Source organism: Myotis lucifugus, unplaced genomic scaffold (genome assembly GCF_000147115.1).
Source record: "Myotis lucifugus unplaced genomic scaffold, Myoluc2.0 scaffold_263, whole genome shotgun sequence".
NCBI classification, from domain to species: domain Eukaryota; kingdom Metazoa; phylum Chordata; class Mammalia; order Chiroptera; family Vespertilionidae; genus Myotis; species Myotis lucifugus.
Window position 1 is genome coordinate 466,213 of NW_005871311.1, and position 72,089 is coordinate 538,301.

The 72,089-nt window shown below is 41.1% G+C and overlaps 1 non-coding gene across 1 annotated transcript; it reads right to left on the reverse strand.

The window, feature by feature from the left end:
- Positions 1-49,855: 49,855 nt before the first annotated feature.
- On the reverse strand, positions 49,856-49,962 carry LOC111828010. The gene has a single exon (XR_002831765.1). It is a non-coding gene; the product is annotated as a U6 spliceosomal RNA (small nuclear RNA).
- Positions 49,963-72,089: the final 22,127 nt, after the last annotated feature.

Below are 72,089 nucleotides of genomic sequence, written 5' to 3' on the forward strand. Positions count from 1 at the left end.
ACTCACGACAATCACAGACATGGTCATGTTGGAATTTTAATAACTGTGTGTGTGGTTGGGGAGTATAGTTGTGAAATAATAAGAAAAATAAAATAAAAAAGATCCCTTGGCATCAGAAAAACTCAGGGTGGAATTGCCTCACTGCCATTTACTCGCTGGGCAATTTAGTCTGTTTGCCTACCGGATATCCAGCTTCATTTCTTCATTCTTTTATTACTTAAGTCCTCCATTTCTTCATTATTAAATACATATCACTTACTGTGTGTCAGATCTTATTGTAAGCACTTTTCAAGTGTTAACCCATTTCTAGTCCTGATTGTATTCAGTGCTATACTTGAGTTTAGGGCACTCAATTTAAAACACCCACTGGCTTCCTTACAGATACAGATGGTTATTTGATGTAGTTCTCAATAAGAAGATTACACTTTGGTAGGGCTTCCAGAAAAATCTTTTTTTTTTTAATTTAAAGGGCTAGATTTGGCTGCCATGGGCCTTTCCTATTCACCCTTTGATCTTCCATATTTCTTTATCTTCCTACCTGGGATGTATTTACAATGCCCGGAGGTCCAGCAGCCATGCTGACGGCATAAGGATAAAAGCCACATGCTGGGTATGGTGTACCACGGAGGCAGGAGGAGCCTAAGTGCCCCATGGCAAGGCTGACTAGCCTCTGCTGCCACCGCAGACTTCTATTACCTGAGAAACGATGCCTTACTTATCCAAGCCACTGTTAGTCAGCTTTTCTATAGTGTGTACCTGAGCAATTCTAATGGTTAAACTCTTTTGGGCCTCAGTTTATGCATCTGTAGAATGAGAACTGTATTTTCTGAATAAGACGATTGTTAAGATGAAAGCAGATAGAGCATCTAAAACACAAACCACATACTATTTTCAATAAACTCTAGTTGTTCTTGCTTTATGGACATAAACTTTTCTCTTTTTCACTGCACATGGGGATAGGCATGAGGGCAGGACATCATATAATCTTGATTGCCACTAATCTTTTATACTCATTGGGTTAGCTTTAAAAAAATTTTTAAAAAATTGATTTCAGAGAGGAAGGGAGAGAGAGAGAGAAACATCAATGATGAGAGAGAATCATGGATCAGCTGCCTCCTGCACACCCCACACTGGGGATCCAGCCTGCAACTGGGGCCTGTGCCTTGACCGGGAATTGAATGAACTGTGACCTCCTGGTTCATAGGTGGATGCTCAACCACTGAGTCATGCTGGCCGGGCTGGGTTCACTATAATTTTCTATTCATTAAAATGTTTTTTGTCCTTATTGCCCTTACAGATAGTGCTATGAGGCACAACAACTGCCCATTTAATGTGAACCCACACCAAATTTGCCCTTTAAAATGTTTTCTTATATTCGATGGCAAGGAGTCCGATGTTGAGGTGGGACTAGAGAATGGTCACGGTTATGTTTTTGGGAAATACGTGCTTTCATGATGGAGTGATCTGCTTGTGAGTCCCATTTCTTCAAGATATATGACCTGTTGACAAGTTGCATAACCTTTATGGGCTTCAGTTTGCCACCTGGAAATAACAGGGATAAAGCCCATCTCTTAGGTGCCTTGTGAATATTCCATAAGTTAATGCCCTTGGCTGCACAGTGTCTGGCCTTCAGAGGGGTTTCATAAGCATTCATTTTTTTTGCCCACTTCTCAGATTTTTCTCAGCTAATAGGTAGGTTCCTTTCACCCCTGTCAATGATTGTGGCACAATTCCAAGAATTTTCTTAGAGCCTACTGGCCAGAGAGAAGAAGGCTGTCGCTGCATTGGACATCTGCATAGAGAGCTCCATTATAATCAAGCTGAAGTATTAGCTGAATATCGCCCCTAAAGGGATTCACTCTAAGTGATGCTTTGCACCATGGGAAGATGGATTGCATTTGTAAAACAGAAAATAAAAAGCTTGAAAAACAGAACATTCTATTAGATGCAGAATCCTAATAAACATTGCCTTCTGGAGAGATTGAGGTTTAGAAAACAAAATGGAAATGACAGGCAGAAAAAATATGAGAAATCTGAACCTCTCTCCTTCCACATCACCCTCATTGGCTTAAATAAAATGGAGATATGCTCTGTCTGAAATAACTATTGACACTGGAACCCTTGCCAGTGAGTAACCTAAACATCTATTGGAGAACAACACTCATCTTTAAGCGATTTTCTCATCTGCAGTGGTGAGCAGGGCATGGAGTGAATGGCAGAAAAAAAGTGGTTGAAATCACATCAAATGATGAAATTTCCAGGAGCTTAAACGCGTACAGATTTCTGGTCACTTATTGAAATTCTGAGAGGCAGCAGATATCATCTGCGCTACCTTAAGAGGCAGTGGCCTCACGCAGTTCCCAAAATACCCAGGGACAGAGAGAAATATTTAGAACTGGCCCCAGATGGGAGAGAGCTGCTTCTGTGGAAAGTGACTTCTTTTGCTCAGAGGAATTGTAGCGCGCATGTTTGTCATAGCAGTTTAGACTATTGCTTTTGATTTCCTTAGCAGATGGGGTCTGTCCAGTGTGAGCCTTCTCTAGGGCTGAGCCTGTGACAGCCTTTGTGAGCGCGGTAACCCTTCCTCACTGGGAAGACACGACTGGTCTGGAGTTAGACTCCCCAGTCCAACTGGATCATTCTCATTCTTTGACAGTTTACTGTGAAAAATGAAGACGGGAATGTGGGCGCTGAGCCAGGGCGATGGCAGATTTCTAGGTGGAAGGTCTGTTGATCTTTAAATAAGAGGTCCTTGGAGTTTGTCATCTTCTCTGAGACTTGTAATAGGAGGTCTGTGCTGAACATGCTCATGGTTTCCACCGTCTACCCGTGTGCCACACAGATCTACTTCTCCACGCAGGTTTAGGGAACAACTCTTCCACGGTTTCTTTCGTCTTCTTTTTTTTTTTAAATATATTTTATTGATTTTTTACAGAGAGGAAGGGAGAGGGATAGAGAGTTAGAAACATCCATGAGAGAGCAACATGGATCAGCTGCCTCCAGCACGTCCCCTACTGGGGATGTGCCCGCAACCAAGGTACATGCCCTTGACCGGAATCGAACCTGGGACCCTTCAGTCCGCATGCTGATGCTCTATCCACTGAGCCAAACTGGTTAGGGTGTCGGTTTCTTTCTTCTTGAGGGCAACTTCATAAAGAAGGAGGCTACTGAGATGAACAGCAGCTCTTGTCACTACAGTTCATCTTGGGGTTGCCATGATCCATCCATCCTCCATGATTCATTCTAAATTCTCCGTATCCTCACCTTGAAGGTTAGGGAGGCTTATCTGGTAGTATGACCAACCTTCATACCTGAATGATCTGGACACTTGACAATTATGCCCTTCTCAGCTAAGGATTGTTACATGTGTGTGCTCACAGTTATTTTGGTACCTGACAGTACCAGGGGACACTCAGTGGATTACCTAGGTCAACATATATTTCTTCCGGCCTCCACCTGCTCATGAGGGTAAATTAGCCTTGCCAGTATGGAAACTCCTCTTTTCACCTGCTGGCCTCTGACAAGGTGTCCGAAGGGCCCTGGAGGCAGCTGTATCTTGTAGTTCTATTGAATAAACCCTGGTGATGTCTGCTCACAAGGGTATGCCCCCTCTTGGGACCAGTACCTGCAACCTTGCATAGCCCACAATTACAGGGGCAGGAAGCACAAAGTCCCCTTGTTAGTCATTGGAAGAGGGGGGGAAATAGGGCCATTGATGCTTCTAACGTTTCCTTCTCAAACGTGTATTCTTGCTACTGCGGAGACAGTATCATACAATGATCTCTAATATAATAGATATATTTCGTCCTGAAGGATGACACTCAATTCTTTCAGAGTGATTCCTCCAAGCTGGCACTGTACTTGTGCCTGCAGAGCTGTTCTAGTGTCCTGTGAAGCTACCTGGCTGCTTTTGGATGGTGTAATATGTGATACGACTAGTAAACACCATAGTCGTGGGCCAACTCCTATACCTCTTTTGCTATAAAGTGGGTCCCCTGGTTGGCTGCTGTGCCATGTGGAATTTCATGATGTGGGCCAGGAATTCCATAAGTCCCCAGAGAGTGGTTCTGGAATAGATTCCATGCATGAAAGGATAACTCATACCTGAAACAGTTATCTATTCCAGTAGGTCTGTGAGGCACATCCTATGGTTACCACCATTTCTTAACCTGGACTTTGAAGCTCCCAATAATTTAGTCCCAACCTTATTTTTTTTTAATGGTTTCCTTCTTTTTTAAAAAATATATTTTTTATTGATTTCAGAGAGGAAGGAAGAGGGAGCGAGAGATAGAAACATCAATAATGAGAGAGAATCATCAATCGGCTGCCTCCTACATGCCCCCTACTGGGGATGGAGCTCAAAACCCAGGCATGCGCCCTGACCAGGAATGGAACCATGACCTCCTGGTTCATAGGTTGATGCTCAACCACTGAGCCACACCAGCAAGGCCCAACCTTATTTTTCATAGCCAGTTTTTTCCTATTCTTGTATTTTGTGAAGCGTGTATTCTGGATAGACCATGGGCTTTACTGCTTTGTGCCTCAACAGCAGTTTGATAAGAGAAAGGGAAGAACTCTAACTCACATTTACATAGGCCTCATGAATTAGGATTCAGCCTTATTCTCCTTTTAGTTTATTTTCTTGCTTATGTGTATGTTTCTTTTACAGATAAAGAAACAGAACTTAAAAAGAAATTCTACTGTTACAGACTTGCATGTCAGGAAACTCTGTAGAGTTATTCAGGATGAGACAAGTAGCAAACGCACTCCAGTAACTTCATAATAAAGCCAACATGATCTTGGCTTTTAATTTTATAATGTTACTAGAGGCCCGATGCACGAAATTTGTGTAAGAGTAGGCCTTCCTTCCCTGGCTGTCAGCACCGGCTTCCCTCTGGAGCCCGGGATCCGGGCTTCCCTCGCAGCCCTGGCTTCATCCAGAAGGACGGAAGGACGTCCGGGAGGACATCTGGTCTAATTAGCATATTAGGCTTTTATTATTATAGATTCCCAAAGGAAGCTTGAAGATTTCTCTTTTTATTTCTCCTAGAGAAAACAGATATTTTCCTAGATCAGAACTGGGAAGGTTTGGGGAATGCTGTATGTAGAGTTTTGGAAAACAGGTCAACCAAGGTGAGGCTACAAAATCCCTCTGAATCCTGGGAAATGTGAACCTAGGCCTGTGTGGAAATAAGTGCACATTTTCTCCAGAGTTCAAAGGATTTACCATCTGGTCCAATCTGCTGAATTAAATTAGAAGAAGATCCCCTCTTCTGCCACCCCTTTTTCTCCTCAACAATTTCGCTCTATGAAATCAAGCTCTGAGTTTTGTTTTGATTTAACTCTAATTGGAGCCATGCTTTTACTGAATCTAATTTCAGTTGGAACTAATTACAGGGGAAAAGGTCATAGCTGTATTGAGAGTATTGCTCTGCTCAAAATATATTGGCACCAGATTATATTCACTCTACTGGTGTGGAGATTCAGATGAAGACACGAGTAAACTACCGAAACATTCTGCACCTTTCTTTTGTTTAAATCAGCAGGGAAAATCCACACATAGTTATTGACAAGAAAACCTTTCTTGGGTATGAATAAATACAACTTTTCAGTTGATTTGTGTCTATTTCCTGAGAACAATCTGGGAATTGGCAAGTAAGAGATGTATTTTGTGCCTGTTGAGCTTTGAAATGATGATACAATTGTGTTTCAATTGGTGCACCGTACTCACCTATATAAAATGCTCTTTTATAATAACCTGGCAGTCTGTAGGGGGAAAAGAAAAAGACAAATACCATTCACTTGGCAAGGGGTGAAAAGACATTTAAGTGCATGTTTGAGATAAACATTTGTTCAAACTGAGAGTGAGGCTTTGACTTTTAAATAGTTACATGATATCTGGCCTAATGCTGTTACCTTTGAGTCCAAGGCAGATTCTTTTTCCTGACCAGACTCACCATGGATTCTTATTAACGTGCATCTATTAGAGCATTCTCTATCTGTTAACCAATGGCTATGGCTCATCTCTGGTATTTAACACAAGTCAGTGTCAGTTAGTAATATAATATTGGTATCAGGGTAAGAGTGCTACAGAATACGAGGCAGCATCAGAGTGTACCATAGTCTCTGCAGAAGTTTGCTTTCATCTATTATCTAGCTCTGAAAATCATATAAATAATGTTCCTGTGAACATTTGGAGTCTAATACTCTGCCCTGATGTTTCCGTGGTGATGGGGGAAGTGACCCAGAATGAGGCAACACAGATCAGATTAAGCACAAGGTTTCCGACCTTCCTTCACTTCTGAACCTCCGTGCGAATTTCCCATCCTGCTTTTTAAAATTTTTTTTTATCTTCACCCAAGGATATTTTTTTCCAGTGATTTCTAGAGATAGTGGAAGGGAAGGATGAGGGAGAGAGAGAAACATTGACGTGAGAGAGACATGTCCATTGGTTGCCTCCCATACGCGTCCCTACTGCCCTTGACTGGGAATTGAATGCGACCCTTTGGTTCACAAATTGACGCTCTAACCACTTACCAACCCAGCCAGGGCCTACCCTTCGTTCTTTTGTCTGTAGTGGCAGCAGCAGGGTGTTGAGAGCACTATTTGCTTATCAAAAAGGAATAAGAGGTTGGTATCCTTGACTCTCAAGTACCAAATGCAAATAAAGAAAAATATCAGTGGCTTTCAGCAACCTACCAGAGTTGGGGACCATTGGTCCTGGAGTGCCAAAAATGTAACATATAGTTTTAAGGAAGTATATTAATACTGGAGTCTGCATGCAGGCCCTGGGGTATTCATTAAGAAATAATGACTTTGGTCCAGATAGAAGTGGTAAAATAGTTTTCTTTAAACTAAGATTTGACTGTTTTGGAAATATATCTGCAACCCATATGTTGGGTCTATTCAGATTTTCAAGTGCCCGGATAGTGAAGACTGAAATAGATGCTGTGGTAGAGGGAACAGAAGAGCCATCACAGTCAAACATTGTTATGCATCCTTATGGAATTATTAGCTAAAGGTCCCCTTGCCCTTGTATCTTTAATTATGTATTTATTTGTTTCAAGCTAGCTGCCCACTGTTCAATGCTGCAGGTATAAAAGAAAGAGCCAGGCCGGTGTGGCTCAATGGTTGAGCATCAACCCATGAACCAGGAAGTCACGGTTTGATTCCAGGTCAGGGCACATGCCTGGGTTGCAGGCTCAATCCCCAGTGGGGGTGTGTATAGGAGGCAGCCAATCAGTGATTCTCTCTCATCATTGATGTTTCTCTCCCTCTCCCTTCCTCTCTAAAATCAATAAAAATATGTTTAAAAAAAGATAGTAAGAGTTACACATGAGTGATTAATGGACCTAGAGTTGCCCAGCCAGGCTCACTATTGGAACATAAACAATCCGGTAGTTAGTGGAACAACCCACTGGTCGTTGGGGGACCTGATGTTGCCTTGGTCTGGTACAGAGCATAGTTAGCTCCAAGGAGTCAGGTATGGACCCCAACGTGCAATCAAGCCCCGCTGTAATTCAGTGATTTTCAGATTATCCTGCGAGGTCTCCCCCCGAGTCTTCTGGTCCATATAAAACTGTGAGTTATAGTTGTATGTATCATTTCAAATGAGCGAATTGTTATCTCCTGGTAAAATGAAGCCATTAATTAGGGTAATTAAACATAGTTCCACTGGAGAGTGGAAACTTTTTATAAAAGAGTCATTCTCCACCAGGGTCCTATAACCCCATCTCCGCCCACTCAACTTACTGACATTTTATAATGCTATCATGGGTAAAGAATAATCATAATACTTAGCATTTATATAGCTCTTCACAAACATTAGCTAATTAATCCTCATGCCACCTCTGAAAGGCAAGCGCGGTGTCTATTGTTATCCACACTTTGCAAAGCCTGGAACTGGAGAAATGTTAAGAGATTCTCAGAAAGGTTAAGAGACTTGCCAAAGGTCACACCACGAGACAGCGATAGAAGCTGAATTCCAGCTGAGACATCATACCATGCAGACAGGTGGCCTCTTGGAAGTCTGAAGGCTCATTAGAAATATGAGACCAGCACAGACTACATGAAACACCCAGTCTTACTGCAGAGAAAATATACAGTTCAGTCACCGGAAACAGGAGACATGTATGCATCCATACATGAAGAAGCAATGGATCGCCATTCTTAGTTTACCGTTGGCAGGGCAGATGTGTCCAGCAAAGCAGCTTTTTTCCTCTTTTCTGCTCTCTTTAAAAAAATATTTTTATTGATTACAGAGAGAGAGAGAGAGAGAGAGAGAGAGAGAGAGAGAGAGAGAGAGAGAAACATCAATGATGAGAGAGAATCATTGCATTGATTGGCTGCCTCGATACCCTTACAGGGGATTGAGCCCACAACATATGCCCTTGACCAGAATTGAACCTGAGATCCTTCAGTCAGCAGGCTGATGCTCTATCCATTGAGCAAAACTGGCTAGGGCTTTTATGCTCTTTTGAAAGCATAGAATAAAATGTGCAAAGCTCTTAAAAACTGCTAAGAAGTCAAGTATAATTTCAAAATTATACTGCTCTTCTCTGGCTAGTGTGAGACTGCTAGAATCCCCCACTGAGATATAATGCAAGGGTAGCAAGTTTCATACTTGTAGATCCAAGAAAACTCAAGAGGAAGGATAATCACTTGCTCATACATGCTACTTGTAACAACACACACACACACACACACACACACCGAAAAAAATCCAAAACAATGAAACAAAAAAAAAAATCCCCTAAAGTTTACCTATTCAAATGTAGGAAATTGTTTGATTTATATAAGAAATATGCTTTCTGGGGATTGTCAGGGGCGGGGAAAAAAAGGAGACATATGTAATACTCTTTGTAATACTTTAAGCAATAAAACAATAAAAAAATAAAAAGAAATAAAAAAAGAAATATGCTTTCTAATGGTCACCAATTTATATGAATGAGTAACATGATAAATACATCCTAAACGATAAAACTGCCTTTCAAAGGCAAAAAGGTTGACATCAAGAAGGGAGCTCATAGGAGGAATGAGAAAATGTTAAATTAACAAAAAGTCAGAGTGACCTTAATATAAAAGCATCTATGGGTCTTCAGAGTATTTGAGATGTCCTGCCAAGTCAATTATTAAAAAGTCAGACTTTATTTTCTAAAAAATAATTTTTGTATAGTTCTTTACTGTCACTAATAGACAATCCTAGAATAAAAATGTTCACGTTGATGTTGTGAAAAGGAAAACTCGCCTCTCTTCAGAATATGAATTCCTGGAGCATAGATGGAAGAAAAATCTTCAGGTTGGGAAGAGGAGATGGAGAAGGTAGCTCTAACTCTCTCCTGAGATGTAAGGTGTCACCACTCTAGTTGCTGGGAAACACTGCCTCAACCCTGGCCCAGCCCCATATAACACTTAGTGCTGGTATGACAAAGTCCCTCAGCTCCTAGAACAAAAATGAGATAATCTGACACTTTCTAAAAGAGACTTTATAGCATAAAGAGAAAGGTAAAGCAGAGACAAATTAAACCATATAACTCTCAGAACATCCACCCATCACTCAAATCCAATATTAAGAAGTCGTGGCTTCAAACAGTTGGCACACTTTTGTGGCATTTTACCTGCATTGCAAGTAGGTAGAGCTACTCTTTAAAGCTAACTTCATTGGTTAATAATTCACATGATCATTTATTCATCAATACATAGATGTTTATTCTTAGCAGAATCTAATATATAACTCAAGTATTCCAATGTTCATTTCAATTTATTGGTCACTCCTATATATGGCATATCTAGAATGATAATTGTTTACTGAAATTTTCATTAAAGTCTCACTTTTTGTTTGTTTGTCAGAGATTGATAGCACCTCTTAGAAAAAGGACTGTATTTAGCAACTTCTGCCACGGGTGGTAGGTGTATTAGAAGCCAGCTACATACCATGGTCTAAATGCCCCACCTCACTTTTAGTCTGAGAATGTACTACGTGAGAACTAGCACACTGGCCATCAAAAGAGGAGAAACACACTGGGAATCTAAACTTTGAAGGCAATTTCGAATTGTCTGTAACCAAACTTTTAAATTATTTTTTTTCTATATTCAAACATGGGCTGCCACTTAGAATGACTTTAAGAAGACCATTGTGATTTTGTGTGGATTGTCATAAATCAAAACAATTCCTCTCGGGCATCAACACATGAGTCTTGATTATCTTGTATGAAATCACTCAGACTTGGAGGGTAAAGATGGAACTTCATAATCAAATAGTAAAAGATTGCTTCCTTTACCCACTCGTTTTCGTATTAACCAACATCCAACTTCCTGGCATATTGGTGCTTTAGCCTAATAGGGTAGACATGTATTTGATTCATTAGTATTCATTAGTATTCTTGGACTGACGGAACAGGGCACTCACTTTCAATTCTGAAAAGGCCCTCTCTCTAAGGTGACTTACACATTCATTATATTCCGAAGCCTTGACTATGTAAATTAGTAATCAAATATTCTAAATGGGTGCTGGAAAATAATTTTATCTGCCGCTAGCATCCTAAATCATAGTCATAAAGTTTAAAAACTCTGATTGGGGAGTTTTGTTAAAATGTCTTCCTAAATGTTATTTTGGTACATTTTCCAAGGTATTAAATCTTCTATAAGCATATGAAAAAAATCTATATATGTACATGTAAAATTTATTTAGAAGGCAAATCAAATTGGCTGTGAAATTTTTTTACTGTGTTTAATTTAGTCATCTTCCTCCTCGTGAGATGAACGGGCAGAATGAGCAAACTTTAACTTACTGGTTCCTTGGTCATGTGATTGCTGTGTTAATCATTTTAATAGGCTGTTTGTCTTCTCTGGGTATTTTGTAAATGTTTGAGATAATCCACCAACAAATTAATTTCTAATAATTCTCTATTTTCACAATACTTCAAATGGTATCCATCATTCTCAGACATTTAATTACAGTTCTATAAAAGTATGAATGGACGATGTAAATGCTTCTTTGATTTTAAGGAATTTGAGAGAAAATAAGTAATTTAATTTACCTGGTACCTCATTCTCACTACTGATTTACAAAATTCACTATGGATGAGGTTAATAGATGTTTCTTGTCAAGTGAGAGTTTTAGCTACAGAATTAGCAAAGGGTCTCATTATAAATCACTGTCACCACCAATGTGCTCCCATGTGGGTCCCAGAGAGCAACCTCCAAAAGGCATTGATAGTCCACTGTGGCTCAGTGGTTGAGTGTTGACCTATGGAGGTCATAGTTCGATTCCTGCTCAGGGCACATGCCTGGGTTCAGGCTCAATTCTCAGTAGGGGGCATGCAGCAGGCAGCCAATCAATAATTCTCTCTCATCATTGATGTTTCTATCTCTCTCCCTCTTCCTTCCTTTCTGAAATCAATAAAAAATTCTATAATAATAAAAGCGTAATATGCTAATTAGACTGGATGTCCTTCCGGATGAAGCCAGGGCTGGGAGAGAAGCCTGGGTCCTGGGTGCCAGAGGGAAGCCGGTGCCGGCAGCCGGGGGGAGGAAGGCCTATTCTTGCATGAATTTTGTGCATTGGGCCTCTAATATATATATAAAAGGCATTGATAGCTATTTTTTATTTTATTTTTAGTAACTTTTTATTTTCTACTATGTTTTGAGCATGGTGCTAGATGTCTGGCATCCAGTATCTTAGTCAGCCCTAACATAAACTATGAAAACTTGATATCATTATCTTTAGGACTGCACAGTAATTAAGAGTATGGACATAAGACTGGCTGCCAGAGTTCATATTTCACTTTTACCACTTACTTGCTGAGTAACAATGAGCAAGTCACTTAACCTCACCTAACCCATTGCTTCACGTGCAAAATCGGGAAATAGGAACAACATGACCTAGTCAGTATGAGATTGAAAGAAAGCTACTTACTATGCTACCTTAGCATCTTTTCTGGTGCCTTGTAACACTAAGTCAAAGTTAGATGTGCTTTCTGCTATCTTACCAACGAGGAAACGGAGGGTGTGGAAACACATGTACACGACTAACATGTTAGAGCTTAGACTCAAATGGAAGCCCCGCTGCTCCCAAAGCACCCTTCTACCCTCCAGCCATGCCACTGTTGTTTCATGCTCTGATCAGGGCGAAGGTATTTTGTTAATATATAGCATTATCCTGCATCCTCGTTTATGTCTGTGGTCTCTGTGCAATTATTAACAGTGTACCCTTTAACTCTCAAGATTATCCATTTTAGATGATAAATTTTATGCTCTCCCTACTAATAACCTGTATTATTATTTATGTTTTGGTGACAAATTATCATTTCCAGTTCTAAGTCTCCGTGAGGCCAAACCAGTGTGCGCGCGCGCGCGCGCACACACACACACACACACACACACACACACACACTTCAGTTGATGATGGATTTTATAAGGAAGTTGCAGATACTATGTGATAAAATAATTTGATGCATTTTGCATCCAAGTAATTAATCACAATTTAGCAACTTGATGGCTTATGGAAAGTGAACGGCACACCGGTTTAAAAATCTCATCTTATTCCAACACAATTGCAAGTCTGTTCCTGATGTTGGGAGCTCCACACCAATTCCATGTGAATGGATACACACTAGAGTTGACTACTGTTGAAATAAATTTGGGCTATTAATAAAAGGCTGTTGGTTTCTAAACCAGAAAAATATGACTAATAGATGTTTGTAGTCTACGAATGGCTTCTAGGTGTGATTCTATTGGAATTTCTTCCAGAGAGAGAGGAAGATAAAGGCTATGTGGTATTTCTTTCTTTTTTTTAAAAAATATATATTTTATTGATTTTTTACAGAGAGGAAGGGAGAGGGATAGAGAGCTAGAAACATCAATGAGAGAGAAACACCGATCAGTTGCCTCCTGCACACTCCCTACTGGGTATGTGCCTGCAACCAAGGTACATGCCCTTGACCGGAATCGAACCCGGGACCCTTGAGTCTGCAGGCCGACGCTCTATCCACTGAGCCAAACCAGTCAGGGCTATGGGATATTTCTAATATAAGCTTCTTCCCTTCTTCCAACGGAATTTTAGCTTATACTTAACTTTTATTGTTTTCTTAGTAGTCCTATAAATCAACATATATTAGTCCTTTGTAAACATCCTTATTGTGAGAAAAAAGTGTCTCCCTTGTTGATTTCACCTTTAAACACAGTGCATTTGTATCTACATAAGTGAACTGTCTGCATATGTCAGCACTGAAATATTTGCATTAGTGAGACTCAAAGTGAGAGCCAAGAATTTCCTTCTGTTCCTTATATCCTAAATCTCTGGGGAGACCCCAATTCAACAATTTTATTTTTATTCCCTTGAGACTTGGTAATGTTCACACCTTTTATATTTCCCTGTATTCAGCATTTTATTTACAATGTATATTTCAGTTCTAGACAGTTAAAATATTTCCTTTTGTACTGCGTTTATGAACACATGTTTTCCTATTGTCATTGGAGGCCAAACCATAGCAACGTGTTTAGCCTTCTGCTCACCCAATCATATTCAGCCTAAAAAATAGACTTTCATCGGAAGAAATTCCCCGTGGAGTAAGAAACAAAGCTATTTCATCCTACTGGCGCCCCACAGAGAGACACTATTTTCCTTCTGGGAAAGGACACTCACGTTTTGAGAATCGGTGCCACACCGTTGGGAAAGAGCTGAAAAGAAAATAGACCATCTTGCTCAATTCTATTGTGCAGAATAGGAAGAAACTCTTTGTTCAGATTTCACGTCCTCCTCCTTCTTGCTCAATCTTTGGTCTTTGAAAATGCTACCCTTAACTAAATAGGTAAGCTGCAAAAAAAGAACGCTTAAAAGTATACCAGGGATACAGAGCGGAGCGGGGTGATTGATCTTTGAGGAGGTATCCGACGGCGCAATGAAATTCTCAAGCAGGTTCCTTTTTATTTCAGAATGGGTTTGATTCAGAGGGATTTTATAGCTGCTAAATCATGCAGTTGGCAGAGATCGTGCGTGCTTCCCACAGTTACTTTGAAAGATGTCAAATTTGGCAAAGGCAGTAAAAATACTGGGATTTACTGAGTTGGCTTTTCCCCCCCCTCCCCGTCCTAGAGAATGCTCCAAAATGCAGCATGCTCAGAAGTGGCACAGCACAACATTAGGGTGCGGAATCACAGATTTCACAGGGAGTGCGGCTTTCTCAGCCCGGGCGTGGCGGCTGCTTCCTTGGCAAAAGGCCCACAGCCTCTATGCTGCTGTAACCACAGTCTCCTCTTTACCACCATGGGCGTGGCTTCGGTGTCCTTGACATTGGCCTCCCAGAGCTGCTCATTTCCAGCAGAACAGCCCTTGCCCTTGCTCATCCAGAGAGGAGGAGGTCTGAGACAGCACCTCCGGACAGGTAGGCATGTCTACACAAGATCGCCGCCTTTGTGTTGGTCCAGTCCACTCCTCATGAGCATGGCTCTGGATTTAGAATGCCTTGGTTTGAACATCAGTGCCACCCGTGACAAGCATAACTTTCCCAAGCCCCGGCTTTACTATGTCAGTGGACGTAACAGATGATGTCATTAGGCTGCTAGAAGATTAAATGAGATGCAAAATACTTAGGACAGACACATAATAGATATAAAAAAATGCCATTATAACTATTATTATGATCTGCAATAAATGGGATTTATTATTATTATTATTACCGACCTAGAATAGATTATTACTCATAAAGTTCACATTTGTTTTCACAATACAAATTGTATAATCGTTACTGCTGTACAAGTAATAGAATAGCTCACTAGATCTTGTATGGAGCAAGTGGTACAGCTCTCTGTGGGTCCCTAGGTGCTGTTCTGCTATCGATGAGTTCAGATTGATATCGCTCCCTGTGTGTAGTATATTTTTTAAAAAATCAGCTTTTTAAAGCTAATATGGTCTTTAGAGCCAAGCTCATGGCTCCGTTGATACCAAAAGCATGTATTAATATATAAGAACATATACAAGATAACTGAAGGATGCACCCAACTGGTCTAGGTAACTGCTAAGAAATTGCTTACCTATAGCAGACTGTGTATAAATCCATTCCTAAAATCCATTGATATCTGAAGCTCAAACAATCCCTGATTATAGGGTGGGGAATCACAGTAGTGCTATATTTCTAAGCACTTCCATGGCTGATATCAAGAGCTCTATCAATATGACTTTTAAATGTACTTAGCCATGTGCTAGTCACTGTGACAATTTTTTGAAACTTGGTCCTTACAACAATCCTAGCATTCCCATTTGCAGATGAAGACACATTCTTATTTAAGAGGAAAAAGTTTTTTAAATTCACATGACCTTTAACACTTTGAGATTCAGTCATTCGGTTACTTATTCTCATTCTGGTAAGAACAGCCTATTTTTATCAATTGCCATAACCCTCACGGCTGGCACAGTGCCTGACACACAGTACACACTCAATAGATATTTTAATAAGTGTGTGCATAAGTGTTAATATAGAGATTCTGGAGAACTACAATGTCTTCATTGTTTAGATCGCCTTTAAAACCTATCCCTGCCTATAATGAAGTATACAAGCCCCTGGTTCCTTGAAAGCATGTCGAGGGTGATTAAGGTAGAAACCAAGACTGATAAAGCTTCAGGGATTATCCAAAACTGTGACTAATCCTTTATTGTCGGGCTAAAGGGATTCAGGCAGAAATCAATCCATCAAACAAGTAAGAAGATGGAAGCATTTAACTAAATCTCCCAACTCTGCCAACTGAAATAAATATAAACAAGCAAGCCCAATCTTGTAGAGTGGTGATAGATAACGTAGGGCTGGTATTGCAGGCCACGTTCCCATTCTCTTTTCCCCATAGAAGCCACACCGGCCAGGCAGCATCCATAATCTTGTGAGCCAATTCCTTAAAATAATTCCTTTATATATACACTAGAGGCCCGCTGCACAAAAATTTGCACACTCGGGGGGGTCCCTCAGCCAGGCCTATGCCCTCTTGCAGTCTGGGACCCCTCGGAGGATGTCTACCTGCTGGCTTAGGCCTGCTCCCTGGGGGATCAGGCCCAAGCTGGCAGTCAGACATCCCTCTGGAAGCCTGGCAGCCCTCGGGGGATGTCCACTTGCCAGTGGGGAGCAGGACTAAGCTGCAGTCGGACATCCTTAGCGCTGCTGAGGAGGCGGGAGAGGCTCCCACCACTACCGCTGTACTGGCAGCCATCAGCCTGGCTTGTGGCTGAGCAGAGCTCCCCCTGTGGGAGCGCACTGACCACCAGGGGGCAGCTCCTGCATTGATCGTTTTCCCCCTGGTGGTCAGTGTGTGTCATAGTGACCAGTCATTCCCAGTCATTCTGCTGTTAGGGTCAATTTGCATATTACCCTTTTATTATATAGGATGTCCTATTCATTCTGTGTTTTTTTTTTTTTTTCTTCTGGAGAATCCTGACAAATACAAAGATATGGGGGTGAAGGATCCAAAAGGCTCTGAAAAGGTCAGAGATAATTGCAGTCATCATGGCAGATAGTGTATCACAGTTGGTGAGCCACTGGCTGAGAGGGTTGTACTCTGAAGTCCACTGGGATAGTGGTCATATCTGGGAACCCATCCAAATGAAGTGACATTTACCTCAGTGGTTTGGGAGTGTGCAAAGAAAGGTTCCGTTTAGTGAAGGAGCAGAGACAGTCAGCAGGAAGTCAGCAGCTAAAGTTGAGTTGGAGCCAGAGATGCCCTGTGCAACTCTTCCGGGAAAAGGTGAAATGGGAATCTAGAGTAGCACAGCTAAGGCTATCTCACAGGCTGTATGCACATTGTCTTCTTTAATATCTACAAGCAAGCCTTAAAGGCAGATGAGACTATTCCCATATGACACATGAGAAAAACCAAGACTCTGAAGAGTGAAATTACTTGCCAAATTCACATGGCTGGTAGGTGCTGGCGACAGGACTCACACCCACGCATGCTGCTCCCAGCATCTGTCTCGCCTGCTGTGGTCTTTCCTTTCTCCCTTTGGCTCTGACAGACACTCAAAGGTAGGGGTTGTCAGAACTTCAGTTAGATGTTCATATGGAACCATCGGGTCTAAACAAAACTAGGTTCTGCATTTCTAGTGCCGTCATTACTGAAATAAGTAGTATTATCCTGTGAACAGAATATCTAGAGTGATTTTTTTTTTACCATCGAAGTCTCTGACTGCATGAAATTTCATGTACTATATTTCAGAACAAGTGTGTCCAGTCCCTTCCACTAGAAGATCTGGACTTTACATTGGACTTGGGGGTCATTGCTAAATGGTGGGAAGGAAGGACTCATGAAGGGATGACTGGTGCTATGCCTCTCCAGGTATTAAGTGTACTTGAGTATAAGAAAATGTCTTCTTTTCAGAGGCTGGGCACTCATACGAATCCCCTCTCCCAATCTGCTCTAATTAGATATTCCGCTCTATTTCTTCATTGTGAAGAAGTTCGGGAAAAATATGGACTCTGACATTTATTTCAATAGGAAAATCTGTCTCTCTCTAAATTTCTAGTATCTTTTTCTGTATCCTTTGTGGCTTGCACCTTTGTCACCAGTGTGATTAGTAAGAAGCACAGCAACATTTGCTTCCACTAGGTTATTTGTCTCGGGTAGAAACGTAGAATAATATAGGTAGAAAAGTAGCTTTAGACCATGTGTTTCAGAAGTAATACTCAACACAATAATAACAACCTGGATGGAGAAGTCCCAAGAACTAGGCATGGTCCTGGCAGAATTATGTGTATTGTCACACCCAGTTCTCATAGCAGTTGTGTTTCCTCATTAACTTATTCATACACTGAGATGTGGAGATGTGAAGATGGGACCAAGGTCACACGCGAGGATGGGGATCCAGCCAGGATTCCAACTCAAGCTTGCCCGTTCCTTCAGCTCATGTCATTTTTCTCTCTCTGGGTATATATCTAACTTCCCGAAAGCTCTATAAAGACTTGTGCTGCCCAGTGAGCCATGAGACAACGGGGGAAGCCCCATGCTATCTCTTAGAATAACAAATCCTTAAGTTACATGCAGCGAGAGAATGTGGGTATCTGGAATTCCAGCTGGGAGTGTGGCCAACCAGATGAGCTGACGCCTCAGGGAGGCTGCATGAGAATTGGGACGTTTTCTCATACTTTAACAAGAAGCAGCACATTTTTGCGCGAAAAGAAATGCCATTTGACACATGCGCGAAGTCTGTTGGGTCAAACATTCTTCCCTGGGATCTGTAGGCATCTGTTTCCCGGCATCCCTTGGAGGTCAAAGACCACTTTCCCTTCTGGTCCCTAAATCCACAAGCCTCAGAGCTGCATCTTGCAGACGCCGCTTTCCAAATGGAACGCGAAGCATATTTTCTCTCTCGTTGCCTCTTCATGCAGTCAGTTCCCTTCTGTTGCTCGCTGGAGGGGTTATCTCCTTTTAGTTACAGCACAAGGGTGATATTTTTGCAATCTTATCATGGAGCCGTGGCACATGTTTTCTCTTTTACCCAACGAGTCTGTCTAATAGAATCAGAGTGCACAGCCCTAGCTGTTTTGGCTCAGTAGATTGAGGGTCAACCTGCAGACTGAAGGGTCCCAGGTTTGATTCCTGTCAAGGGCACATGCTCAGGTTGTGGGCTTGATCCCCAGTATGAGGCAGCCGATCAATGATTCTCTCACATCATTGATTCTTTTAAAAAAAAGAATTAGAGCCCTGACCAGTTTGGCTCAGTGGCTAGAGCGTCGGCCTGTGGACTGAAGGGTCCCAGGTTCGATTCTGGTCAAGGGCATGTACCTTGGTTGCGGGCACATCCCCAGTGGGGGATGTGCAGGAGGCAGCTGATCGATGTTTCTAACTCTCTATCCCTCTCCCTTCCTCTCTGTAAAAAATCAATAAAATATATTAAAAAACACACAACAGAATTAGAGTGCACAAACCAGTCTTGCCATCCTGAAGTTGTTTGCCACGGCCCAGGACTGTGATGACTGGACAGCTTCTCCACCTGAGGATGTGATGGTTCTGGGACTAGGCTTCATTTCTGTAGGAAAAAAAGCGCTGGAATCATTCCTTGATTCTTTTTCTCTGTCTTCCTTTTCCTCAAGATTTCTCAGTCTTGGCAGTCTAGACATTTTGGGGCTGGAAAATTCCTTATGATGGAGGGCTGCCCTGGGCCTTGTAGGATCTTTAACAGCATCACTAATTACTAGATGCTAGGAACACCCCCAGTGTGACAACCAGAAATATCTCCAAGCATTTCATGTTTCCTAAAAGGTGAAATAGCCCCTGGTTGAAACCACTGTCCTCTCTCTTCTCTCTCTCTCTCTCTCTCTCTCTCTCTCTCTCTCTCTCTCTCTCTCTCTCACACACACACACACACACATACACACACACACTAGCACTTGGAAAGGACAGGTCTTTTACTAAAATTACCAGTCATTTGCGTGGTTTTGTGGATTTGACTATGGGAGAAATTGTTCTACATCTAAAAATCCTCGGCTAGCTGTTTCTTTAAAGGCAAACCTTGGGGTTGAGTAACTTCTCAGGCCTGTGCACAAGCTCGAAACCATCTGGAGTTGAACCAACCCCGAAGCCTCGCACACCTGTCCTGGAAGTTGCCGTTGAAACGCCCGGGGGATGGGATGTGGGAATCATCTCAACGCTATAAAAACAAAAGCTTAGGAAGAAATTGCTTTTAGCTCCCGGACAATTCCGGCTCCTGGATTTCAATTCAAGGCAGTCATAAGCGCTGCTTTCGATGGCTCTCCACACTGCTGAGTGGCACAGGGTCAGTACTGTCGCCGGGAGGTCCTGTGTGCTGTGAGACAGCTTATAGACAGCTGTCCTGATGCCACACAAGCAGAAGGCCCGCTCCCCCACTGCTGTGAAGGGCAGTCCCCTTCCTTCTCTCTCTCTCTCTCTCTCTCTTGCATTAAAAATTAAAAACACATGCAAATGAGCTATTTCAGTTAATTTGACTTTCCCAGAAGTTGCAGAATTTCGGGACCATCATGCATACTCACCTACTGAGCTCCAAAGAGTGGTCCTCAGGGCTTGGGTCTGAAAAAGTTCTGGTTCTTGGATTCAAGTGGCTTGCACACCATGTTAGGAGACGAGAGTCTGATATATTGCATCCCCTGAAGCTTTCCTGTATTCTCACTGAGAAGTCAGTTTCTTCCCCGTCCCGGGAACTCTGTACTGAGTCACGGTTCTGTCTTACATTTTTCTCACTCGACTGTCCCATTTTTATTTTTTACCTGTCTATGTTTTCTGTGAAGGCTAGAATGATGATGTATTCAAATTATATTCTTATTGTCCTTTTAAAAAATACATTTTTATTAATTTCAGAGAGGAAGGGAGAGGGAGAGAGATAGAAACATCAATGATGAGAGAGAATCATTGATCGGCTGCCTCCTGTGCACCCCTCACTGGGGATTGAGCCTGCAACCCAGGCATGTGCCCTGATCAGGAATCGAACCAGGACCTCCTGGTTCATAGGTTGATGCTCAACCACTGAGCAGTACTGGCCGGGCTATATTCTTACTGTCTTGCAAAGGTCTTGGCATGCGGTGAACGAACCTCTGTTGCATTTAATAGTAACTACAGCTCTCTTTAAGTGTGCTTCTTTCTACATAAGCAAATTTAAAGTCTTATTAGGTGTTCCCCCCCTCCACCCCCCCCAAAGCAATATGCTGCCAGATTGTCTTTATCCTTAGCATAAGGAGTTCTCATAATTATGTGGCTATTTTTGTTTATAAAAATGTCCAAAAGAGGCCACGCCTGGGTTTGTAGATCTACCTATTGTTTACATGGGGTGGGCAGGCAGGTGAAAGAGTGAAGACATAAACTTCTGTAGCTCACTGAGTAATAGCCATAGTTAACCTTTATTGAGCACTTACTAAGTGTCAGGGACTATGTTAATGCATTAAGTGGATTGTCTACTTCAATGGAGTCTATGAATTGAATTTGAGAAAATTGAAATGTGGGGAGATTAATTTAATTTCCCAGGATTAAACAAGCAGGAAGCAGGTAGACTAAGATTCATAGCAGTTGGAGTCTGCATTCCTAACCAAGGGCTGCATTCTTCATTTTCTTATTGAACAGAAGACACGTTGTCAGTCCTGGTTTTCGCACCCACTGGTCGCTAGACCAATGTAAATTTTTATTGATTTCAGGGAGAAGAAGGGAGAGAGGGATAGAAACATCAATGATGAGAGAAAATCATTTAGTGGTTGCCTCCTGCATGCCCCCCACTGGGTATCGAGCCTGTAACCCAGGCATATGCCCTGACCAGGAATCAAACCGTGATATCCTGGTTCATAGGTCGACGCTCAACCACTGAGCCATGCCGGCCGGGCAAGATCTCCCCACTTTCGTAGTAAGTGGAAGCAGATCTGCTTTTTGTTGGGTGGGAGGGAGAAGAGATATCACCCCATCCCTCAAGGTTGCTTTCTGCTAACAAAGCCCTAAAAATGGTCCAGATAAAGCCAGCTCAAGGTCTTGCATTCTTGGCATACCCAGCAAGAATGTGCAGGGAAGCTCAAGGTCCTCTCCCAACACTGCCTGTGCTCGTTTGCTTTTCAGATATTGAGGTGGCCATATTAGTAGTTTAACAAATTGGAAAATAACCCCCTTACCCCTTCTTCTTCTTGATCCCCACTCCAGTTTGTCAGCCGCAAATTGAGTTAGAGAGAAAGGGAGAGGTACCAGCTCTGCTTAGAAATGTTTCGGGAGCTTTTCAGGTCAGTTAATGCGCAGAGGTTTGGTGTGTAGTGCAGGGAGCACAGGAGGGAGACTGCGGACACATTGGGTTTAATCCGCTTGTGTTTCAATGGCTTAGAAACAACACAGGATCCCAGATCAGACTGAGGTATGTGCACACACAGTGTACCTACACTGAGAAGTAAAAGCACCATTGACATCGATGGGTATTTTATTAACAAATATTTAGTGACCATCTGCTTTGGTTCAGGAACCCTGTTGGCTGCTAGGATGCAGGAGTGAGCTACATAAATTTGGTTCCTGTGCGCAGGGGGCTTGCCATCTAATGATATTTATGGAGGAAAATTCATCATTATGGGTTTTTCTTTAACTAATGTGTAGCACTTGACAAGGCAGGTCCTTTCATGTCCAATCTATCATGAGATCTTCAAAATAATCTAGAGCCCTAGCCGGTTTGGCTCAGTGGATAGAATGTCGGCCTGCGGACTGAAGAGTCCTGGGTTTGATTCCAGTCAAGGGCATGTACCTCAGTTGCAGGCTCCTCCCTGTTCAGGACTTGTGCAGGAGGCAACCAATCGATGTGTTTCTCTCACATCGATATTTCTCTCTGTCTTTTCCTGTCTCTTCCACTCTCTCTAAGAATCAATGGAAAAATATCCTTCAGTGAGGATTCAAAATAAATAATCTAGAGATGGCAGTACTACCGAGAAAAGTAGCCAACAAGTAAGAAAAGCGAAGGCTTGGATAAGTGATTTGCCAAAGAACCGCTAGTAAGTAACTGGATCAACACTTGCAAAATACTTCTTAGAAATCTCATTTATTCACTCAAAAAATATTTATTGACCTCTATGTGTTGGCCTCCTATGTCCCTTAATGTCACAAGACACTTTCCCATGTTGTTTGGTCCATGTGGATACTTTTCTTTCCTTCACCTGGTATATTTTCTGTCTTTCAGATTCACATTGATGATCCTCAACACAGCCTTCCCTACCCTCACATGGCCCCTATGAACTTATCCTTTGTGGTATATATCACTATCATAATCATATACTTATTTGTGTGTATAGTTCCTAAACATATGGTGTTGTTTTGCTGCTGTTGTTGTTGTTAATCCTTACCCGAGGATATTTTTTTTTTATTTTTTATTTTTTAAAGAGAGTGTGAAGGAGACAGGGGGAGAGAGAAGCATTGATGTGAGAGAGACACATCCACTGGTTGCCTCCTGCATGTGCCCTTACTGGGGCCAGGGATCGAGCTGCAATTGGGGTACATGCCCTTGACTGGAGTCCAACCCACAACCCTTCAGTCCTCTGGGCGACCCTCTAACCACTGAGTCAAACCAGCTAGGGCAACATATGTTTTTATAATTAGACTGAATGCTCTCTAAGGGGAGGGACTGTCTACTTCTGTTGACCATGTTTTATAGCACAATATCCAGCATATTCTGAGCATTCCACTAGTGATGTGATGACTGAATGAATGACTGTGATTATGGTTGCTAGTAGTTCTCTTTTAATGTGCAGATTGTGCTACGCATTAAGTCCATTTTTCAGAAGGAGAAAACTAGATTCAGAGAGAGTAACAGGCTCTCCGACGTGGCAGAGCCAACAGCGAATAGAGCTGGTCCTGGAACCCAGGTCAGCATGCATTCAAGCCAGCGCTCTTATCAACCCCAAGGAAGATCCTATTTGTGTCCTCAAGGGGATAATTTGTCTCAGGTAACCTTTCCCGCCTCTCTCCTTTGTTTTGTATCCTGCAAGCAGCTTGCACTGACCTATAGATTCTTTCTCCCAGATGCGTAGCTTCATCCCCAGCTTTATTTGCCTTTCCTCCTATTTCCAGCTAAATGTCCAAGCAGCTCACAGCAGGAGGTGACCAGGAAGGGAAGGCTGGCAGGGGAAGGATTTGTAATTAAGCAAACGAGCAATAGCAGACAGTACCCATGGGCAGCACCACCTGGACCGTCCTTGCAGCCAATGCAAATGTGACCTTCCAGGGGCCTCGGCATGGGGGTGTCAGGGGCTTTAGCTGCCACAGCAGAAATCACTCTGAGAGTGAGGAGGACTGGAGAGAGATGACTTTGTTTCATGAACCACTGTTTCCTGGGCAGAGACTTCTTCAAAGGCCTGCTGCTGTTTTGTGCGTTCAGAAGCAATTTGGAAAATGCCGTCATGTCAACTCTACTGCCTTGCTCTCCAGGGGTTCTCAGTGGCTGCCCATAAAAAAAATCCCCTCTGAGGCTAAAAGTTACTCAAAGGTGTTCACTGCACTGGGCTTAACTTCAGACATACAGGAGCCAGAATTTTTAATGAACTTTACAAAGCTTATTGATTGTTTTCTAATTGGAAAAGAAGTGCACACACAGTGTGGAAAAACTGGAAGGTAGAGACAAGTATCAAGCAACTGAAAAATATCTGTAATCCAGGGTTTATATTTATTACATAATTTACTCCAAGGTTCTCAAGAAATATGTTCAAGTCTATTTATTAAATTTAGTGTTTGTTTTTTTTTTCGTTTTTTTTTTTTAAAAAGAAGATTGGGAACTTGAAGCGTTAGGGAACTTTCCTTCACCTGATACATTTTCTATCTTCCAGATTCAAGTTGATGATCCTCAACACAGCCTTCCCTACCCTCACATGGCCCCTCTGAATTTTTTTTGTGGTTCAAGAAGGTTGGAACAGCCTTCTTCCTTTCTCTCTTTATCTTTATTATAAGGTGTTGGCACCTTAAAACTCGTTGTTGCATTATGTCTTCTTCTAACACCCAGCACACAAAGTGAAATCTTTGTGAGTATAAATACTATGACTACTCTTTCCAGGGTTTATGAGTTTGTACATCAGGATTCAGATTTATTCAATACTAGAGGCCTGGTGCATGAAATTCGTACACTTGGGGGGCATCCCTCAGCCCGGCCTGCACCCTCCCACAGTCCAGGAGCCCTCAGGGGATGTCCGTGAGCCCGGCTTCTGGCTGAGTGGCGATCCCCGTGTGGGAGCCCACTGACCACCAAGGGGCAGCTCCTGCATTGAGTGGCTGCCCCCTGGTGGTCAGTGCAGGTCATAGCGACCAGTCATTCCGCCATTTGGTCAATTTGCATATTAGCCTTTTATTATATAGGATTTGCTCTCTCCTGGGCTTACCAACCAAGTCCCTTAGAACTTAGTGCATTAATTACACCTTTCAAATAACTGTAAAACCAACACCCCATGAGAATGTTACTTACAGAGGGCAAGGCCTGCTGAACCTCCACATGGTCAGGAAAGAAAGAATGACTCAATGGAAGAAAGAGTTGATGAAGGAACAGAGGGATGGAGGAGTAGATGTGATGAATTCTGTTGGAATCTCTAGTAGGTGTACCTTCACTTTAATTTCCTTCCCAGAATTTACCAGACGAGTGTGGATTTTTTTCAGTGTTTTTCAACTGAGGGGGATTTTTTCCTCCCAGGAGACATTGTTCAATATGACATTTGGCATTTATTATTTATTTTTAATCCTCATCTGAGGATATTTTTTCCATTGCTTTTTTTTTCATAGAGAGAGAGAGAGAAGCGAGAGAGACACATTGACTGGCTGCCTCCTGCTTGTGCCCTGACCAGGGGTGGGGAGTGAACCGGCAACCCAGGCAGGTGCCCTTGACTGGGAATCGAACCCGAGACCCTTCAGTGTGCGGGGGCCGATGCTCCAACCACTTAGCCACACTGGCCAGGGTGACATTTGGCATTTTTTTGTTGCCACAACTCAGGTGGTGGGTGTGCTACAGGCATCTAGTGGGTAAACATCAGGAATGCTGCTAAACATCCTACAAGGCACAGGATATCATCCTACAACAAAGAATTATCAAAGTGTCTGTTGCCCCAAATGTTAATGATGCCAAAGCTGAGAAACCCGGCTTTCGCATAAAGGTGGGTATGTTTCTTTGGTCTCATAGGGCGGGATAGAGAAGACTATCACAGTGAGCAACGTGAATGCCTAGAGGTCAAGGTTGGAGGATTCCTGGCAAGATGATAAGAGCCCCAATAAAACAATACCATCTCTCCTATTAAGAAAAAAAGTAATCTTTTCTTTTCTTGGCACAGATGGGCTTAGACCTGTAAATCTGCCATTCGTTCAGTAATCACATGAAGAGAACGGATGATTTAGAGCAGTTAGAAGGTTTATCTTGCAGAAGGAAAGCGTGGGTGTCTAAAGAAGAATAGTAAACATAAATTCTGTTTTACATCCGAGCAGCAAAGCCATTTAGAGTGTAACACAGCTTCCATCCGAACTACAGCTGAAAGGGATGTATAAGATATGGTCAATGATTTTAAATGATTTATGAGGCTTTCTGTAAAAGAAATACAAAGGCCTTGGTAGAGCCAGGCCTTTCTGATGTGCCATAATAGAATTTTATACTGTTTTTCTCACAGTCAAATAAAGTTCAGTAGTACAGATAGATTGTTACCTTGTATTAGTACGTCCTAGGCTGCCTGTCAGAATGCTTTATTCAGAGAGACAGATTTATATTTCACAAGGAAATGATTCCTAAAGCTCTTCCATTAATAATATTTTATTGAAAGAGAAGCCAGATTTAGTCATTCCACGCATAGATTGAGAGATTAGCCCAGAGTGAGCTCTGTACATGAAATACATTTTTGGTATTTAAATAGGGAATCATATTTTAAGGCTGTGAAAGAGGACACAGAAAAATGACTGGTTTCTTGACATAAAATTCCATTTGAATTTTTCTTTGGTTTTTCATTGCCAAGAAATCATCGGGGAACATCCCTAACAATTCATGTTGCCCACACATAGCTGCTGATGCAATGTTCTTTATCAGCATAAACGTGAGGACACCCCAAAAAGTCCATAGGGTAGCCCGGCCAGTGTGGCTCAGTGGTTGAGCATTGACCCATGAACCGGGAGGTTACTAGTTTGAGTCCCGATCAGGGCTGCAGACTTGATCCTTAGTAGGGGACGTGCAGGAGGCAGCTGGTCAATGATTCTCTCTCATCATTGATGTTTCTATCTCTTTCTCCCTCTCCCTTCCTCTCTGAAATCAATAAAAACATACTTAAAAAAAAAAGCACCTAGGGCAAAAAACTCATAAATAGGGGGAAATAATATACTGTTTGCTCGGAACAACTTCTCCCTTTCTCTCTTTATCTTTAAAACAGTTCTTTTACTTCTTCAACAAACTGTGTGTAAAACCTAGTGTTCAGAGAACATGGCTGTGGAAATAAAGCAAATAAAAAAGGTTCTAGTTCCAGATGTTGCACACTGTCCAGGGTGCTGAACAGATGGCTTTGTCTGGAAGGAGAACTTGTATGCAGAGAAGAATGACCCATCAGAAAAGGACAGGTTCAGAAGTTGGGCTCTGGCCTTTATCAGTATTGTGTCTCATCAGCTCTGTGACTTTGAGTGAATTCTTTAACCTTTCCTATAAAGTTATTTTCCAGATGTAAAGTCGAAGTCTTACGTAAGAGAGATTCCTTATTTAGTGAAAGGGTGGCCTCTGACAAACATTTAAGTCAATTCAATACAATAACCGTTCATGGAATTATTACAGTGAACATATTGGAAGGCAGGAGAACTGAGATACAGAAAGGAATTGTATTAGTTTTAAGTATACAACATAATTTTATGCAAAAACCACCACTATAAAAAAATGTCTTTTTAGTACTCCTAGATGTGATTGGAAAACCAAAAAAAAAAAAAAAAGTGTAAACCATTGTACTTTGCAGGGTCCAAAAACATATTTGATATTGAAATAGAGCTATCTTTCCTACAAATATCCTTACATACTTAGGCTACAAAGGGACATGATGGGATTGTGTAAAGACAATGGGCTTTTTAAGCCTCAGCCCAAATCCTAATTTAATTATGTTTATCATTGCAATCGTGTGACCTTTGGTAAGTTCTCTGAGCCTCAGACTTCTTCACTTAACTAAATCCTACCTCCTAAGACTGATGAGAAGATGAAATAAGTTACTGAATGTAAAGCACTTAGCACATAGCAAGAGCTCAGAAATAATGCCAAAAGTTCTATTTTCAGTGTTAATTTATAATATTAACAATTGTTCAGTGGTCAAAATAAAATAGGTTTGGAAATGAATTCAGACAGAAAATACCCTTGCTTTTTCCCAATCTCTGACTCAATTCCCATGACTGGGTTGCTTTGAATAGCATAGATACATGCATAACATGCAATGGGGTAGAGCAACAGTTAAGGGATCACTTTAGGACAGGACTTTCTTTGGTAATCTTGGGCAGATCACCTAACTTCTTTGCCCCTCATCTGTGATTCTTTTCTAATATGTAAAATAACTACTAGTATTCTAATAGAGCTGTGGCATAGAGTTGCTGTGAAAATTAAATTATTAAATGCCTGTAAATGGCTTAGAAAATTTCCTACATCTACTAAATGTTCAATTAATGTTATTCATAGTCATATTGTTGTTATTATTTGCCCCTTTGTTTCCCAAATAACTGAATTAGAAAAGCTTTGTTAAATAAAAACAAAAATGCTTACCTAAAGAAATTAGAAAAAAGATAACACACATACCCATCAATAAGACTAAAGGTGGAGAACATGTGTTGAAGATTTGAAACTATTTTTCATGAGTTAATAAGGAAACAAGTCATGGACTGTTCCCAACTTAATAATAAAATTATCATTTCATCACCTCTTGACCTTGTGGTCAGGAGAAAGTCATTTAAACTTACAGAATGTAGTTATTTTATCAGTAAATTAAAATGACATATACCTGTGTGTTAAATTAGGTACTGTGTAGGCCTGGGATATTCATTTTTATTTTTCTCTACCCTACAACACTTCACTCAATCAATTCTTTTTATTATTTACTTTTCACTTTACCTATTATTTTCTCCCAGTGCCTTTCTGGAGCAGAGGACACCTGCAGGACATTGTTGGGTAGACGTGGAACTGTGGAGAATTAGTAAATGAGTGTAGGCAACTCTCAGTACAAGGAGAATAGGAGTCAATGGCTATCTTGTCCTTGTATAATTCTATTAGAGGCCCCGTGCACAAAAATTCATACACTCTGGGTGGGTGGGGGGGTGGTCCCTCAGTCCAGCCTGCACTCTCTCACAGTCTGGGAGCCCTCAGGGGATATCCTACTGATGGGAGTCTGGTCTCCTTCTGTGGGAAGAGGGAAGCAACGGCTGATCAGGGACTGTCACCAGGCTGGCGAGGCCCCGCCCATCACCCCTCCTCCTCTGCTGGTCGCTGCCGCCTTCCCTCACCCACAATATCAATGTCCCCTCACCTCTGCCTGCTGGGCAAGCGCCTTGGCTGGCCTGGTGCTGCCTGCTCGCTGGCCCTGCCCCCTGCTGACTGGTCATTCCACTGTTTAGTTGATTTGCATATTATGCTTTTAATATATAGGATACACTCTTCAAAGGGTCCAGTCAAGTTATCATGTCCAATGTGATAATGTTCTGTCCCCCTTGCTTTCCTTCCTCCTTTATTTTACTCTCTCTAGTTCTGCTTCCCATGATCACTTCCCACATAAGCCTTTTGCACACAAGCTCCTCTCCTAGATTCTGTTGTGGAAGCTAAGAAGGAAGTCCTTAGGTTCAATCAAAATGCTAGTTAGAACGGACCGCTTGACCTACCTCATGGCCGGTATCCTCTGACATTTTTTGGGGGGAAAATAATCAGGAGTTAGTATATCTAGGCCTTATATAATGTAATGTTTTTTTGTTTGCAAGGGACAAAAGCAACTCTGGCTATCTGAAGCTTAAAGGGAATTTATAGAAAAGGGACAGGTGCCGCAATGCTATAATTTGCATCTCAGGAACAAGAGCAGGGAGATGAATTCTTGGAACACCAGGAGTAGAAATTTATGAGGCATCTCTTTCAAGTATCACAGTGAGGTGCCTCAGAGGCAACTATTTCTGTTCCTGAGTCCCCAGTAAGTCATTCTCCAGGAGGGAAGACTGATATAGCTGTAGACCCCTGTGTCTCGTATTAGGGCCTTTTATCTTAACCCCCAAGAATCCTCGAGTTCGGGAAAGGCAGAACCCAAAGATCAGGCATATGGGCAGATACAAAACCTAACTCAAGTGTAAATCCAGCATTGTTCTTCCTTCATTGTTTTATAGCCTTCAGCAAGTCTCTCTCCCTCTCCCAGGGTCCTCTGGAAGAAGAGTAAATGCAACCAGCTAAACTTGGTTATCTATCAGTTTGATCTATTTTTGAATTATGGCCTGTAATTTTGTTCTTGCTGGATCACAAGGATTCGAGTCTTGACATCTCTCTCTCCGCTTCAATAGTGATTTGTACTTGAACTCTCCTACTGTTATTTTATATGATTACTGAAAACAGAACTGAAATGGCTATAATAGCGGTGCTTTAAAAATAAAAATTAAACACCACTAAATCTATACAAGTGGTGAGGTGGTAACTAGATGACAGTCAAGATTAAGCATCTACACATCATGGAAAAATACTTTCCATAAATTAATAAGTGAATGAATGAGCCCTTGTGTATCATCTTACAAAAAAATTCCATTGTTTGTAAGGGAGTTAACATTTGAGAAAATCTATATGGTTATTTCTTTATCAGTTTCTCTGGCTTTTCCCTAATTATTCCCTAAAAGTTAGACCATTGACATACAGATTATACTGTATTTTGTTCTCAACATTTATCCAGAGTTATTGTGATGGTGAACTGAATAATGTGAAAATGCCTTCTGCAAAACCGTGGTTAAGTATATTACTACTTTGTTAACTCATTGTCTTCAAAAGGAAATCCAGGTCAGTTGTTTGTTAATTAAAGAAGGTAACGTGTGAAAGTACCCAGTTTTATTTTGTTCTCAACGTTTACTGAACAGTTACTGTTTGTCAAACCTTGTCCCATGATAGAGACTTTACTTAATTCATTATTGCCTTCCTTAAACCAACCACAGTGCACCAATGAAAGGCACAGTCCCTTTAAAGCCTTCCTCTAATACTTTACGCCTTTTCTTCGTTCTTAGCTCCTATGATTCCTTATACCTCACACTCTTTTTTATTTATTTGTTTTTTTTAAAAAAAATGTTTTTATTGATTTCAGAGAGGAAGGGAGACTGAGAGAGAGATAGAAACATTAATAAGAGAGGATCATTGATTGGCTGCCTCCTGCATGCCCCTCCCTGGGGATTGAGCTGTGACTGGAATCAAACCGTGACTTACTGATTCATAGGTCCACGTTCAACCACGCAGCCACACCAGCCAGGCCATTTCTTCTTTAGATGTACTTATATGACGCTTCCTATTTTTAAGAAAAGGTGTGTGTGTGGAAATTTATATAATGATTCAGAATATTTTTTCTTATTTTTTAAATGAGCAATTATAAAATAATAGAGGATTTTTAAAAATAATTCTCACCTGAGGATATTTTTCCATTGATTTTTAGAGAGAGTGGAAGAGAGAAAGAGAGAGAAAAATCGATGTGAGAGAAATACATCGATTGGTTGCCTTCTGCATGGGGCTCTAGGGCCCGGGAGGAGCCTGCAATCCAGATATATGCCCAGAATCCAACCCAGGACCCTTTGGTCTGCAGGCTGATGCTCTATCCACTTAGCAAAACCAGGTAGGGCTAGAGGATTTTTTTTTTTTAACCGAAAGCAGAACCTGCATTAATTCCAGTCTGAAAGTACTCATTTCTTCTGTTCTTTTGATTAAACGTATGATGGGTTAATGTCTCGTTTTACCTATGTATTCATCTGCAGACATTCTCATTCCTTGAAGCCAGATGGGGCATAAATCCTAAATAAGAAAGTGAAATATATGATAAAAGATCACTACCCTGGTTAGCTCATACCATAAAAATGAATCTAATAAGCATATAAATATATGTGAATTCTGAAATAAAATACCATCTGCTTTTGTAGAAAAAACACACATTAATTTTATATCACAACATGTTATCCTGTGGAAATTCAGTTCAGCAACATAAATAAAGTATCTAAATATGTGGAACTCTCAAATTATCTTCGTGCTCCTGCCAAATTAAAAAGAAAGTTAAAAAAAATTTTTTTTTTTTTTGCAATAATGTGCACTTAACTGAGTTAGATTTTCACGCCTGGAACGGGTAGATTTCCCCGGAGTTGCATCAGACTTCAGAATCAAGGGTTATTAACATTACAAAGAGCACCGTGTCCTACAGTGTCCCCTTTATCATCCGGAGCAGCTGCCTCAAGGCAATGCATTTAACCTTGGGAAATGGGATCGAAATTCTGGGGAGTCAAAACCTGCCAGTAGGTTCCCCTCAACTGGGATCTACTGTAAAACTTCATTTAGCTGCAACACAGGGAAGATGAAACTCTTATTATCATGTGATGTTTACCATTTCCATTCATCCCTTCCAAATTCCTCAAATATTGTCATTTTTATTTATAAACAGCAAGATTCCCTTTGCTGGCAGGACCTTGCTTTCCCCACTGAGAATGTCATTAGGAATAAAGGCGCCTAAAACAGGGGTGCTGACTATTTAAAAATGAATGCCCAAGCTATTTCCTTCCAAGTGTTTTAGAGCACGATGCTAGCTTGGACTTTTTATTTTTCATTTTTTGGTAGAACTTTATTTTCAGTTTTGGCTGAAAAAGGCTGGTGTTTGCATGATTACTTACTTAAGATGAGAAATCATTTAGAAACAGTGCAGATGACCCAGTCGTGAACAGGCATGCTCAAAAATGACTGGTGGCATATCCATAGACAGAAACCTTCCAAAAACTTGGCAAGATTGCTCAAAAGACTTAACACAGTATATAGGTTCCATCCAGTATTTTCCCTTCTGGGAATCTTTCTTATGCAGATACTATTATTTATGAAGAGAATGGGCTACTGTTTTATGCCTGGGGCTGTCATATCATCTCTTTTAAGTCTTAAAACAACCCTATGAATTCAGTATTACAAATGAGAAACTGAGGCACAGAGAGTTCTAGCAGCTTTCCAAGATTCCACAGATAGGAAATAATAGGTCTTTTCCAACATCAGTGTTTAAACACAAAATCACTAAACCCCAATGTTGTGTAACATTTTATCTCCCATAGTATTTGTTGCCATTGTACTTATGCTGATCCAAAATTTAAAAAAATATGTAAAGAGAGTGGTTAAGTGAATTATACTACATAAAATGATATAAACAAAGTTTTTATATTGACAGCTTTAAAAAACAATCCTAAATGTAAATGTAGGATAAAAACATATTTATTAAGCTACAAATAACAAAAAAATTAAAATCATCAAACTGTCAATAGGGATTGTATTTAAGTTGTGCAAATATATTTGAATCTTTATTCTACTTTTTCTGTAATTTCTGTTTGTCCGTAATGAGCATATTATTTTAGAAATAAATATATTTATTTTTAACATTGGCATTTAAAATATATCTGTCAAGGACATGGAAAACATGTTTTTATCTTTTTTTTTAAATTAAAAACTCTGTACTTTCTTTTTATAGGTCACTCCATAGTCACAAAAGAAGGAGAAAATATTGATTTTCATCCTCATTTTTAGTTGGTAGAAGAATCATGGGATTTTTGGATTTCATGGTCAATGCACTAATCTATCTGGAAGGTTAGAGAGAACAAATTTTGCGTAACATGACAAAGAGGTTTATGACTTGCAAAATCTTAGAGTTTATATACACTTAGTGACATCTGGCGTTATACTTCCTGCTAAATCAAGGGTTTAAAAAAGTCTTATTTCCATTTTAAGATCATGGCTATTTGTAACTGTGAAATATCTGCCTACTCAACTACCTCTACTTGGGTATGATTGCTCATCTAAGAAAATTAAGGAAAAATTGATTATTTGGCATTTAATTCATAACAAAATTTACAAGCTCCAGCATTTGCCCTAAGGTATGAAGATGATGGAGCAACCAGATCAATTAGCCAATTTACAATATATTTTAGTTTCATTGAGGAAAAAAAACCCCGCCCAACTCCATTTTTTAGACATGAAAATCTCTCACTTTGAGAGGCATATCTCTGATCCCCAAGTTTGAGTTTGATTCTGTGTCATCTGGGCCCCATATTACAGATCCCGTTTTCTCACGTCCTAGCTCGAATCTCTCTTAGTTCTTCCAAGTACAGAGGGGTTTCTCCATGAAAGGCAGATAGATATCCTTCCTGTCTGCTGGTTTCCTGACTGTTTTTGTCTCTAATACCCTGTTGATGCAATACTCCCCGACGCCCATCAGAAAGTTCATTTTCTCCTTTTGTTTTTCATTTTGAATTCTATGTTTCAGCGTGAACAGTGTTTCTCATTATTTTGCTCAGCAAATTAAGGCTTAAAAAAGCTCAGGTTGGTTTCTCCTTTTTATAGATTAGTGCTATCCAATGGAACTTTCCCCAGTGGTGAACACCTTCTCTATTCACGCTGTTTAATATTGTAGCCACTCCCCCACATGTGGTATTGAGCATGTGAAATGTGGCGTGTGCAACCGAGGAAGGGATTTTTAAATTTTATTTCATTTTAATTACATAATTTCAGTGACAGTAACCACATGTGTCTGGTGGCTAGCACATTTGACAGACAGATTTAGCATATCCTTATAGATCAGTGTTTCTCAACCTTCCTAATGCCGCGACCCTTTAATACAGTTCCTCATGTTGTGGTGACCCCCAATTTCATTGTTACAAATTGAACATAATGAAAGCATAGTGATTAATCACAAAAAACAATATGTAATTATATATGTGTTTTCCGATGGTCTGAGGCAACCCCTGTGAAAGGGTCGTTCGACCCCCAAAGGGGTCTCGACCCACAGGTTGAGAACCACTGTTATAGATGAATAAAATCCTAATCTATTGTCATGTTTAGAGAGAAAATGGAGCATAATGGAACATCGTTTTCTCATTTTATCGATAGGCTCCTCTTTCCTCTAGAAATGTTCCATCATTTCTCTTTTCTTCTCTTCCATTATTCTTCCCTCCTTCCCTCTCAGTGGGACCTTTGATACTGGTTTAGCAGCGTGGAGGTAGGAAATCTTGAGGACATATGGAAGCAATGTTGATTGTTCATGAAAACCAAGTGGAGGGAATTGACCATGGAGAAAGCTCAAGACTTTTCTTGTCTTTGAATCAACTCTGCCTTCTGAGAGGAGAAATTCTGTCCAAGGACAAAATAATGGAAGTTTGACAAGAGTGTCCTCTAAGGTACCTAATATTCATGAATCTAGACCAGCTAATAAATTCTTTTTATTGTGTAAGATAGTTTGAAATTAGTTTTTATCAACCAAAAAGTTCTCCCTAATTCAAAAGGTTAGCGTGAAGATCATGTGAACGATAGATGTGAACTAGCATGGCACTGTGATGACTTAAAAGTTACTGTTTTATTTTTTTCTCTGAAATTCATCTGATACCATGCATGGTGAGATGCTCTTTTCCTGGATCCATTTCAACCAGCACCTTCTTGGAAATCCCATGATTCTCATGCTTTGAAAAGAATTACACTGTAGAGCCGATGGTGCTTCCAAATGCCCTGTCCTCCGTTTCCCTTAAATCCTCTGATATGTGCAAGCTGTTTTGGATCTGAGTGCGTCATTGATGTCTCCCTTTGGCTTGATGCCACAAGACAGGCGACAGGGGCCGCTGCTGTTTGGCAGTTTCCATGCTGGGCACAGCTGTCAGCCTCTCTCTGCCTTCATTTCAGAAAATCTGATGCTGCTGGCAAGCCATCAGAAGGCAAGCCAGAGAGTAACTGAGGTTTCTCGTTAGCAAAGGAGAAATGGGAGCATCATCTCCTAGACCTTTCCCTTAGCCCAGCTGTTTTTTGGGCATTTCCTTTGTTACACTGATGAAAAATCACATTTTTCCCCCTTGATTTTTCCTAATCGCATTCTCCAGTGCACAGAGGGGAAGCTGAATTGCCCCATTTTTATGACATTACTTGCTGTTTTAGCACAATACTGTGCTTGAAGTTATAGCGTGAAGAGGCAGCTGTTGCACAGAAGGCATATGCCCTGCCTGCTGGGAACAGACTCTCCAGATTCATCCCTGAGCCATGGACTGTGAATCAACTTATTATTCTTTCCTAAAAGGCAAATGGCAGTGGAAGGACTGTCCTCTTCAGTTAGTCAGTTGACTAATGTTTGGCTCATTACTATGATTTGGAATTGCAGTGAGACAACCAAGAGAAGCTGAAACCAGTCTACTTAAAGGCAAAGGGTTGGATAGTACAAGGTCATGGAAAAGGGAGAAAGAATGATACTATGCAAGATGGAGAGGGGGAAAAAGTGAAAGTCCTTCAAGTAAGCAAAAAATAAAAGTTAGGACAGGGGACATAAAATTTATAAATGGCCTAAAGAGCCACCATAATGCTTGGTGGATGCTCAGTATGACATATCCTATATAAATAAAAGCCTAATATGCTAAGTGTCCAGTCGTCCATTCAACCAATCAAAAGCATAATATGCTAATGATATGCTAAGGCCACTCAACTGCTCGCTATGATGTGCACTGACCACCAGGGGGTAGACACTCTGACTGGTAGGTTAGCTTGCTGCTGAGGTCTGGCTGATCAAGGACTGAGTGAGATGGGCTGGACATGCCCTGGAGCCCTCCAGCGGTCCCTCCCTGGCTGGCCAACCTCCTGCATCCCTCCCCAACCCTGATCGTGCACCGGTGGGGTCCCTTGGAGTGGCCTGCACCCTCTTGCAATCTGGGACCCCTCAGGGGATGTCAGAGAGCTGGTTTTGGCCCAGTTCTGCAGGCATAAAAGGCTAATATGCAAATTGACCAAACAGCAGAATGACCGGTTGCTATGACATGCACTCATTACCAGGGGGCAGACACTCAATGCAGGAGCTGCCCCCTGGTGGTGAGTGCATTTCCACAGGGGGAGCGCTGCTCAGTCAGAAGCCACGCTCATGGCTGGCGAGCACAGTGGTGGTGGCAGGAGCCTCTCCCACCTCCGCGGCAGCACTAAGGATGTCCTACTGATGGCTTAGGCCCACTCCAAGGGCTCCTGGACTGCGAGAGGGTGCAGGTCGGGCTGAGGGACCCCCCCCCCCCCCGAGTGCAGGAATTTCGTGCACCGTGCCTCTAGTATTCATATAAAAGCCAAACAAGCCCAGCTGGTGAGGCTCAGTGGTTGAGTGTCAACAATGAACCAGGGGGTCATGGTTTGAATCCTAGTCAGGGCACAGCCTAGGTTATGGGCTCGATCCCCAGTAGGGGGCGTGCAGGAGGCAGCCAGTCAATGATTCTCTATAATCATTGATGTTTTTCTCTCTCTTTCCCTTCCTCTCATAATCAATAAAAAAATACATTTTTTAAAAAGCCAAACAAGCCAATATGCCTTTGGGCCATGTTTACAGATAAATAAGGTCCATAGCATTGGTGGTAATGAGGTAATATTTACCTTCCTAATTGTAATGTTCAAGGTTTAGTATGAACTCTACACTGTGCTAAGTGTCTTGGGAACACAATATTTACTCATCATAAGAATTTCATGAAATAGATATTGTTAATCCCATTTTACATATGAATTGACTGAGCCTACGAGTAGATAAACACTGGAGGTTACTCATTCAGAATTGGATTCAAACCCAGGGGTGTCTGACCTCAAGCTCATCACCTTTTCCTCCATGTTGATGCCACTGTGGAAGGGCAGACTGTACATGAGCTATCAGCTATGACTTGCAATCCTACACCCAGTCCTCATTAGCCAACAAGCTCTAAACTCATCTATAATAATAAAAGTGTAATATGCTAATTAGACCAGATGTCCTTCTGGACGACCTTCCGGATGAAGCCAGGGCTACAGCCTTGGGATTGAGGCAGCTGCTGTGGCTGCGAGGGAAGGATCCAGGCAGCCGCTGCGGCTGGGAAGGCCTATTCTTGCACTATTTTCGTGCATCGGGCCTCTAGTAGGTTCATAATCTCAAACACGGTTCCTGTCCCTCAGCTCTTCTCTCTTTTCTCCATGAGCTTCACCTTACCTTTGTTTCTTTGGTGCCGAACACTCTGGATGGAGGGATGGAGGTGGGGTTAGAAAAACTGGCAAAAGCTTGATTTACTTAATAGTAGTGAGAAGACCAAACTATTTGAAATGAGTAAATAGTGACAATTAAAAAAAAGTATTTCAAGTAACAAATTCCTTTGTTTGGTTTATTTGCTATGGATACATATTGGTTATTTTCTGAGTTTTAATAAATTATCCAGAAATTAAACACACACACACAAAACCATGTGCCATCTAAATTTGGTTTTCCTAAAGTATTTCTCAGAATTTTATTATGAAAATGAAGATATGCCACATGTGAGGGTAGTTCTGCTGGGTGTGATTTGGGAAAAAGTGGCCCAGGATTTCTTCCTTTATTTTGATTGTCTTTTTTCAGACAGGTTAACAACAATTACTTCCTCCTCCTCCTCCTCCTCCTCCTCCTCCTCCTCCTCTTCCTCTTCCTCTTCCTTTCTCTTCCTCCCTCTTCCTCCTCCTCCTTCCTCTTCCTCCTCCTCCTTCCTCTTCCTCCTCTTCAAAACAAACCATTCAGTCTTTACTACTTTAATTTTTTAATCTCAAAAAGGGTAAATGTTGGCAACTTTTAGTCCATTTGATTTCAGATGAATATCCTGAGGCTTTGGAATTGAAGTTAAAAAGAATGTGGACAAAAGATCCTATTAGTATTTTTTAGTGTGCATTTTTTAAAACATTAAGGTAAAATTCACATAACATAAAATCCGTCATTTTAACCACTTTAAAGTGTATAATTCATTGGCTTTTAGTACATTTATGAAGCTTTGCAACCATCATCACCACTTAATCCCAGAACAATTTCATCACCCTGGAAAGAAACTTCATACACACTGAGCGTATTCTCCATTTCCCCATCTCCACAAAGCAAACCACCAATTTGTTTCTTGGCCCGATGAATTTACCTATTCTAGACTTTTCATATAATCGAAATAATATAATATGTGACAGGCAGCCTGGACCCCTTGATTGTCTGGTTACAAAGCTTTTCTGTAGGTTGAGGGATTTTCATGATTGTGTTCCTTTGATCGGGGACTGTCTCAAGCCCAAATCATATCCTATGCCTTCTTGGGTCGGTCACTCCCACATTCTAGAGTTCGCTGAACTGGTAAGAAGCAAGTTTGTTTCATTCAGTTGTGTTTTGTATGTTTACTATGTGAATGGGACTGTGCTATGACTGAGGGTGCTGAGAAGGTGATACTAAAATTAGTAAAGACATGGTCCTTGCCCATGAAGAGGTGATATTTAGTGGGCAATAGGGACCTTTAAACGAACGATAACAATGTACAGTGGGGCCTTGACTTACGAGTTTAATTCGTTCCGTGACCGAGCTCGTAACTCAAATTACTCGTATGTCAAATCAATTTTCACCATTACAATGAATTGAATGCTGGGCTGATGTTGTGGCGTTCACTGTGACGTTCGCTGCGCCAACTAGCGGTGGGGTATCTGAAGCTGGCTCGTAACCCGAATTTTAGCTCGCAACTCAAAGCAAAAAATCGGCCGAGAGACGGCTCCTATCTCGAAAAACTCATTAGTCGGGACACTCGTAAGTCAAGGCCCCACTGTATTCTAGTAAGGGGTCCCGATATATGCAGGGTTCGGAGCTATGAAGAGAGGGAAGTCCTGCATCACTGTGGATTAGTGTTGTCCTTTTATAACCGGACAATCAATGGGTCCCGGCTGCTGTCACCACTTGAGCCAATTCAGCAGAGACAGGGTTGAATCATATGTGTTTATTCCAGTACTGCCAGCAGGATGGGAGAGCAGCAGGTCACCCATAAAAATCCGCTCTGCTCCCCACCAGAAGCCAGCTGTTTATATTGGGTACAATGACAAAGATTACACAAGGACGTAGACAAAAGGGATAAGAATGGGTATGCAAAAAGGGCAGTTTACAGGCAATGCAGGCTGGGGGTTTGCAAAGGCCTGCGGATATGCAAAGGGCTGGAGGTCTGGTTTCTGCAACAAGGTTGGTAATCTTTCCATAATAGGCAGCTCCAGGATGGGGAGGATGGACCGCATTTCCAGGTGAGCTGCCAGATCCCACGTGTAACCCCCAGCCAGGTTAGAATGTACTTTCTTTAATCAGAACAGAACAACCAGGGTTAACAGAGCATGATGAATATTTTTTATAATTAGAGCTGGCCCCCAATATTCTATTTCTGCCCCTAACACTTTCATATATACACAGAGTCAGACAGAAAAGGAAAAAGGCAAACCCGGTTTCATTTAGGAGCAACTTTTTGTTTATTCACCTGACCTACGACTGACTGCTTTCTTCCTTTCTCTCCAGTCACTGGCTTTATAGTCCAGCTTTTGTGGAAATGTCCATATTCATCACTCTGTTTAGTATAGCATCCCTTTATATTAGTTACTAAGGGGCTCACTGTTAGGATCCCAGGTTTCTGTACCAAATGTTAGGGTCGCCAAAGAAGGAACTCATGAGGGCAAAAGAGGTAAAGAATTGTAAGTTTATTAGGTCATTTGGAGACCAGATGGGCTGAGCTCCAAAATGGCACTAGCACCCAGGGGTGGGGAGTCGGAGATTTTAAAGGACTCTAGGTGGGCTTTTTCTGGGCGAAGAGTTTTCTGGGCGGGTCCAGATCCTGGGAAGGTGTGGAGGGGAAGGACAATGGTTTTAGCAAGTGGAATGTGGTCTAAGCCAGTGGTTGGCAAACCACGGCTCGCGAGCCACATGCGGCTCTTCGGCCCCTTGAGTGTGGCTCTTCCACAAAATACCACGTGTGGGCGCGCACGTACAGTGCGAAGTTGACTTAAAACTTTAAGTTTATTAAGTTAATTTTAGGGAACGTTGTGGAGTGAAAGAAGATGTAGTGTCGAGGATTGAGAAAGGTATGTTGAGATGGTTTGGACATACAGAGAGGATGAACGAACAGAGATAGATGAAACAAGTATACAAGACGAGTGTGGATGGGAGAGTTGGAAGGGGTCGACCTCAGCGGGTCGACCTCAATCAGATTGAGGACGTTTTTAGCAAAGGCCAGCTTAGGAGCACCCTAATTAAGTTAATAACAATGTACCTACCTATATAGTTTAAGTTAAAAAAATTTGGCTTTCAAAAGAAATTTCAACCGTTGTATTGTTGATATTTGGCTCTGTTGACTAATGAGTTTGCCGACCACTGGTCTAAGCGAAAGGGAATGTCCATTGTGAAGTGGTCTAAAGGTCGGTTCCCAGGGGACGGGGTATTGATTCAATTATTTGATCAGACCGAACACTCACCTCTGGTTTGTAGTAAATACTTAGTATTTCCTGCAATCACAAATGTTACTGCAACTCTTCTTGAAATTCTTTGGGCTGTGTGTCTCCTCTGGTTGGCCATTAGAGGCATCTCAGTGTGAGATTCCTTAAATCTGAGTCTAATTATTGGGTCACCATAGAATTTAATGTTTTTAGTTAAGTTTCTATTTCTCTGGAATAATAGAATTCTAGTAAGGTTTCCCTGGTTATTATGCAAATAAAATATTAATTCTTTCTCCCTCCTGCATTTCGAAAGCGGTTCTGAGCCTAGTGTTCAGTTTCTACTGTACCTCTGTGTCCATCCTCACCTTCAGTGCACAACGAGGAGAAAGTGAGATTCCACATCGACAGGCTCCAAAAACAAACTCCACTCCGAGCCAATTTCCCCACCTCTCTCCGTGTGCCCTTTCATTAGCAAATGAGAACAATAGGAATCATATGACAGTTGTGCTATAAATATAACGTCTGATTTGGGCCCTCAAATGTTAGATTTCTTCTCTTATATCAGAATTCTTCTCTCCTTGTTTCTTGTGGAAGTATGGGTGTTTACACAAAAAGTAAGTAAATTGCACCATCACTTCACAGATGCTTTTGTCTTATCCCTAGAGAGCTTGCCAGCGCTCTCTGGGGATAGAATGTTCTGCTCCTTTCTCTTTTCTATCGGAGGATTCTTTGTACACTGTGGATGCTCAGGATACCTTGTTTGATGATGTTTGATGAGAACAAAGTCAGTGGCTCCGCTTCCCCTTTGTGAAAGATGCTGCCTCCACTAGAATGCTGCATCCATGACCTGACCCCTCCATTCTGTGAGTTGTAGTGAAGCTAAAATCTAAATAGCTGTCTCTTTTTCAATTATTCGCCATGTTTGATTTCTGGAAGATGAAACAGGAGATATTTTGGGGGAGTGGGGATACGGTAGAGACCTTTATTCTGGTACATTTTTTTTTGTCCTAGCTAATCACTAAACCACAAGAACGGAGTTAGATTCCAGTGCCTTAAAGACCCCTTTTATGCTTTTGGTTTAGCTTAATGGTTTAATGGATGTTATATCTCAGCATTCTACCTGGGTACTTCCTTTTAACTTTCTTGCACTTTAAGCTTAATCGGACCTGCTTATCTGACCACTCAATTCACTAAAGGAAAGGTGATTTCAAAGCTATAGGTTCTCTCCATTGAAACCCCACATCCCGAATGTGAAAAATAATGAGAGTGATATACCCTGGGGAATACATAATTGGGAAAAATAATGCCTCTGGATCAGACACACCTAGCTCCAAGTCTTAGCTTTATGATTTGCTAGCTACGTGTCTCAGTTATTATCACCCAAACCTTGGTGCTTTAACACAACCACTTTATTTGGCTGATGATTTTGTGGGTCAGAAATTTAAGGAGAGCCTGGCTGGGCAGTTCTCACGTGGGGTATCTTGCGCAGTTGCGGTTAGATGTTGGCTGGGGTGCGGTCCTCTGGAGGCGTATCTGGGCTGGGCGTCCAGGATGGCGCACCCACCGGACTGGCAGCCGATGTGGGTTGGCTGCAAGCTTAGGTAGAGCTTTCTAAGGAACATCTACATGTGACCCTTATGGATCCCGCATAGCTGGGATTCTTCGATGGTGTCTGGCTTCTCCCAGAGTGAACATCCCCAGAGAACGGGGCGGAAGCTGCATGGCCTTTTGCGATCTAGCCTTGGAGGTCAAAGAGCATCAAATAGCGTTTGGTTAGAGCAGTTACAAGATTCCCCAGAAAAATGGGGAAGGGGACATAGACTTTATATATCAGGTTGCATTGTAGAAGAGCAGGTGGAGGTATTGTGACTATTGTTGGAAAGTACAATCTACTCTATCACGTGACCACTGTTAAGCTACCGGTTCACTTTGAGCCTTGGTGTTCTCATCCCTAAAACGGTGATAACTTGGAGGGAATTTCATGGTAATCCGATACATAGGGACATGTTTGCTGAACATGTTCTCTTAAAAGTTTGACCTCTTTTACAGTTCTTCGGCATCACAGCATCGAGTTTATTTGCAGACATTTTAGCCTTTGAGGCATGTCTATGAATGCACGGTTCTACAAAGAATTCCGAGAATGTAGCTGCATTTTCATACAGAAAGGGCCTTCAAAGTGATTGCGACTGCAATATATCCAAATACTTCAGCTCTCTAATGGAACATTCCCTAACAGACTGTCATATCTAGTGAGTTAACCACCCAAATTTAATTATTATTCCAGCAGTGAGACCTAATATTCATTTTCTTGCAAAGAACTTGGCTTTGGTACCTACGGGTATGTGCCAGGCGATAGGTTATTATTGAAATAGGAAAGGGGCCCTGGCTCCCATCCTGGTTCCAAAATGGAGCATTGATGGTTTATGATCATGATTGCTGGATTCATTTGCAGTGTTGACATTCAAGCTGACCCAACCTAGGCATTGTGCTTCCAGAAAATGAGCTCCCTACTCCTATCTTCACCCCAATTAGCAACCCTCAGGGCCAGCTCTCGTCTTCAGTTATGATTAAGAGAAAAGCAAACTACAGATTTCCAATGATCTTGTATGTCAGATTTATTTTCTTACGAATTATTAAATGGCTCATCATCCAATAACATACCCACTAATTTGAAGGTGGGGAGGACTCAAATCCCAATATTTATTTATTGAATGAACATGGCTAATTGAAACGAAAAGGTTTGTCATATAAAGGTTTTCTACTATTATCAACAGCGGGTGGTAGGGAAGGATTACCATTGTAATACTCATAATTGTCAAGTTATAATAAGACTGTAAAGGAAGGAGGCCTGAGTAAGAGCAAACTTTGTTTTGAAAAAAGTAACTGTATTTCTACTGAAGCCATGCAAATACAGAGATATTTAGGAAAATCTTATGTGAATTTTGCTTTTCCCACTGAGGTGACTCACTCAACATACTGAAACTTTTCTGTAGCATCTCAAGTAACCACGTTCTAGGTCCTCCCTTCGCAGACTGAGGCAGGACTCATCTGTATAAAAAGGGACGGAGGAAGCTCATTTTTTAACCCATAGTTTTGGTTGAATTGGTTCACTTTGTAACTGATGTATATTTACAGAAATTAAAGGGAGTTTGGGGATGCATCAAAATATGCTCAGTTTTCTGTTGAATTTTACAAATAGTGAAAGAGCATGTCTGAAAAGATCAAAATAAAGATGAATAGCCCTTGCTGGTGGTGGAGTGTTGGCCTGCAGAATGAAGGGTACCAGGTTTGATTCCGGTCAAGAGCACGTGCCTGGTTGCTGACTCAATCCCCAATAGGGGGCATGTAGGGGGCAGCCAATCAGTGATTCTCTCTCATCACTGATGTTTCTATCTCTCTCTCTCCCTTCCTTTCTGAAATCAATAAAAATATATTAAAAAAAGATGAATATATTTTACTCAAAGAAAAGGAAACGAAAGAAAGAATAGGTTCTTTGTATACAGCATTAGCTCTCCAATCAGTTGTTTGATAGAAACTGATAATTAAAGTGAAAGGCATCTATATATAGAAAAGGCTAATATGCAAAGTGTCCCCTCGGGAGTTTGACCAGGAGAACGGGAATTCGGTCGCTTGCTATGATTTGCGCTGACCACCAGGGGGCACAGAACAAGGTGGGTGACTAGTGGCGGTGGTGGGACACTGAGGGAGCAAGGGAAGGAGGAGGCGGGGAGGCAGGGAGGCGGGGAGGCGGGGAACCTGATCGGCCCTGATTGTCGGCCAGGCCTAGGGACCCTACCCATGCATGAATTTCGTGCACCGCGCCTCTGGTATTAAATAAAAGCGCCTCTTAATGATCTGTGCTTGTGTGTGTGCTTGTGCATGTGTACACATTGTGTTATTGTTATAGATAGAAAATGTTATGGTTTGGGCATTTAATACGATAGAAGAGATTTCTTATTTTACTTGAATTACATACCTCCTGGGATAACAACTTGCAAATGGAGAATTTAGGGATGCTTTCTAGACATAAATTGTTATGTGTGAACCTGGATCCTTTTACAAATTGGGCCGTGTGCCATGGATGCATTTTATCCTGACAATCGGAGTCCTGAGGAGAAAGCAAGCCCTAGGACTGGCATAGTCAATTCTTCCTGACAACAAAACTCTTAAATTTAAATCACTGAGAATAAGTGGTTGGGAATATTTTCCAACTCTTTAGTTTCAAGACAGAAAGGAAATGCAGTTTATGGGCAAAAAAGTGAAAAGGGCATTTAAAATTCTGCTTCCCTATGAATGATGTATCTGGGTCTTAAATGTGTAAGACTATATTACATATTTAATGTCGCTGATGTATATAACATTAGGATGAAGTAGTTTACCTATATATGTCAATCCAAATTATCTTGTACCATGATATAGCAAGTATGGTAATGCAATTTCATGGTTTCCATTTGTTAAGAAGTCATCATACTTATTTGAATGCCTTTTGTGCCAACCACTATGCTAGGTGATTTAATTACATCGTGTCATTTAATGTTTGCAATCCTATAATAGCTGGATATTTACAGCTGGCAATTTAGTAGGCTGAATTCTAAAAATGAAAACTCCAAAATAATAATTTCAAATTTGCTTTTCTTCCTAGATTAGTGACACATTCAACTTAATTAAATTGCTAGCCTTATCTTAAAATTGCATTTCCTTTCCATGGAAACCATTTTCACATAGAGAAACAGGCTCTTCCAGTTCTATCTCATGCGCTGCCCATGCTAAGTTTTATTCGTTGACTTGATTGAAATAGTAAGCATATGAAAGCCTTGGCTGAAACTGGTCTTATGTGAATTGAGAGAAGCACCATCAGTTTCAGAGGCAATTAATACAATTGGACTGGAAATTAGGCTGGAAAGATTGAGCAACACCAGAACAGAAATTACAGCTCTGAGCACGTGCAATGGACTAGCAACGTTAAATGTATGATAGCTTATTTCCCAAAAGCCCCTGAAAATTAGGTGTGGTTACTCCCATTGTTTAGGTAAAAAAATGGCCCAGTCGAATCAAGAACTTCGTCAAGGTCACACAATTAGTAATACATTTAATGAGCAGTATGTCACTTCAAGGATACTTTACTGTGTCTTGTTTGTTCCCTTTCCTTTCATTGGTTATTAATGGAAACATTCACTTTATTATTATTTTAAATAATCCTTATTGGGAAACATTCACTTTAAACATAGAGATAATCTAGTCTTAATAATTGACTCAATATATTTCAAAACACTGACATAGACTGAGAATGAGAAAAATCAATCTAATTGATTAAAACTGTGTTGAATGTGAAAATGGTAAAATGAAAATCCAAAATGATAATACAACTGGTTCCTTTAAGGGAGGTAAAGATTCAGGAGAGATTCAAGTGGCAATTTGGCAGTTGGGTCATCAACACAGATGAAATCTAGTTCCCGGATAACTTTATGCCTTGCATTATTTGATTTGCCATCTCTTTTGATTACATTACACCAAATAATTGCCAAATCTCTTCTGCAGTCTGTGTTGCACAGACAGCTCAAGGGAAAAGATTGGACCAGAAAAGCACTGAAGAGAAATGATTGAATTGGTTTTCCTATCCATGAATCAATCTGATTAACTGTGTGGAACATCTTTGCTGCTGTGGTCACTGCTTTAGTTCCAGTGCAGGTGCTGTAAATACCATGCAAACATGTGCAGCTAACATACATGCTTATAACATGTTGGTGTAATGAAAAGGTGTTAAGCTGCAGGTACTCAGACTGAGCATTACAGCCACCTATTTTCATTGTCTTTATATGTAGTTACACTTGATGCTTGAACAACATGGGTTTGAACTGTGCGGGTCCATTTACTCGCGGATTTTTTTCAATAAATGCTGTAAATATATCAAAAACAACAATACTATGTAGCATAGGATGCCATGTCCAATCATTTAAAAAAATTTTTTAGCATCCGGGAGAATGTTGCCAGACAATGTGTCTTAATTTGGGTTTCCCTTGAAGCAGACTTACGAGATGAAGCATTTGGAAGGGGATTCCAGAGTCATCAGTAGATAATGCAAACGTGAGACAGGGGCAGAGAAGGAAGGAAATGTAGGATGCATCAATCAGATGATGATTGTTGTGAGCCTTGGGGTCAATCCCACTAAGGAACGCCGGGAGACCTTGCTGAGTATCACTCAGAGTTGTCCCACCTAAGATCTGTGAGTTATGTCTCCACCAATGTCTGCTGTCATTCAATGAGGGCTGTTTCTAGTGAGTCCATACCTAGCTCTGAAGGCTGGCCCTGTGGGGCTAAGAATGCTTGGGCGATGAGAAAAGTCTGCAGGCAGAGAGCTGTGTGTTTGCCATGAAATGTCACTAATAAGTATGGCGCTCAGAAAGGAGAGCCAAAGGCTTAGGACTAGGGCACCAATTACACCTAAAGTTAGGTACTGTTATTCCTATTACACAAAATAGTGTCAGGCAAGTCTTTTATTTGTTACACTTTGAAATGACTGAGCATTTACTTACCTTCTTTGTTTGGTTAACGGAGTTAGGTGCTAGGTGATGTAAAAACAAAGAAGCATTCCTTATCTATGAAAATTCATCATCTATAAACTTATTTATTTATTTTTAAATATATATTTTTTTATTGATTTCAGAGAGGGAAGGGGGGAGGGAGGGAGAGAGAGAGAGAGAGAAAGAGAGAGAGAGAGAGAGAGGTAAAGAGCTATGCCATTCCCTCTGTTCACTGCTACATTCCCACTGAACAATACATCACATTCTAGCCTTCTCTTCTCCCCCAACCCCCAACCCCCTCCTCCTTATTCTTTACATTCAGGAAAACATTTTTCCCTGACTTTAAATTCCTATGCAGTTATTGTACCCTTGTTGACATTTCACTGTTACACCCACATACCCAAAAGGATAATTATGAAAATATAATGTGAGAAAAGAGAAACATCATCATTTTAATTGGTAAGGATTAATCAAATTATAAAAATTAATCATATTAACCTCAATGAACTGTTTCAGAATCTCACCTCCAAAGTTGATATAAAGGTAACCCGAGCTCTCCTGTGAGGGCTATTTATATCCATTAATTGTTACAATACAAGATGCTCTGGGTCTCAGCTGGCTGCCATTTCTTCTGTGTTTGAAATGTGCTTTTCAGCAGAGATCGGAGGACACCGTTGGGACTCATTTGAGTCTGACTTTCACATTAATTTTGCTGCGCTGTGAAGAGCAAAGACAAAATCAATGTCCATCAGTGATTATTCAAGGTAAAATATCTAGTGATATTGAGTACCAATGGCAGCAGCAGGCATAAAATTTACTTAAGATTTGTTGAGTTGACAGCCATTTATTTCAGTCCTGCTTCATTTTTCATGTTGCACATATCGTTGTTTTATTTTTTTTTAGGAAAATAAAAACAATTATAAGAAAAAAAATAAATTCTACTTACTCAATTGGCCAGAAACCAGATCTATTTCAGAATGGTAGAGAAGAATTAAAGTTGTAGGATTTTACAAACCTAAGTAAGAATAATATCTTTCCAACTGGCAGAAGCAAGATATTTCACAGTGCATATTGACACAAAACCGTGTGACTCAATTAAATTTTCATAATGAAGGGTCTTTGTAACTCGTGCCTGAACTTAAAAAAACGAAGAGCCTTGAGCTTATTTCTTGGGCTCTGAATAAATATTCTTAAGTTTAACACATGCTTATGGCAAAAGAGAAATAATACATCTGAGCTGACAATTTTGTTTCAACTATATGCTGAAATCCAAATATGCTCTCAATGATACTAGTAGTATGCTTTTGAAGAAATTACAAACAAACAACAATAGCAAGTGAATAGTAAACCCTCTATTTTACCATGCCTGAGGCTCCAGCCCAACTTTGTGGTCAGATAGTAGCATGAGAAGAGATGTGGGAGGGAAGGAAGGTCTCTCTAATGGGTCCATGCTGGGGCCACAAGCCACTTGGCAGATACTCTTTCTCATCAAATTGAGTTGGCCATGCTAGGTAGACACACACACCATTTCCACTCTTTCCTTCTGGACTATTGCTCCCACGTTCAATGTGGTTGAACAGAAAAGACAAGGAAAACAGTTAGGTATCAGGCTTTTCTTTGTATTTCTCACAGTAAACAGTGTGAGCTGCCTATGTCTCCATTGGTTATTTTGCCACAGTGTGCTCAATACTTGGCATCTCTCATGGGGATTATCTTCCAAAATATTATCTTCTGAGATATAGCCTTCAAAAATTAGCTTTCATTTTTGGCTCTGCTGCATTTTGTCATTTCACATGTGAACTTGAGAATTTAGCCCTGAGAGATAGCTTCATTCACATGGCTGTAATTAAGGACAGACCTTCCAGTCTCTGCATGTTTCTTAGAGAACATTTGGACCCGAGGACGGAAGTTGTTGCCTAGTAAATTCCTCTCTTCCTGGGTAAGGCAAGGGTGAGGGCTTAAAGGTATGAGATGAACAGCCTAGATCTATTTAAGAAAGTTTTATTCTACACACTGAATCCTATCCATTTCATTTCCAGTAAATATATTTCTACCCTCTGTGCTTTGTTGTCAATTAGGGCATAGGACAAGTTTATTTTTTTCATTTGGTTTTTTTATGCCTCACACCTGGGATAAAGGGTAGGCTCCATAAACATGTGTTGTCAAGAAGTATGAGCCAAGAGGAGGCAGCCCATGTTTGGGAATTCAGATCTCAGTTTTGTTGCTCATTATTCTCATAACCTTGCCAATCTGCGTCAGCAGCTTTGGTTTTCATTATATGTAGAATGAGGGGTATAACTATTTGTGCCCCAACGAGGATCACTATTCAAATTTTTTTTTGCATTAGTTTTGCCTGTCCTTGGACAATATAAATGGAATCATAGAGTAACTACTTCTTTGTTTCTGATTTTTTTCTCAAAATAAATTTTGCTAATGTATCAATAATTTGCTACTTGATATTTCCAGTACCAAAAATATGGAACACTTCACACATTTGCGTGTCATCTTTGCACAGGGGCCATGTTAATCTTCTCTATATTGTTCCAATTTTAGTATATGTACTGCTGAAGCAAGCACACCATCTTAAATTTTTTACACGTGTTTATCATATCTATCCATATGTATCCCACACCGCACACAAATAAACATACATAAGATTAATATTTTCCAAGTGTCTGTAACATATCTGTGATCTACCTCAACAGAAAAGTTCAGTTTATTTTTGATCCTTTAATTCTTTCTTTTTTCCTTAGATGTCTGTTCAGTTTATTTTTGATCCTTTAATTCTTTCTTTTTTCCTTAGATGTCTGTTCATTATGCCATACAAAGTAAAAGAAAATCAGTACTAAAATATGGACTCCTGTAAAGTAGAGAGTTGGGCATAGTAGAGCCTGAAGGAATAGTATTGTCACGGCGTTTATCTATGTACTAGAGGCCCGGTGCATGGATTCGTACACCGGTGGGGTCCCTCAGCCTGGCCTGTGGGGATCAGGCTGAAACTGGCTTTCTGACATCCCCCAGGGGATCCCGGATTGTGAGAGGTGCAGGCCAGGCCGAGGGACCCCACCGGTGCAAGATCAGGGCAGGGAAGGGACCGTGGGAAAGCTCCAGGGAGTGTCTGGCCTGTCTCGCCCAGTCCCAATCAGCCGGACCCCAGCAGCAAGATAACCTACTGGTCGGAGAGTCTACCCCCTGGTGGTCAGTACACGTCATAGCAACTGGTCGAACGGCTGAACGGTTGGACACTTAGCATATTAGGCTTTTATTATACAGTATTATTACTGTCATTCTCTCTATTGCCTCCCACCATCTACCCCCACATCTTTCCAAAGCTGTGGAATTGGTGCAGTCACCACCTGTGAAAAGTATAAGCTCCAAGCAGAGGCTGGTGATGCCAAGAGAAGTTTCCCAGTTTCCACTTAGAAAAATAGAAAATGACATTGTTAATTGGAGAATGGATATCTAGAGAGTTGTGCCAATATTCCCTTATCTAACCAGCTTTTCAAAATTGAACACAGTCACTGGAACCACTGGATCAGATACCATCCCTTTTCACATTGTGGGGGAGAGAATTTCAGGACTTCTCAGTCTGTCTCTGGTCAGTACAGATTATATCCAATTTAAAAGAAGGTGAAGCCAACAGCGTTAGTTTCATTCCACTTTATTGGGATATATGAGAATTCCATTATGACAAAATATTTTTCATCTAGAAATTTTCATCACACTCAGTGCTGAGTTAATCAGCTCATAGACAAAGCAGTTAGTTACTGCAAGTCTCTAAGATGAAAGGTGCTATAAAAAAGTATAATTATAATAATTAGAATCATAATATTAATGATAGTGGAATTAACACCTCGACCTCCATCTTCCTCTAATCAAAATCTGAGCACCATTCCTGAAGATACAGCTGAAAAAGTCTTTTCTACACCTTGTCCTTCTCAAAAGCAATTAATTTCCACATAAGAAAGTATTATTAGAATTCAAAATAGTTTGAAAATACGATATTACTTTCTAAGGATGTTCTGGCCAATTATTCAAAATAACTCTTGAAACTTAGCAATGACATCATCCTACTTACTATTCCATAGAGATAGGAGGTAAATGGTAGGCACTTCATTTGGGTTTTCTTAATGAATAAGTGAACCAACAATGATATAAGTTTTGAGTGCTTACTACACAATGGTATTTAAGTACCTAAAATGTTTGCTACTCATCATAGCACATTGGGAAAGTAAATATTAAAATATATTATAAAAGAAAAATAAACAGAACTTAATTCTGCTCAGAAGAAACCATTTGTTACATAACATGATCACTCATTTCCTTCTAGTCTTTTTTCTAAGCATATTAAAAGTAATAATAATGATAACTGTGATTATACTCAGTAATACAATTTTATGTACTACTTATTCCAGTTAACCAGTTTTCAGTTGTTACCTTATCTCTTTGGATTGTAAAGACCAGAAACTAATTCAGTTCACTTAAAGGAAATCAACCAACCAAAACAACAACAACAAAAAACAATGAAGAAGGTTGTGCATTCTCGAATGGCCACTATGGCCTAGATTTGGAACTGAGAGCTGTTAAAGGTTGAGGCAGCTCTGGTCAGTTTTTCTCCATCTTAACTTTGTTCTATGGCCTCTCTCTTTCCTGTGACTCTTCCTTCTTCCCTTTATCACCTGGATCATCCTTGCCATGGTCTCTAGAAAAAGCTTCAGAAGAAGCCTGTCTGGTTGGCATAATTATTTACCACTGTCCTAACTGAGCAGGAGGGACAGGCCACTTGCGTGTCATCCCTTAGGCCAGTGGTCGGCAAACCGCGGCTCGCGAGCCACATGCTGCTCTTTGGCCCCTTCAGTGTGGCTCTTCCACAAAACACCGGCTCTTCCACAAAACGTACAGTGCGATTGAAGCACGTACAGTGCGATTGAAACTTCGTGGCCCATGCGCAGAAGTCGGTGTTTTGTGGAAGAGCCACACTGAAGGGGCCAAAGAGCTGCATTTGGCTCGCGAGCCGCGGTTTGCCGACCATGGCCTTAGGCTATCACCTTACCTGTGACCCTCCTCTGATTGTGTCCAGTTTATTGGCCATGTGCCTTTTAAATGGTGGGATGCAATATTGGAGTCCACGATAAAAATTCTCACCACCATTGGCATGAAAGTGAGCCTTCTACAATCCGCAGGAGTTGAGAAGGAAACAGTAAGACACGTCTACATTTGCATGTGGGATATAGATCTAAGGAGAGAGCAAACTTCTGAGAGGCATTTTCTGTGCATTATTAGCATTTATTCAATTCTGACCTTTGAGCTGTGGGCTGACTTTTCCGGGCATGAAGGTGCCAGCAGGGCTGCTAAATAACAGGCAGGCTTTTCTCCTGTTCCCTTCACTCTCCGGATAACTCATGAAGCACTCTCTTGTTTGATCAATTCTTTTTCCCTAGGAAGGAAGAAGCCCACAGAGCTTGCCTCAGCAAGACTTCCCGGAGGCTCCGAATGAATATCTAGTGGCTCCCTACACACGCACTAGTCTGGAGAAATGTAACCCGAGTCAAAAAAAGCTCTGAGCTGCCAGGGCAGCTTTCCTCTGGGGTCACATTTTTAAATTGTATTCTGGTGGGACACATGTACCAGGCTTTCAGGACATGTCTCAGAAGGCAAATGAGCTTCTTCATTTGTTGTTTTATAAAATAAATTTATTCATGTGTTTGTTTTTAGGTTCTTCTCCATTCATTAAATATGTTTATTTCTTTAGCAACTACTATGTGCAGGAAACTATGCCAGATGCTTGGAGTATAAGTGTGAACTGAAAAATCGTAGTTCCTTCTCTGATGAAATTTACATTACAGATACGCACACGGGCACACACACGGGCACTCACAAAGAGAGAGAGTGAGAGAGGTTGAATAGGTATCGATTGTGCTTAGTACTTTGAAGGAAACAAAAAGGTACAGATATAAGACTATTGAGAGGTACTTTAGATAGGATGGTCAGAGAATGATGCCACATTGAGGCTGAAGGGTAAAAAGAAGAAACCACAAAGTTCAGAATATTTTCTTAGAATATATTTTTCTTGATTTCAGAGAGGAAGGGGAAGGGAGAGAGATAGAAACATCAATGATGAGAGATAATCATTGATCAGCTGCCTCCTGCACGTCCCACACTGGGGATCGAGCCCACAACCCGGGCATGTGCCCAGATTGGGAATCGAACTGTGACCTTCTGGTTCACAGGTCGACACTCAATCACTGAGCCATGCCAGCTGGGCAAAGATCAGAGTATTTGTTGTCTAGGGCTGCTGTAACAAAATACCACAAATTGGGTGGCTTGGATCAACAGAAATCTATTGTCTCAGAGTTCTGAAGGCCAGAAGTCTAAAATCAAGGTGTGGGCTGGGCCACACTCTCTCTGAAGGCACTAGGAAAGGAGGGAAGGGTCTGTTCAGGCTTCCTGGCTTTCAGTGGTCTCAGGCAGTCCCTGGCCTGTAGATGGCCATGTTCTCTCTCTATCCTGTCACAATGTCTTCTCTCTGTGTGTCTGTCTCTATGTCCAAATTTCCTTTTTTAAAAAATAAGGACATAAGTCATATTGGATAAGGGCCTATCATATGACCTCATTTTAATTTGATTACCTCTCTAAAGACCCCATTTCCAAATAAGGTCACTTTTTGAGGCACTGGGGTTATGACTTCAACATATCTTTTTGGGGGGAGAGGGGCGGCAATTCAACTCTTAACAATTAGGAGAGAGAGTGGTATAGGCAGAAGAAACACATGTTCAAATCCCTGAGCCAGAATGGAGCTTGGGGAGCTGGAGGGACAGAAGGCTGGTGGGCAGGGGAGAAGCGTGGCAGGAGGAGACCCAAGGAGGGAACTCTTTGGCAACTGCAAAAACATCAATATGGATCATTCATCCATTTTTGCTGCTTACATCTGCTGCAGTAGCTCTCAGGGGGATACACAGAGATGGCTAAGTTTTGTCTTTTCATCTCTGCAGTTCATGGAGTGCAGCTAGGGACAGGAGGTCCCCAACTGGTCACGGTAGTTGCCAACTTAGATAGAAAATTTAATTTTTCTTACAGACGTCAAATTGCCACTTTAGTGTCCCCTGGCTGGACCAGGAACCACAGGAGCCATCCTGTGAATCACCTCCAAATGAAACTGTGAAAGACAGCAGGACGTGGACTTTGCACCATGTCAGAGAGGGATGCCACATGGCTTCCTCTAGGGATCGCACCGCTCGCTGACTGCTGGATCTGCATGGAGAGCGCTGGGTATTGAGTGCAGTGGGAGGGGCCATGGACGAGGTGGAAATGAACATTGTGGAATTATGATCTCACTTCAGTCAAATTGTTCTGGGCTTAGGATATTTAAGAACTTGGACTTGAGGTCACTTCTGCCTTCATTTTGTCCACCCTCCCTCCCCAGGGCTTTTCCTATGAAAAAATGCATTTGCATGACTGTATTTATCTTCTTGATGGTGTTATTTCTATTTCCTCTACCCTGTCTTAATCCACTCGCACATATGGGAGTTTATATTTCTTATTTTATCTCACACACTTAAGCCCTTGGCCAGATTCCTTCTCACTATAGTGATTAAATGGAACTTATTTTTTTATATTTTTGAATTTCACGTATACATTGGCCCTCTAATCCTTAAACACCTTGCGCAGCAAGTAGCTTGACTACATTTCAATGATAAGGAAGCTGAAGTGTAGAGAATTGAAGTGGTAATAAGACAGTGGCTGTAGGTCTGGCGTTAATATCATGCGCTGGGAGCTGCCTGCCTATGTTCAAATCCCAGGCCGTGTGACCATGAGCTTGTTATTAAACCTCTGTGAGTCTCAGTTTTCTTATCTATAAAATGAGGGCGGTGATAATACGTACCTCACAGAGCTGATATAAACATTAAATGAGCAAATATGTGTGAAGGTCTTAGCTCAGTGAGTGGCACATAGTATGAACTAAGTGCTAGTTGTTAAAAGCTGGGTCTGAACTTACTACTACGTGCACTTGGGCAAGTTTTTTTAACTTTATTAAATCCTCATCACTCGTATTCTTTCATCAACTACTCTACGAAGCCTTATTGTGATGAATAAAGGCAACAATCCTTATTAGGTATTCAGCACTCTCTAGGCCAGTGGTTCTCAACCTTCCTAATGCCTCGACCCTTTAATACAGTTCCTCATGTTGTGGTGACCCCCAACCATAAAATTATTTTCGTTGCTACTTCATAACTGTCATTTTGCTACTGTTATGAATCGTAATGTAAATATCTGATATGCAGGGTGTCTTTTCATTGTGACAAATTGAACATAATTAAAGCATAGTGATTGATCACAAAAACAATATGTAATTATATATGTGTTTTCTGATGGTCTTAGGCGACCCCTGTGAAAGGGTCGTTCGACCCCCAAAGGGGTCGTGACCCACAGGTTGAGAACCGCTGCTCTAGGCTGATGGGAGATGCTGCTTGATTAATAAGTGAGTACGTGTTTAATGTGCTCTGTGGGGTTTATTTATACCACGATTCCATCCCACCCTACAAAAGTTGAGGAAGTTTCCATTGATATTAAAATGGACAATGCATCGAATGAACTAGAAATAAAGATCAATGTCCATAGAAGGAGGATGAGCAATAGAGGTTAATGAGTGTTGTGTGAGCTGAAGTCAGGAAGGGAATTGTTGAGCGTGGTTTTGGAAACTAGGGCGCAGAGGTTGAATTTTACTTCACATGGGCTGGGAAAGCATTGGAGGGTTTTACCTAGAGAAGTGATGTGACATATATGTCTTAAAAAGATCTGTAGTGATGTAATTGAACGGTTGGGATTGAGGGGTGAAGTGGAGCAGCCAGGGGTGATTGCAGACTTCCGGTCAAAAATGTGATGACCTGTAGAGTGCAGCTATAGGGTTAAGACTCGGACTGACTTGTTGGCAAAGCCACAAACAAGTCCCAGCTTAGAGGGCACAGTCCTCTTAGCATAATTAGACTTGACCTTATGATGCTCCCTAGATCTTATCTGGGAAGCTAATGGGCTGAGGGAGGTGCAGCAAGTGCTGCCAAAACAAGTGAAACTCACAAGAACATTGTAACTATGGTGACCACTACCTTGTTTACCTCTGGCTATAAAATAAAGGCTCAGCTTGCCTCTGGATCTCTCTCTGTGGCCTCAGCCAGGGACAGGAAGATCCACCTAGACCAGGGGTGGGCAAACTTTTTGACTCGAGGTCCACAATGGGTTCTTAAACTGGACCGGAGGGCCGGAACAAAAGCATGGATGGAGTGTTTGTGTGAACTAATATAAATTCAAAGTAAACATCATTACATAAAAGGGTACGGTCTTTTTTTTTTTTAGTTTTATTCATTTCAAATGGGCTGGATCCGGCCCGCGGGCCATAGTTTGCCCACGGCTGACCTAGACCCAGCTTATTCTCTCTGTCTATCATTTCTTCATCCTTTTGCCGCCCTCCCTCAGGCTCACCAAACGCTTGGCTGAGCTGGCTCTGCACAATGACCAGGACCCTGGGAGAAATGTAGGCTGAGAGAAGTGACCTGGTTTAGGATCTATTTTTGCAGTAACAGTGGACACATTTGGATGTGGGAAGGGAAGAGAGGTGGGAAGTTGGTGCTAATGCCTGGAGGGTGGTGCTGTTTATTGGAAAAGACAAAAAGGGAGGGAGTGGGAAGAAGGGGTGACACCATGAGTTCTATTGGGTCATTTTAAGTTATGCTTGATGGGTGTGCCCTGGGTGGGTGGCCCTATTCCAATGTGACGTGTTTTTATGGAAAGGGGACATTTGGATAGAGGGAAGATGATTTGAAGAGACACAGGAGAAGACAGCCACAGACCCTTCTTTCACTTTCCTTAAAGGAATCAACCCTGCTGACACCTTGATCTTGGACTTCCAGCCTCCAGGACTGTGAGACAATACAGTTCTGTCATGTCAGCCACCCAGTTTGAGGTGCTTTGTTATGGCAGCCCCAGCAAACTAATACACACACCCAGGCCATGGGGTCCAGGTTTCAACAGTTATATTTAGATCCCGGGATTGAGACAGTCCTCCTCCTGACATTTGAGCTACATGTAGTTTACCACGTGCTTCTCAAGTTTTATGCAACTCACCTAGAAAGCCTATTGAAACACACAGCCCTGTGCCCTGGGAAGGTGCCCACAGATTTGCATTTCTAGCAAGTCCCAGGTGCGGTTGAGACTGCGGGGTCTGCAGACAGCACGTGGGGGAGCACTAGTCTTGCCCAATGCCTACATGGGAGATCTCCATTAAACACCAGATGAATTAACTTTAGGGATTCTACTTTAGACTGAGAATCAAATAGACAAGATGTCTCTCACTCAGTGATTTTTAAGTGGGGACATGCATGGGATCTGCAGAATTCACATTTCTTGGGAGTGTGTTTGGAATATGTACGTATTGATATAGACTTGCGTCCAAGAGAGCTCCTGCAAGCAAGCCCCCCCCCCGCCCCCCGAAGCTTTAACAAACCTACTCTGACGTTGTTGAGGAGGACCAGGGTCTGAAGGAGAGAAGTAATTGCAGCCACAGGAGTCTCCCGCTGCACGTGATTGGCACTGGTGGCTGGGTCAGAGGACGCTAATCACCCACGAAGTGGGCTCACCGTGACTCTGACACCACATCTCCAGGCGCCCGCCGCGGCAGGCGCATCTTTGCTGAATAAATACAGAGTGAACTTGATGGGAAAGGAGAGCTCAGCAGTCCCACACAGGCGATTCTGCAAGCTGTCTGGCTGCAGCACTAGTGGCATGTTTGCTCAGGAAGAAAGAGCTGACGTCAACTTTGCTCTCGTCTCTCAAGGGCAGCGGGAGCCTTGCCTCTGGCCTGCGCTGACACCCACAGAGGGAAGAGTGGCTTCCAGAGGGACAGGTGAAAGGACAGGTCAGCTGGGCACTCGCGCGCCCGTCCCCTCCCTCCCCGCGTGTCATCTTTCCTGCAAGGTGAATTCAATGCCCAGTAATTCCCTCTGACTTTCTAAGAGCCGTGGGACGCACGCGGGTGAGAGAAGTCATCCCGGCACTAATGGGATTAGCGCAGCTTCATAACCTAATCACTCTGACCGGAGAGAATAGAGAGGAAGGCCATGGGCAGGAGGCAAGAGGCGTGAGGATAAATGGGAAGTTTTCTTTAAATACCAAGGGGGGGGGGGGAGAGAGAGGGAGAGTTGTCTAACTCACAAAGGCTGACCTCGTTTCCATCGAAGGGGCTTGTTAAATATGAAATGGGAACATGTCTTATCTTTGCCTCCCCGCGAGGCAATCCCAAGGACTGGCACATAAGGTGCTGTAAGAGCTTTGCTGAACTATTAAATCAAGGCCATCCTGATATTAACTTAATAACAATAGAAGCAGCAATCAATTAAGAGAGGCAGAGCGGGGTGGAAGAATGAGGACTAGATTTGTGGACCGGCACTGGGTTCTACTTTATTTAACCATCACTTGCTGGGGAGACTTGAAATAATTCGAACTCTCAGGAACCTGATTTCTTTCTTTGTTTTCCCCTCTTAAATCTTTATTGTTGGAAGTATTACATACATCCCCCTTTCCCCCGCTTTGACCTCTTCCAGCCTTCCCCCCCCACCCCCCCACCCCAGGCCTTCAGCACCCTATTGTCTGTGCCCATAGGTTATGCATATATGCATACAAGGTCTTTGGTTATCAACTCCCACCCACCCTCTCCTGCCTTCCCTCTGAGATTCTGCACTTTAGGAACCCGGTTTCCGTCTGGGTAAGACAAAGAGATTGGACTAATTTTTCTCCAGTGTTCTGTGGGATATCAACGAATAGGATACAATGAGTTTACGTTTAACGGTACGTGTCTTGTATGTCGATTAATAAGGTATGCTCCTAAGTCTAAGGCCATCTGTTTGGATATGCAATTTTAGGTGACATTAAGGTCTTGCATACGTGGCTCAGATAATACTAGTAAATAGAAAGGAAGCACATTGGGTAGAGCATGGATTATGGAATTTAGGTACAACTGATGTTTTTTTTTTAAATATGTTTTATTGATTTTTTACAGAGAGGAAGGGTGAGGGATAGAGAGTCAGAAACATCGATGAGAGAGAAACATCGATCAGCTGCCTCCTGCACACCCCCTACTGGGGATGTGCCCACAACCAAGGTACATGCCCTTGACTGGAATCGAACCTGGGACCCTTGAATTCGCAGGCCGACGCTCCATCCACTGAGCCAAACCGGCCAGGGCAACAACTGATGTTTGAGTCTTGCCTGCCATTCACTAGCTGAGCAGCACTAGGCAAGTTGCTTAAATTCGCTGGTCTTTAGCTTTCTTGTCTAATATTGGGGAAAGTGATCATATATGAGTGTAACATTTTTTGGCAGAGATCGGATTTTAAAAACTTTTGAATTAAATTTATCAGGGTGACATCGGTTAATAAAATTATATAGGATTCAAGTGTACAGTTCTATGATACAGCATCTGTATATTGCAGTGTGTTTACCACTCAAAGTCAAATCTCCTTTCGTCATTATGTATTCAGACATCATAATTCTTCATTTTCCTTGAAGGAGATAACAGGAGGGTAAAGTTTTGGGGTGGGACAGTTTAAGGATGTCCTATGCTAGGCACATTTTTTTCTCATTCATTAATGACCACAAAGGGAGTAACTGTTGTGATTTGATACAAAAATGAGTAAGACATAGCCCCTTCATTCAAGGAGCAGATGGTTTCATAGAGACAGATGCATTTTCATACTTATTTCCTGTGAACAAAGAGACAGATCTTTGAGCCTTTCATGTTTAGAAAAATTATCTGCTCTCTCCATATTTTAATGCAAGGGTAGGGGTGATATAATTTACACAGTGCCAGCACGAGGAATTTCACATCACACGAATGTCTTGCTTTTCTCTTTACGGACTCTCCTTCTTCTGGTTCACAGACCTCGTCTCCTCATCTCCAGACAGCCTTGAGGAACGGCGCGAAGAAAGGCGGAACTAACTGAGCAAAATGAAGACAGGTGGATTGTTGTCTGGTAAGGAAATGACATCAAAAGCTGTTTTTGACCAGACGGTGAGCAAAAGATGTGGGGGGAATGGATGCTACCTAACTAAAATGGGTCAAGTCTAGCTTTTCTAGAGAAGTACATGGTACATATGTGTGTGGGACAAGATAGTGTGGAAAATGCTTCCTATTAATACTACTGAATTTATCTAGGTTACACAGTATTCAAGAAATGGAAAAATAGAAAACACAGGTTCTGAGCATGAGGAGACATTGAGGTTTGCATGTGAAATCAAAGAGATTGACCAGGAATTGACTGACAGAAATGACTAAAGTTCGCTTCTAGATAATTTTCTATTGGATTCTCATTTTGTCACTTTGTCATAGAAGTTTCTTTGGTGTTCTTTCTGTGATAGATAGTTTTGGTCATGGATAAGAAGTAGAAAGAAATATATCTGCCCTGACCGGTTTGGCTCAGTGGATAGAGCGTCAGCCTGCGGACTGAAAGGTCCCAGGTTCGGTTCCGGTCAAGGGCATGTACCTTGGTTGCGGGCACATCCCCAGTAGGAGGTGTGCAGGAGGCAGCTGGTCGATGTTTCTAACTCTCTATCCCTCTCCCTTCCTCTCTGTAAAAAATCAATAAAATATATTAAAAAAAAATATAAAGAAATATATCAAAGTTTATTAAAGGCACATGACAATAAGTTATGACAATAAGCAACATGGTTCAATATTAATTACTATAACGGAGGCATACATGGTTATTGCAGGATGTATTGGGTGAATTGAAGTAGTAAGAGCAGATTTCTCAAAAGAGGTTTAAACAATTGAATGTAAACATATCTCTAGCCCTAGCTGGTTTACCTCAGTGGATAGAGCATCAGTCTGTGGACCAAAGGGTTCTGGGTTTGATTCTAGGCAAGGCCACATACCTTGGTTGTAGGCTCATCCCTGGCATGGGCCCTGGGGTACATGCAAGAGGCAACCAATTGATGTGTTTCTCACATCGATATTTCTTTCTGTCTTTCCCTCTCTCTTCCACTCTCCCTAAAAATCAATGGAAAAATATTCTTGGATGAGGATTAACCAAAACCAAAACAAAACGTATCTCTAAATGGATTATTAGTTATTCTTGGTATTCTTATCTTGAAAGGTAAGATAATCTTGGTGTGGTTCCCTCTAGTCAAGTACAACTTATTAAAGAATCCACATGTTAAAAAACTTGATCGTATAGAGGGGGTTATGAGTATAAAGTAAGACTCAAGCTTCAGTCATGGGAGTCTAGATTGTGTATGTGTGTGTATCCCTTCCTCCCTTCCTTCCTCTCTTCCTCTCTTCCTGTCTTTCTGTCTCTTCTTCTTAGATCTGAGAGTCCCTTTCCAGGAATGCTGTTGCAGAAATCAGATCACATACATTTCATCAAAATAGTATCTTTGGGGTAATCTCCTCCAAATCTGTTTTTGCAGGGGATGAGAGGAGGATAATGCGCAGCTTTTAGAATGGCTATGAATGAATCATGAATTCTGACTTTTGCCTTGTTTTGTTATGAACATTTTGTGACTATTCAAACAACAACAGCAAAACAAAACAAAAACAACACATTGCATTGTTGGAAGGTATCATAGAATATATAATTTAAGTAAAAACCCAAACTAAAACATTGCAGGCTTCTATCTGAGTTTTTCATTACTAAGAAATGTAAAGTCTTTTTAATTTTTCTTTCTAAATGGAAGCTACCAGATGTTCCTGTGTTGCCATGAAAGTCTGTTTTAATTGGCAGTTGTGGTCTCACAGTAATTTTAAATTGCTACCAGGCTGTCACTTGTGCTTCTGCTGACTTTGCTGCCTCCCCCACTGGGCTAGATTTGATCTTTCCAGTTGGAGCTGTTGGAGCACCTCAATTTATGACAACCTCAGAAGAGATTTAAATAGTCCACAGGAATGCAATGAAAATGCCTCAGAGTAAAAGTGTGATGTTTTAAAAGTGTCTGAGATCCAGAGACAGACATGGGGAAATGTCCAGCAGATAGAGGCATCGGAAAGGAAGAAGGGCCTTTGGTCAGATTGGATTATTGTAACATACTCAACACGTGATCAATCACCTTCACATAGAACCTATCAAACGTATCATTGGTGTGGTGATAGAATTAGAACATAGGTTTTCTGTCAGTTTGCTTGCTTTATCCATCTTGAGCAATGCATGGAGAAACTTCTATGACAAATCAGTGTGACGGATGTTGGGAGGGACGGGGACTGGAAGATTGCCTAGGGCAAAAACAAACATATGGAGGTGGGGACAAGAGGATCTGGAATTTAACCTCACTTTTCTGCTGGTTGGCTATATGATTGATGACTTGTTTATTTTGTGAAACGGGGGGGGGGGGAGAGGGGGGTAGTAGGGGATATGAGTCTAGACATTTTCTCCAGCAAAAAATACTTTAGAATTTTAAAAAAAATATATTTTTATTGGTTTCAGAGAGGAAGGGAGAGGGAGAGAGATAGAAGCATCAATGATGAGAGAGAATCATTGATTGGCTGCCTCCTCCACGCCCCCTACTGGGGATCGAGCCCACAATCCAGGCATGTGAACTGACCAGGAATCCAACTGTGACCTCCTGGTTCATAACTGAACCACATTGGCCATGCTAGAATTTTTATTCTGGCTTCATTCTCTGAGCGTTTTCCTGGTTTTACCTCTTTCTACTCTGGTGCTTCTTACTTTCTACAAATCTGTAGTCCTAAATGCCTCGTGCGTTCTTTGAGAAATAATATTGTACCTAGAACAGGGATGTTAGAGCAAGGCAGACCTGGGCCTGAACTCTAGATCTTGGGAAAGCTGTTTTACCTTTTCTGAAACCCTTTTATCCTCACCTGTAAACTAGATATATGTACCTCAGATTGATAGACTGAGGGTTGACATAGAAAATGCTTAGTAGATTGAAATTGCTGAGTGATTGGTATGTGTATGTAAATACAGCCCAACAGTTTTTCGAAGTGGTTGTACTCATTGATTCTCCCACCACCAGCACTTTATGAGAGTTCTTCCACATCCCTGCCAATAGCCTGTATTGCCTATCATTTTAAAAGTGTACCATTTTGATATGGTATGGTTTTATTATAGCTTGATAAAAGACATTGAGCATCTTTTCATGCATTCATTGGCCACTTGCATACTCTCTTATGTGAATTTCTTGTTCAAGTATTTTTGCACTGGTTGTTTGTCTCTTATCACTATATCTAAAGAACATAAATAGATGTCCTTGAAGAAAGAAGGAATTGATGCTCTTTAATTTGGCATTCCTGGCCATTCAAGATCTGGAGAGGCAGTAGGGCCTGGTGATCAAAACATGGTTTCAGGGCATGTTGCTTTGGTTTGAATTGCAACTGCCCACTCACCAATTGGATAACCTGGGGCGTGCTATCTCACCTCTCTCTACCTTGGTTTCTACCTCATTGAACATAGTAATAGTATCTACCTTACAGGTTGTTTATGGATTAGATAGGTTAATATATGTAAAGCACTCTGCATGGTCACCTAGAAAGTTTTATCAAACATTCAGTTTGTTAGTGCGTTGTCAGAGCTTTCCATTCCAATAATACTATTGATAACAAATTACAATCAACATTTATTAAACACTTAGTGTAAACCAAGAACACGGTGAGACACTTTACTTGCAGTATCTGATTTACTCCATGATTGTCCTATGTTGTAGAAATCTCATGACACTCTAGGACTAAACAGTGGTAAGTGACATATTTTTCTGATCGTTTATCCACAGATTTGCTCACCCTTTTCCTATTCCTCTAAGCCCATTCTCTTTCATTATGCTGGAATAATCCTACCAACCCTATGGTGCTCTGTGCAAACGTATTTTTCAACACAGAATAAAATGGAGTGGATGAAAAATGAGACCCAGAGTTACTGAAAATAAAATCAAATCAAACTGTTAATTCTTTTCCCCGCAGGCTCGAAAGGCAGCCTTACACTCGTGAGTTAGACTTCCCGCGCCCCTCCATTAGCCAGGTTGATTCTTTACAAACCGACTACACTGACCTTCTGGCTCTTTCTGCAGCTTCTCGACAGCCTCGACTTGGTCCTTCCAAGTGGCTCGTCAGACTGAGCTGAGTCAGTGCAGAGCTTCCAGCCAAGGAAGGCCTCTCAGCACGAGGTGTCAAACATAAGACAGCTCAGGCCGGGCGCCAGGGGAGGAGGACGCTTCCTGACCCTGCTCTGAGCCTCGTGCATTCGCAGAGACGGGGCTGGCAGGCTGGCTCCCTTTGATGCCTGGAACAATGAACAGCAGGAATTAAGTCTCGCCATTTCCCCCTCATGCCTCTGTGTGTGTGTGTGTGTCACGTACATGCACTTCATCCTTAGCAAGAGCAATGTGGACAGCCTATGACCTATTACTGAGAATAACCCACTGAGCATCACAACTGGCAGAGAAGGCCCACAGGCTGGGCAATGGCCTTGGTATTATTTTCCTTTGAGTGTATTTTTCATGAGGAAATTGAGGGCAAATGAAGGGCAATACATTTCCCAGGTGTTTGTGCGTGAGATCTGGTTTCTCATCTTCCCCCAATGTGGACATTTCCATGGAAAGTCTTCACTGGGTTCTTTAAAAAATTTATTGAATATATTTTTATTGGTTTCAGAGAGGAAGAGAGAGGGAGAGAGAGAGAGAGAGAAACATCAACGATGAGAGAAAATCATTGATCGGCTGCCTCCTGCATGCCCCACCCTGGGGATCGAGCCCATAACCAGTAATCAAACCGGTGACCTCTTGTTTCCTGGGTCAGTGCTCAAGTGCTGAGCCGCACCTGGCTGGGCGATTGGGTTCTTCTTGAATGAAATGATAATGATGCCCACTCACATCTCGATGGTCAATATGGACATAATCCTCCCTTTTACAGGTTCTGTAACTCAGAGTTCTTGTTGGACAGCTTCTCATTCTAGTGAGGTCTAGCCTGGGAGTCACATGTTTGTGTCAGCACGATGTTAAAGACAAAAAAAAAAAATCTAAAGTCTAAATTTTTTAAAGTAGGGCATACACTCTTAGGTTGCCACGAGTAGCATTACTTATATTGTCTCAAGCCAGGCTTTAAATTTTTTTTTACAAGTTTATTTTTTATTTCAAGAGAAACAATTTTAAATATAATAATGTTACATGCAATAAGCATTAATATTTCAAGAAAAACAGCCTGGCCCAGCCCTGGCCGGTTTGGCTCGGTGGATGGAGCGTTGGCCTGTGGACCGGAGGGTCCCGGGTTCAATTCCAATCAGGGGCATGTGCCTTGGTTGCGGGCATATCCCCAGTGGGGGGATGTTTCTCACTCATCGATGTTTCTGGCTCTCTATTCCTCTCCTTTCCTCTCTGTAGAAAATCAATAAAATATATTGAAAAGGAAAAAGAGAAAAAAAAGAAAAACAATTTTATAATAATATTACATGCAATAAAAATTAATATTTCTAGAAAAAAGATTTTAAATATAATATTACCAAAACTGTACTAACATAGTATAATATCACAAAAGTTGTAGGAAATATTAAAAATCTGCATAAACTGGATTATTTCTATTCTGTTCTAAAATATTTTTTTTCTCTGGCTCTATTTTGGTTCATCAGTTTATGTTGTTCATTATATTCCACAAATAAGTGAGATCATGGGATATTTATCTTTCTCTGTTTTCATATGTCTCTTGGCCTTCTGTAGGTCCTCTTTCAAAAAATGTCTATTGAGGTCCTTTGCCCATTTTTGATTGGATTGTTTATCTTTTGTTAAGTTGTATGAGTTCCCTGTGAATTTTGGAGATTAAATCCTTATCAGATGTAACATTGGCAAATATGTTCTTCCATGCAGTGGGCTTTCTTGTTGTTTTGTTGATGGTTTCTTTAGCTGTGCAGAAGCTTTTGATTTTGATGTAGTCCCATTTGTTTATTTTCTCTTTAGTTTCCATTGCCTTAGGAGCTGTGTCGGTAAAGATATTGCTACAACATATGTCTGCTATTTTGCTGCCTATGGCTTCTTCTAGGGTTTTTATGGTTTCCTGTCTTACGTTTAAGTCCTTTATCCATTTTGAGTTTATTTTTGTGTATGGTGTAAGTTGGTGGTCTAGTTTCATTTTTTTGCATGTATCTGTCCAATTTTCCCAACATTATTTATTGAAGAGACTGTCTTGACTTCATTGTATGCTCTTGCCTCCTTTGTCAAATATTAATTGAGCATAATGGCTTGGACCAACTTCTGGGTTCTCTGTTCTGTTCCATTGATCTATATGTCTTTTCTTGTGCCAGTACCAGGCAGTTTTGAGAACAGTGGCTTTGTAATATAGCTTGATATCTGGTATTGTGATCCCTTCAGATTTGTTCTTTCTTAGGATTGCTGCAGCTATTCAGAGTCTTTTCTTTTTTTTATTCCAGATGAATTTTTTGAGAGTTTGTTCTAGGTCTCTGAAATATTCTGTTGGTATCTTAATGGGGATTGCATTGAATCTATAGATTGCTTTGGGTAGTATGGACATTTTAATGATATTGATTCTACCAATCCATGAACACGGTATGTTCTTCCATTTGTTTATATCTTCCTCCATCTCTTTTCTCAACGTCCTGTAGTTTTCTTAGTACAGGTCTTTTACTTCCTTAGTTAAGTTTATCCCTAGGTATCTTAATTTTTGTTGTTGTTGCAATGGTAAATGGGATTACTTTTTTAGTTTCTCTTTCTGTGAGTTCATTATTGGAAATCTTTTACAAGTTTATTGGTCATGCTTGCAGGAATATGAATTTGTGATAGCCATTCTGAAGATGCTTTACTACTTACGTAGGCATTAGGATCGTTAATCTGAAGAGTTCTTAGATTCTAAAACTTAGAGTCAGCTGGCTATCAAACTTGATTTTTAACATTTATTGTTAAAGATTTGAATATTTTCTCTAAAGAGAATCTTGGGTAGAAATCCAATATCTCAAACCAACAACAGTGGCGCTGCTCTGCTGGGAGGCGTGTTGTGGGGATGGTGGATGAGGCTGAGAGGGCTCTGAGTGCTATGTCTTGGTCTCCTTCAAGGGCCCTGAGGCACGTCTATAGAAAGCAGGGCTCTTAGCTTGAAAACCACTGAAAAAGCCTGCCTTTGCATTTTACACATCAGAGACTGGGGCCTAGAGGTTACTTGGGCATAATTTTCAGGCAATGTTCTCTTTCTCTTTCAGTGCATCTAAAATCTTGCCCAGTCAAACCTTTAAAATTAGCTCTATAAACCCCCAAAAGCCATGGGTTTAATTATCAGGATCATTAAAAAAATTTATATATTAAAAATTTATAAATGTACAATTTCCTTACAAATGAAAACCAATCTATTATTAAAATTATTTTATGATTTATTTGTGTATCCACTTACTGTAATTTATTTCATGAGTTGGCCTTGTAAAGTTTCTTTGAATTTTTACTGTGGTATCTAATGCAATGATACTCACCCTGGAGACTATAGACCTGTTGTGTCTGTGTACCCCTTTTTTTGGCGTACTCTGTTAAAGTAGAAAGAGCATGAGGATTATAGGCAAGAAGACCCATCTGAAATCATACTATAGGTCTTCTATCTGTGGGATCTTTGCAAAGCTGTTTGACCAAATCTCACTTATTGCTTTTTCAGAATAAAGAATCTTTATGCCTCGTTGATGGGCGTGTTCTGAATATTAAGTTGTATAATATCAGCATCCACTCAGTGTTTGGAATGAAGAAGGCAGGCAGCAAGAGTCATTTCTGCTGTACATATACCATAATTGTAAGGATTGATTCATCATCGGAACCTCCCGGGTAGCCCCTTTGCACTTGTTAGGCATTCGGGAAGTGTTTCTGCGTGATGAATAAATATTACCGAAACACGAGGAGGGAGGCTCGTCTTCAGACTCGAGCAGTATGGATAGCTAACAATGTTCCTATGTTCAGAAGAAAGGGTGGTGGTGGGGAGTGGACCTGTGAATTCTGCCTGCCGCGCAATAGGCATATTACAGACCAAAGGGGGCCATCTCAGAGGAAGGAAACTTTCCTAAATAGGAAAAGCAAAAAAGAAAAAGATGAAAGATCTTTCTTTCAACAAAGAACTGCTAGTACTTAACTTGTCAGGACAGGATTTTGAAAAACAGCATTCCCAAGTATACCTTTGTCAAAAGCCTTAAAAAGAAGCAATGCGAACCTGGTTCCCACCGGCCTTTTATTATTTCTCACTGAAAATGGCTTGCAAGGGCCTCATTTTTGAAAACTCACCACAGTACTGTGAACATGAAAAAGCAAACCTGCTTTTATAAAGCTGATGTTCCATTGGGTATGTGAGGGCTCAGCCATAGCATGGCCAATTAGAGATTCTAGCTGTGTTTGCGCCAGGCCCAAACAAGGGAAGAAAACACAAAAAATTCACCCCAAACATGAACATTTTTTTAAAATGCAGGAATAAATGGTTGCTTATATTGAATGCAATTACAAAGCACACATAACTGAAATGCTTTTCCCCATATAGATGCCACTTTCATGAGGAAGAGAAACACTTGATCAGAATGCTACAATCTTTGAATGGTGCTGTAATCACCGACATTCCTAGACATGAACGGATAAGATTCTGGAGTATTTTGCACATCATCAAAAGATGTTTACATAGTCTGAAAATTGATGGTTCGTTAACTTTTTCTTCAAATATTCATTACACACTCAGATGCCAGGCACTGCTCAATTTGCTGGTGACACAGGAGTGAACAGAACAAAACCCTTCCTCTCATGGAGCTTATGTTGTAGTAAGAGAAATTGAAAACCAGTTCTTAGATATTTTGAAGGGTATTAAATTAGGTAATGAAAGACCTTCATTATAATCCTAGTCCTTGCGTAGCAGGTACTTACTTAATATTTGTTTACAGAATAAGTTTTCCTACTGCCTGGTTGTGGAATCTTGTACAAATCAATTCAGTTTAAGTTCTCCACCATCATAAAATATGAAAGTTGTACTAAGTAGTCTATTAGCAAGTTCTCAACTTTAAGATCTCATGCTAATGTAGACAGGATGGTTTCATTTTCTGGAATCTTCAGTTTTGTTCTGAAACACATATGAAACAAATCATACACGACAGAGCTCTCAGTTCTATGGGAAGTACACAAATAAAGAAGTCATGATGTTTATGCTAACATAATTAATAACCTGTGCAAGATTAATCCACACATAATTTTATTAAGTCTCAAGATCAACTCGTACATAATATTTATATATTAACTATTCTTGTATTATTAACTAGAATGGTCTATGGGGAAAATTTGTTTTGAAGGCAGATATTTCTTTCCAACTTAATACTGTGGATATTTAGATGGGTTGCTTATTTTCTTTGAAAATAAACTTCTAAAATCTTCAAATGTATGGTAATACTAATGCCTCTTAGGGTTTGTTTTATTAATCTCATGGAATAAGAGATGCCAAGTGCCTCCAGTAGGTTCTGGCACATAATCGGTGCTTCATCATCAGCGTGGGTGTTAGAACCTTTCCTTTTCCATTGAAATCTTTACCAGAAAGTCAACATTAATTTAGTGTGAACATTGATTCAATTATTTTCATAGATTTCTCTTTGCAAGTGATCAAAATCAAATTTGTTGTATACCTTTAAAAAACTTTCTACAACTTGATTGCCATCAATAGCTACCCTATTTTATTGCATTTAAAGTTCATTGATTTTAAGATGCAGCTGGTCACAACGGAAACCCCGTATGACTATTGGTCACTGGTACAATCCTAGGCGATCCAGGCTACAAGGCATAGTGAAGAAAACACACAGAAGAAACTTAGGTTTCCTCTGATTATGTAGCGTTTTTATATTCTTGGGAAAAATCACTCATTATCCCATGGTATGGCTAATGATGTATGAGTAGGCAAGGTTAGTTGTCATTTGCAAATGTTCTACCATTTTTTTGAGGGGGTGGGGAGTACATTTACAAATTCTTTTATATGTACAAGTTCCACCACACCATGTCTAATACCTCATCACCATCTATCTGTAAGGAAAACGTGATTTATAAAAAAATGTTTAAGTATTTTTAGCTAACTTGTCCCAGTTTATGTTTCATATACCATATTAGAATGTGAAATCTGTAACTAATGGGTCATTGTGTTTTGAGAAACAATGATTTTTGGAATTTCTTGTAACTGCTGGGCTAGCCCACAAGCGCCGCTGTGTGGAGGACATTAAGACAAAGGCCTTATTGGGCTACTTTGATTTGCTCCAGTGTGCAACACAATAATAAATGCAGATGTCTTTCAAGCATTAATTTCTATCTATGAGGCAGAATTCCATCAAGTATGGCCAGCCCATTTTAATTAAGTGCCCTTGCTTTGCTTGTACCCTGTCTGCTTTTGGCTCATCAGAACAAGCACTTAGTCAATTAACTATTTTATTAACCAATTGATTCTCGCTCCAGGTCCCTACCTTCTTTCACCAGTTAGAAATGATCGTGAAAGGGAAATAAATGGGTTCCTTTCATGTCTAAAAAGCAACGATAAATAACGAAACATTTCAAACAAGATTTCTGGGGGGAAGCCTAAACACAAATTTAAAAAAAAAGTGTCTGCCATTTATTCTGGAATGTAAAGCCTGACTGCTTGGAATAGCATTGTATTTGAGTAAATCATATTGTCACACTGACCTTTATTGATGTACCGTTTCCCAACTTAAAGCATCAATCCCACTGCTTAAAAGATCTTTTGTTGTACAAACCTGCAGATCTATCAGGTAGCAAAATAATGATTTGCTATCAGTGGACTTCGTAAATCAATAACAAGATCCTTAGCACCTTCTTCCCAACTCCCCCCTTCACTCTGTTGCTTATGTTTGTGATTTCAGTTTTGTACAATTTACTGATATCCTTAAAGGTCAAATAACTGTTATTTAACTGAAGGGAAATACAATGTATGGCGCTTGGTTTCTCAAGACAGGGCATATTTTTAGGGCATCCTCTATGCCTTAAGTTGGCACAGCACTCTGTGGCTAGCAAGGAGTGTAATCAGATACAGATACTTTTTTTCTAGACAAATAAAATTTCTCCCAGATCAAAGGGCTTAAACTCAATGGACACCCCTCCATTTCGTTTTGTGTCAGAGTGGTTTAAACAGATATAGAAAACTTATTTTTCTAAGGTCACCATTGGGATAAATGATGTGCTAATACTTGGCAATTGGACCTGTTTGGAATATGTAGTCTGCTTATTTATCCTAATTACATACAAAGTACATATTTTAAAAAAATGAAAGGTTGGTAAAAGGTCTTCTATGTCCTTATTCTCTTATAACAACTGTTCTTTTAAAAAATATTTTTATTTATTTCAGAGGGGAAGGGAGGGGGAGAGAGAGAGAGAAACACCAGTGATGAGAATCATTGATTGACTGTCTCCTGCACGCCTGACCCACACTGGGGATCTAGCCTGCAACCCGTGTGTATGCCCTGACTGGGAATCAAACCAGTGACCTCCTGGTTCATAGGTCAACGCTCAACCAGTGAGCCACACCAGCTGGGCTATTACAACTGTTCTTATTGTCAATGTTTCCCCAATGAAAAAGGGAATTTAAGATATTGGTTTTCTAAGGACTCAGGACTAGGACATGGACGTTCTATATTGGAATTTCGATACCTTTTATTAACAGGCTATGTTATCTTAGGCAAGTAGTTATCCTATTGAAACCAGTTCCTCATATT